Consider the following 61,106-nt stretch of genomic DNA (forward strand, 5'->3'; position numbering starts at 1 on the left):
GACGGCTGGGCTGGAGCAGTGGTTCTGCAGGCTGGTCCCGAGAGCAGCGAGCAACACCCAGGGCCTGACAGAATCACACTCGGGGCCCACCCTGCGCCTGCCGAAGCAGAGGCAGACGTCGCTCACGTACTATAGAATTCTCCTTTTTAACGTGTACAGCCCAGCTGTTTCTAGTCTGTGCACTGAGCTGCACACCCATGACCACTGTTAGCAGTAATTCCAGAATATTTTATCACCAGCCATCTGGATTTTAACCGCTGTTTTGGACTCACGTCAAATTTGAGGACCAGTGGGCTACATCTGTTTTCCCTTATGACTCTTGTTTCAAGATAACCTATAAAATGCCCCTTTGGCACAATGATCATCATAATTTCCTGGAACTACACCAGCCTTTGTACACGTCTCAGTCCTGCTTCACCACGCCTGGGAAGGTAGGTGGCGGTCCTTCACAGTTCAGAAAACCCCAAGATGGAGCTTGTTGGCGGAACAGCCACACGGGGCTCCCTGCAGTGTGTCTTGAAGGTATGTGTGTGCCCATTAAAGGACCAAGCTTCACTGATTTCTGAAACTGTCTAAAATCTCTTTAACAAAGTGGTTTATTGAAAATATAATCAACATATAAAATTGGTAACTAAGAGAACCTACTGTTTAGCATAGGGAACCCTACAATGATGGGTGGTGACCTAAATGGGAAAGAAAATCTATAGAGTGGAAATGTGTACATGTGTTAACTGATTCTCTTTACAGCAATAACATTGTAATATAACATTGTAAAGCAAGTATACTCCAATAAAAATTAATTTTAAAAATATATAATCACTAGTTTACTAAAAACCATGATGTTTCAAATGGAGCGGTCTCATTGTTTTATTAAAGTCAGGTTCCTTAACCCACAAACAGGAAAAAAGTGTCTTGTTAAGCCTTTTGGCTTACGTGGAGGCCAAGTCAGGAGAGAACTGAATAAAGCTGTAAGCAAAGGAAAAGACATCTTTTGTCTGATCATGCCCAAAACAAAACAAATATTTTCCTTCCTCATACAAGTCTTCCAACTGTGCTGTCCTTTTAACAATCGAGCGCAGAGTACAGGGCGTTTACACACTCAACAGGTGTATATACAATGGGCCGTGGTACTGCATGGATTATTACACGTTTACCCCTCCTCCCGGTAGAAAGTTCCCCAAGGTTTTCCCTTCCAGTCAACTTTTTTTTTCTAAGCTAGGGCATGACAGTGGTTCCTCAAGTGCATCTCTGTCAGAGTGAGAGAATGGACACAGGCAGCCTTTGAGAGCAGGCCGTTGGTAGGGGCGCAGCTACGGCAGGTAGCTTCCGGGGTAGAGACTTTCAAGAAAGTCAGCAAGAAAGGGGGTTGACTGGGTGAAAAGGAAGTCCTCTCTGACCTACTGAGCTGCCTCCTCTCTAAGCACCGTCTGTACATTTTCCTAGGTACAGGCTGCCCTTGCTGACGCCAGTTCTGAGGCTCCTGGCTTGTGTTTCTAATGCAGTGACTTTCTACGAGATGTCATTTGAAGTGATGACCCTATTTCCTGATTGTATGTGTTCCTCCCAACTCCCCCCCAACACCCCACCTTTTGTTGTAACTTTCTGTGGTGTCTTAGGCCTTTTGCCCATCACCTCATGACATCAGAGATCACCTAACCAAGGAAAGAAAGAGCCCGCTGCCTGAGCAGCTTCCTTCCACAGAACCCGCGGGGGGTGGCGCGGGCGGAGTTGGCCTGCGGGCGCTGTGACCATTCTCAGTGTCGACCTGACAGCTACAGTGCTAGGCGGCAACAGGGCCACAGTCCAAAGACCACCTTCCAGAAGACCCGTGGCTTGTTGGGAGCCTGCCGGCACTTGAACCTGGGACTCCTGACTTTTATTCTAGTCTTTCTCCCACTTCTCTGAGGGCCTTTTAAGAGGTTCTTTAGCAGAAGCTTGGGAAATTTTATAGTATAGCTCAAAGGGTATATACTGCTTTATAGGGGCCGAAAGCCGAACCTAAAGCGTATCTGTGATTTCATTCTGCAAATACAGCATCTGAGCACATTCCGGCTGCTGGCCTCCAGACCTCCCTGCTAACTCCCAGGCCCGCCAAAGCCGGGGCGTGCCTTCTGTCATTCAATAGAGTAACTTGTATGAAAGCTCCAAAGGTTAAGATATCTCTGGGGGAAAAATTAAGATTCAATCAGCAAGTTAACACGTTGAAGTAGTATCCATATTTAATCCGAAACACCCGTTAGAGAAAAAAATAGTGGTACAGATTCAATAGAGAAGAAATAAATAATACCCAACATGCAAATCAACTTTCAAAAGAAATGCAAAGTCATAAAGCACGGCTAACAGCCAACCACAATTACTGCTTAGAAATTATTCCTATTGTATGTGGAAGATGGTTAATCCTGAAGCCGTTGACAGTGCTTACGGAAACACCACCAACAGATCCTAATACAGTCAAAGTACGTCGTCGTGGTGTTTCTGCTAAAATATACTTTGTAGAAATCATTTTAATTGAGCCTCAAAGTCGTGAAAAACCTCCACAGGTTTTCTTTTCAGGTTTACATATCGTCACACGTAGAGTCCGTTTGGAGACCATGAAAGATTACTATTTACACCTAAATCGCCCAACCTTCAAGAAGTGGGGAAACGAGGGACTGGATACCCTCAGCGGAGCTGGAGCATCGCTGTGGGCTTTGATCTGCTGAGCTAGGGTCTGGAGCTGCAGCCGCAAAGATGCCCGCCCGCCTCGGGTAGGGTAGAGAACTGTAAACAAACACCTCCACAAGGCCGGCTGCCTCTGCTCCCGAGGCTCCACCCGCTGTGGACTCTGAACCCAACCCCAGGCCACTCGGTGTTCAACTGATTTGGCTTCCGTGTGCTGCCCTGGGGCTCAGACGAAGGAAGGGCTGCAGGGCTCCTTTTCATCCATGGCATGTCAGTGCCCAGTCAGTCCGTGAGCAGGGACAAGGGAAAGAAGCCACGGTGCCCCCAGCACCCAGCTCCTGGGAGGATGGGGCGGGACTCTGGCCAGAGAGGAGCCCTGTCCAAAGGACAGCTGATGCCCCCAGACGCTGCTTCATCCCGGCTCTGGGGCCCGACCTGGGCCTGCATCGCATCCCTGCTGGAGTCTGTCCCACTAGGGCGGATACCTTTCAAAGAGAAACAGCTCTGCTTTCTGATACTCAGGAAAGAAAAGGCCTGAACAGGAATAATCCATGAACTGTCAAAAGACACTTGGCTTTTGAAACTAAATTCTAGCTACACTGGAAAACTGAACAGAATTATCAGAGTGGAACCTATTACCACGGTGTAAGTTGACAGTTTTATCTGTAAATCTTAAAAATTTGGCCAGCAATTTAAAATGCCTGTATTATGATAATGTCAAATATGTTTTTCAAATGTCGGTCATTAGACAATAGTAACTGCATAGGGACTTTCTCTGGAATGTCTTTTAACAGAAAAAAGATGATGTTTTCACATCATTCTTCGAAAATGTTTACTGACTAGTTTATGTGATTAAAATAGCAAAAAGAAATCCTGGTTTGATTCTAGCTAGATTCTTTGAAAAAAAAATCACATCAGGAACATGCCTTCCTGTTATTAGCATCTTTGGTAGACACCTGGTTGATTTCTGATGCTTTGCTCACAGTCCTTGAAAAGCCCAAATGTTAGCAAGGCTCTGACTCACCAGAAAACCCACGCTATCTCCAAGCTGACTGGCTATAGAATACTTTGTCTTTGACAACTTCTCTGTTACCGAATGTTTCAAATGATATTTGTTTTAAATAATATTCTTTTGAAGTAACAAGGCTCAGTTGTTTCCACAGACAACTGAACATTCCTTCTATCAGACACTGAATGGAGGCTAAATGCTGCCTGAACCCTCAGGCGCTGGGAGATGCGAACAGACAGCAGGCCTGGCCTGGCTGCAGGACAGAGACGTTTCACTGTAAAGCAGGGAACGGCCTCACTAATGTCCTTAAAAAGCTTAAAGGTTACAGGTTTCTTCAAAGGAACCCCGGACTTGAATCCAGTTCCCACTTAAGACATGTCCACAGCTCTGGCCACCTCCATGTTACAGAAGTCAGGCATGTTCCTGCAAAATGAAAGATGGCCATACAGGAAGTGAGGTATGGCAACACTGAGACGCCCCGGGACGCTGGAGGCCTGGTTCCAGCTGTCACGTGCCTCTCTGTGACTCTGTTACTGAAGTCATTTGGGACTGAAAAACGCAAAACTCAGAATAAGGGCTTCCTGCCTAGTGACCAAACGCCTCTATGCTTGTTTAAATCGAGTGTCAGAAGTGCCCCGGGGAGCGTTTAAGACTGAGCAAGCTCGGCTCCTGTGTCCATCCTGGGGCGGCAGGGGGTCGCGGCTCAGTGTCCATGGGGGCCGGACGCCTGGGCTGTGCTCCTGTCGCCCCGCTCACTGTTCAGTCTCGGGCAGTTCACCTAACCTCTCTGTGGCGGCCTCCTCGTCTCTAAGACAGGGGTGATGACGGTACCTAAATGTCTAGCGCAGCGCCTGTATACGCCAGGGACTCCTCAACGCTGGATACGAAACAGCCAAACCATGCTGTGCGTCTGTTCACGCGCTTTACGAGTGAGCTGTGATCGCTAACCCCAGGCCCTCATTTCTAAGATCTGCAAAGCACGCATACAACCTTCCTGCAGTTGGCCCTCAGTTACCCTACGAGGCTCTTAACAGGGGAGCCTATTCCCTCCTCCGGGTCCTCACCGCTGACGACGGGGAAGGCCCTGCACTTCCCCGTGTGCTGAACGACCTCGCCGCCGGGAGACGAGTCAGGACTGTGTTTCTCCCGAGGTCGGGGCCCAGAGCCTTCAGACCCCAGAAAACCAGGAAGGAAAGGAGCCCAGGGAGCACTCAACCCCCGTCTCAGGACCCTGGGCCGGGCTCCCAGGTCCATGAAGCTCTGCTCCAGCGCTCTGGGGCTGGAAGACACAGCTTTGGGACGTCAGACAGTCAAATCATGTGAGGAGCTGAGATGCAGCCGAACGTGGGTGAGCCGGGCGCTGTCAGAGAAGGCGAGAACGTTCGCCCCGATCCCACCACTCGCCTTCTTGGCCCGGGTGGCAGGGTTGGGGTGGGCAGGGAAGGGGAGGAAAGCATTCCTATGACCCGACACCTGAGCTGAGCTATGCGGAATGACTGGCCATCTCACCCTGACCTGGTCGTGCGCTGGAACCCTGGAGACTTCAGTGAGGTAGGTGGTATCAGCCCCATTCACAGGTGGGCAAACTGAGGCAGAATGAAATGCAGTAGCTCGCTTTTAATAACAGCATACAAAATCTGGAGAAGCCCCAAAGGAGTCCCCATTTCCCGGAGCTCGAAGCAAACCCTTGGAGCACGAAGGACAGAAACGGACGGGAACACGAGCCCCTCCTCCTTCCCCTTCTCCTCCCCCAGGGGGGGTCGCTACCCGCACACCAGAGACCCTTCAGATACCCCTGAGGGTGCGCACAGAGCAGCAGAGACCCAGCTGACAGCTTATCCCGTGGGAAGCGGCAGGAGCGACGTTTCTGCTCCCGGGGAGGCTCGCGGTTCTGAGAGGAGCACGGTGTGTCCCCACACACAGAAACCTTCCATCCAAGCTGGAAGGAGGCCTGATCAGCCCCAGGCCATGGGGAAGCCAATGCCTCTTTGCCTCACTGATTGGCCTAAGAGGTGGGACCCGCACACCCAGTCAAAGAAAATGAGCTCCAGGAAAGCAGGGAAGACTAGACGCTCCAGCCCCTGCCCTGGCCGCGGAGGACGGAGGCTCGGCCTGGAACTTCCTGGGAGGACGTCGACCCCACGGCGCACCGTCCGCCCTTCCAGCAGGACCCCACCCTTCTCCTGTTTGGGTACGACCCCTCCCTCCTGCCCTCAGGACCCCAGTACTGCAGGTCACGTCCGCCGAGGTGCAGACAGGTCGTCTCCAGGTTGGAGGTGCGTGTATGTGGCTGATGCTCTTTGGCTGGAAGCAAAGGCCATTCTGGCGGGACGAGGGCCGGTCTGGAGCTGGGCGCGGGGTGAGGTATTCCCAGCCCAGGGTAGAGCCAGCAGATGGCGTGCTCCCTGTGGAAACCCATCTAAAGACGACTGTGGGGAAGCCGGGGGACAGACGATCGGGACTAACTCATCGGATCAGCATCACCACATCTTAAACCGGTTTTCCATGAGCACTGGACACGTGGCGCGGCTCCAGCCAGGTGGTCTCCCTGCTGTCTGCTGGGAGGTGAGCGTCGGGTCCGCGGGCTGGCCGCTGGCCACTCCCTTGCTCTCTTCAGGCCTACTGGCAGATCTGCTCCTCGGGGTGCAGAGGATTCCCCCAAAGACAGGCTGAGGGTGGTGGGTGGGCGGGCGCAGGGGCCGGAGCAGGGCCAGCAGGGACGAGGAAGAGGCACTTCAGTTTGGGCTGGTGTTCGTGGAGTCGGCCCTGGCCCCAGGAGTCGAGCGGCCCCGCCTGGCTCCGGCTCTGGCGCTGGGTGGTCCTGGAAGACCCCAGTGGCGGTGGGCAGGTAGGCACTTGGCAGCACTCCCAGGACTGGGCAGGGCTGGGGGGCTCCGCGCAGGCTCCGCACACGGCTAGGTCATCAGGATGGGCTTCTGCCGAACTTCCAGGATGTCTAGGGTGGCAGGAGGGGGTGTGGAGGAGACAGGGAAGGGTGACCCTCCTTGTGCTCTCAGAGGGAGCACGGGGACCTTCCCAGTGCTCCATCTGTGAGGGAAGCCCTCAAGGCGCTCTTCCAGCCCTTGGGGACCTGCGGGGCTGGGCTCACCCTCCTTCCGGACAGGAACGGGGCAATGAGCCCGCCTGGAACGGCTGCACCACGGGGCAAGGGCTCGAGGCGCAGGGCTCACGCAGGCAGCCTGACTCTGGAGCCACGGCCCCCGTGGGGCCGCCTACCCCTCGAGTAGCACGCACGTGCTGAGGGTCTGAAGCCCCTCCAGGGGGACGGTGTGGTGCCCGAGTACTGCCCACAGGAGTACTTTTTAGGGGTCGTGGTTCCCCCAGAGGTCCCACCCCAAAGTCAGAGTTACCTGTTAAAATCCGATGCAGCGGCAAAGTGACGTAGGTTAGGTGTGCATAGAGAAGGAAGTTCCCGTCTGCTCTGTTCAGCTTCAGCCAGGACCCGACCAGGGAGCGCCCCGTGCCCGACAGGGAGCGAGATCGCAGGTTGGTGGCGTTGTGCAGGTCAGCTGCAGCGGAGACGGCGTGTTAGGCCCGGGCCGCGGAGCGGAGCACACCACCTCCCACCCAGGTGACCCCTCCCCGGCCCAGCTCGACCTCCGACCTGACCGGACCTCCTCCTGACTGCCCTCCAGCCCCCTCTGCCTTCTAGCCTGACACCCCCGCCCCGGTCCTGGAGCGCCTCCCCTGTAGGCCCGGGCCTGTTGCTGTGCCGGGCCCCACGGCTGCCCCGCTCTGGTCCTCTCCCCGGAGGGGTATGGGGGTACAGCTGGGACGAGCCGGCACCATCACCCGGCCAGTGGGCCACCCGGGGAGGCAGGTGGGCACTGTGGACACTTTCCCGCTGGTCTGGAAGGAACCCAGGAGGGCGGCACTGCCCAAGCCCACTCGAGAGCAGGTCAAGGCCTGGGCTGGGGTCTGCAGCCCCGGCCAGGGTCTCATCCAGCAGGCCCTCTGCCTCGGTCCTGCCGATCAGGACCCTCTAAGCTCCTCCAACGGCCTCCTGCCACCCCTCTGATAAACACGGCCCTGCCCTCCCGCGGTACTGCTCCCACGGCAGGGCCCACGCAGGGCGGAGAGGGGAGCAGGGAGGCCTGAGGACCGAGTAGGTGTGATTGAGGACCACGGAGACACCCGGGCAGAGACGACCAGGAGGCCGCCGGACAGACGGCCCAGGCTCAGGGAGGAGGGCAGGTGAGCCCCGAGGGACACCCCGCTGAAGGCGGCAGGGCCACAGGGCACCTCGCAGAGGGAGGGAACAGCACACGTGCGCCCAGAGCCCTCCCCTCGGAGCCCCTGAAATCAGGTGCCAACTGCCGGCCACACTGAGCCGGGGCTGGGGGCTCCCTTCGGTGGCCGTCTGCTGTCTGTCCACAGCTCCACCCCCGCCCAGGATGGGCTGGCACATGGCCCCCTGGCTCTCTGAATGTGCAGAAGGGAGTGAGGAGGCCCCGCAGGCCGGGGGGCGGGGGAGCAGCAGGTCACCTCCCCCGTCGTCCTCCCGGAAAAACTCCTCGCTGTCGTTGGCCGAGTGAGACTTCTTCATCTCCGTGATCCGGTTCCGGGGCCCCTTCCTCTTGAGGGATGGGGAGAAGAAGGCGGGCCGGTTGTTCCGCTCAGGGGTTGGGGGTGTGCTGAAGGAGGTTACCTGGGAACAAGGAGCGTGTCACCAGGGCAGCCCGCCGACCTGGGGGGGCCCTGGCGCCCACCCGTCTCCCGCCTGCAGAGCGTAGCCAGCCTGGGGCTCGGTGGGCGCTGGCCACCAGCTCTGCCCCGGGAAGAACCCAGCCGCCCGCCTGGGGCCTCAACCGCCTGCCAGGGGTCATCGGAGCACAGAGCAAGCCTGGCTGCTCACGCGGGACGAGCACCCTCCAGGCACCAAATCCGCGGAACCTTCCCAACCACCCCTGACGTGAGAACCGGCTGAGGCGGGACAGCCACCCTGGCGGGGCCAAGGTCACCCAGCAGACGGCGGCCACGCTGGGCTGCACCCCAGGTCTGCTGCCCCTAAGGCCCTGCTCTTCCCTCTAATTTCTTCTCCTGGCTTTTATCTCCTGTCCCCTCTCTCCCCCAGCATCCTTCCACAGAAATGCAGTGGTCAAACAGTTCACCCCTCCATCTCCTGCTCTCCTCTCTTCTAACCACACTGCCCATCACCAACCATTCTCCACACCCACTCAGGGGAGCACATGACCGGGTCCCTGCCCTCAAGGAGCTCACAGTCTGCCGGGGGTGGTGAGAGACCCAAAAGTTGACAACCACAGACTGAATGTTGGTTGTTAAAGACAGAAAAAAAAAAGGAAGCACAGGATACAGGCGAGCACGCAGGCAAAAGGAATCAAAAGCCTGGGAAATCACGAAAGGCTTCCCGGAGGAGACGCCGCTTGAGCTGGGTCTTGAAGGACGAGTAGGAGTTCGCTAGGTGAAGAAGGGGGGGAAGGGCGTTCCAGGCAGAGGGAACGTGGCCCATCTCCTCCCTCCTCCCCATGCAAACAAGAATCTGAGGAACAAGGTGAGCTGGGACTGAAACTTCGGGAGCCCCGTCAGCCTCCTCATCATGGCTCCGACGTCCACCAGAGTCCCGGCGGCCGCTGGGCTCCAGACGGTCCTCCCACAAGCCAGGGAAGGTTTTTAGAAGATAGAAAAGCAAACACCAGAAACCACAACACACAGAGTCTGCATTTGTCATGCGCTGGTTACAAACGACCCCTCTGGGAAAGGAAGGCAGGGAGCACAGAGGCGGGGCGCCCGAGCAGCGCTGGGACAACCCTGGCAGGCCCCGCCCCTTGACCCTAGGCCCCCCGGCTGCTGGGGGCCAGGGGCTTTCCCAGGCACTGTCTCCTTCCCCGCCACGGCCACCCTGGGAGAGAAAGACCAGCACCCCCATTTGACAGATGGGAAGATGAAGGCCCGGACTGGTCCAGTAACCTCTCTGTGGTCACTGGGCAAACACGCGGCCAGAACTGGCACCCAGGCTTGTCCGGCCTGAGCCCAGGCCACATCTTCACGAGGGCTGTCACGCACACATTTGTTAGCCTCAGTGGGCACCTGAGAACCAAGGGGGATAAGGCTCCTTATCGCAGAGACAAACCACCTCTGTTCCCATGACAACAGACGCCTCTGCTCAGAATTCTCACCCATCATCACAGAAAGAGAGCGTTTGTCGTTTCTGCTCTGCTTACAAAACACATTCACTGCAGGAAACTCAAAGCGAACAAAAAAAGACACAACAAGAGAAAGAAAAGTGCCCCCTGACTGCCGGGAGGACGCGTGACGGTGAGCTTAGAGTGAAAGGCAGAGTGCGCACGGCTCCCTGACCTCGGGCGCGCCAGCGGGGACTTGGACTGACACGCTCGGGGGCCATTTCTCCAGGCAGATGCCCCAGCCGGCCCCACCCCCAGAGGGGCCCCTGATGCCCTGGCTCCTGAGTCCCCAACACCGCGGGAGGCGGGTGTGTGTTCACCCCATTTCCGGGTGAGCAAACTGAGGCTCAGAGAGGACAGACTGTCCCAGCTCATGCAGCAGCAGTGCCCGGACTGCAGCCCACCCTGCAGCCCCTCCTGGAGACGCCCGGGGGGGGACGCACTCCTCCTTCAAGACCCCGGTTTCCTCTGGAGCCCCCAACACGGGCAACGTGGCCGATGGGCTGGGTATTTTCTCCTGCCTGAGCCCTGGGCTTGCCCCCCGCCCACCACCCCAGAGGCTCTGGGAATAAGGCTGCCACTGAGGTCAGCTTCCCGGCCCCCGGGGAAGGACAGCAGCCTAGAAAGGGCTCAGAGGCTCAGTGCTGTTGCATGAGCCACATGGCAGGGGGCAGAGCAAGGAACCCCCGCAGGCCTGGGGCTGCCCAGCTCTGCAGACAGGAAGGCTCGGACCCGTCCATGGCTGCGGCAGTCGCCAGCAGTTCCGGGGCCCAGCGTCTGGTTGGCAAGCGGCCCCGGCAGAGACCAGCTGGGGGGCCCCAGGGTCTCGAGGCTCTGGCCAACCCTCCTGGAGCTCATCCGTCATCGTCCCCATCTCGCCCCCTGGAAAGGCCGCTTGGGTGCCCGCCCCCACCCAGCAGGTCCACCAGGGCGGGTGCTGGGACCCCGCTGGCTGAGCCCTGCCACCGTGGCAGCTCGGGGCCCAGGTACTAACCTTCTGTGTGACCCCGGGCCAGTCACCTGCCCTCTCTGAACCTCGGCCTCCTCCCCAGAGGGGTGGGGACCATGACACCTACCTCTCGGGGGGTGGGGGGCGGGAAGGACCAGGGAGGCGGTGGGAGGCAGGCCTCAGGGAAGGGCAGAGGCCCTCCCCGAGCTGCGCAGCCTTACCCGCTCATGCATGGGCGAAGCCGGGCTAGAGTCCTCCTCGGTCCCGCAGGGGGACGTGTCGCCGGTGGACACGCGGCTGACGGCCATCTCAGCGTGGCCCTTGCCCTGGGGCCCCTTCATGCGTACAAACTCCATGTTGCTGTACTTGTAGAAGCCGAACGACATCTTCTGGGCCATGCGGGCCGCCACGCTCACCTGCGGGCGGGCAGGCGGGGGCACGGAGTCAGGCAGGCGGGGTGCCCGCTCCCTGGGGGCTCCAGCAGCTGGGGGACCCTCCCTCAAGAAGCCCCCGAGGGCCGCCAGCCCCGCTCCGGGGAGACCCAGCCCCAGCTGACCCGGGCTCGCCCACAAGGCGGGGCAGTGCTGGCACCCTCGCATCCCTGTCTGACGCCCTTTCGCCCCAACGACCACACCCCGTCTGGGGACAGAGACCACCTCCTCGTCCCCTGCCCCGGGGTCCAGAGAGAGGACACCCGGGGCGGAGCCCAGCGGCAGGAGGGCACCCATCCACCTGGACTCCTCTCCCTTCGGTCCCATCTGTCGGGGACCAATAATCCCAGGAGGGTTTTCCTGGGAAGAGCCCCACGTGACCCAGGCCCCAGCCGCCTAGGAGGGGCATTGGGGGCGCTGCAGGAGCTCTGGGGTGGGCCAGGCACAGCAGAGCTGGGCGAGGGCAGGGGGGCTGCGGGGTGATCGCCCCCTGGACCCAGCCCACCCTGCACTCACGCGGTTGTCATACACCTTCTTGAGCGCCTCGTAGCGGATGGAGCCCTGAAAGATGACTCCCTGGAACGTGTTGGTCTTGTCACTGGCCACCAGCTCCACGCAGACCATCTCCCCTTCCCCAACGGTCATGTCACTGAACACCTGGGGGGGGCGCGAGGCAGACGCAGGGATGGCACCGGTTGGCTGCCCCCGGCCCCCAGCACAGCCCGGCTCCCAGCCCCCTGCCTGGCTCCTTGACCCAGGGAGGACTGCTTGGAAACTCCCCCTTTACAGGGGAGAATGCTGAGCCACAGACGTGAAGGCCTTTGCCCAAGGCCCCCAGGCCTGCCACCACTCCACGGCGACCCGCACAGCAAGGGGGACATCCCACCCGTGGGCAGGGGCAGCGTCTACAAGGGGCTAAGGTCATAAGTGACTCTGGAACAGGAAGAGGATGTGCCACCCTCTCACTGTCCACCAGAGCGACACCAGGAAGTAGAACAGTTCACGGGGACTGTCTGGCCGCTTTCAAGTGTCTTCTCCACCGCCAGCTATGGGTGCACAGCCCACCCGCCCCAGCCCTGCCCCAGCCGTCAGGGCGTGTATGTGGGCACCAGCTCAGAAGCCTCACAGACTGCCTGCCTGGGGGGGTGACCGTCTGCAGGGGACCGGACAGCCTGCCCCCACGAGAGTCACTGCCCATGGGGCAGGGCGGGAGGCTGTGTGCAGGCTGAGCTCTGAGGTCCAGACTCTGGCTTCAATCTCAGCTCTGCTGTGGACAAGCTGTGTGAGTCTGAGAGGGCGTTCAGCCCCCTGAACTGAAATGCTCAAGACACCAACCAAATCGAGAAGCGACTTGCAGCCCACGCCCCATCCTTCGTGAGTGCTCCAGGGCCCCCCACCCCCTGCCCTCACTGTGGGTGGTGGGGGGAACAGCTCCACTGCCCAGACCTCGACAGGAGGGTGGCTTGACAGGAGCTGGCAGGGTCGCCAGGGGGCGCAGCTGGCTTCCCAGCACCCCGCGTTTCCCAGTTGAGTGAGCTGCCCCAAGCCCCAGTTTTGTAACTTCCGGAGCCCCACCCATCACAGACATCCTAGGATCCCAAGGTGGGGAGGCCTCATTTAGGGTTCGAGGGTGGTAATAACCGTCCCTCCTGCCCGGGCAGCGCTCTGCAGGACTTGATGATGCCTCCTCCCACGCGTGAGCTCTCTGATCTTTCAACCCTGACGCCCATTTTACAGATGAGAACACTAAGGCTCGGAGCCCAGTGAACTCGTTTGCCCTGAGTCAAGGAAGCAGCAGGGAGAGCGGGAGCCCAGCCCTGCCCCCACCTCCTTCCTGAAGGCATGTGAGGCCTGGGGGGTGGCTGGGGGGGAGCCAGACCAAGACAGAGCCCCCACCTCCTCGAAGCTGTCGATCATGAAGAAGATGTTGGGGTAGCTGATCTTGGACTCCTCCCCTTTGCTGTCCATGGGGTGCTTACTGGGGGACGCGAACACTTGCTGGAAAGAAAAAGATTGGAAGGGGCTGAGTGAAACCCCCACTGAGCCCTGCACCCGGGCCCGGAGCCCCGCGCTGGGGTGGGGTGTGCTGTAAGGCATGGGTCGCCAGGGCCCCAGGAGCCGCTGGGGAAGGAGCCGTTGGGAGGGAGGACCTGCTTCAGGGCTCCTGAGCTGGACCCAGGCCCCCAGGCCGCAGGGAAATTCTGGGGTCAGCCTCCCCTCAGGGCAGGGCAGCGGGAGGGGCACCCCTGGGCGCCGCGGGCTCACCTGGGACCTCTTCCTGTGGATGTGGATGTCCCCGCCGTCGGCTCGCGTGCACACAGCACAGGTTACCATGTAGTCCAGCTGGAAGAGGTGCGGGACAGGGGAGTTCAGGGGTCCGCGTGCCCGGGGCCTTCGAGCACCCCGCCCCCACGCCGGGAGCCCTGCCCATCGCGCCAGGCACCTTCTGCAGGATGAGGTTCAGGCAGACGCTCTCCTCCCAGTCGATGTCCGGGTCTCCGAGGCCCGGCAGCTTCTTGGAGTCCCTCCGGTACACCTCCACCTCCACCTCGGGCTCGGCCTCCGCCAGCTGTGAGGCCCAGGGCAGAGGTGAGTCCCAGCACCCCCGCCCCGCCCCCGCCCCGGGGGCATCCTCTCCTCCCTGGCCCCTCCCACGCGGGGCGTGGGCTCCAATCTCCCTCCTGGGTTCTCTGGCTTCGCGACCCCGGGGTCTCATCAAGAAGCCAGCCTCCCACCGAGGTCGTCCCTTGGGCCCCCCAGCAGGGCGGGGGATCCCAGCATCCTGGCCCAGCCCACAGGCAGCCAGTCCAGCCAGCCACCCTCTACACCAGCGGAGCGCGCAGGAGGCCCTCGGGTTGCTACGGCAACTGGGTACCAGCTCCGCGGCCGGTTGAGGAGGGGGCGGGAGGCAGCCGGGCTTGCCGCAGAGAGCCCGCAGTGCGCAGGCCCTGCAGCAGCGCCCACAGCGCGCCGGCCAGGGGCTTTCCTTTCTGCTCTTCGCAGCAGAGGCGGGCAGGGAGGCTGCGCGGGAGCAGCTGTGTGGTCTCCCTCCTCCCCCGCCCCGTCCACCTCGCACCTCCAGACCCGTGGGTTCTCCCCCGCCGCGCCGCCCGCCTGCTGCCTTTCAGATACAGCAGACCCACCCCGGCAGGGCCTGTCGTGCGTGTGCTGGCTCGCCCCTCCCCACAAATGTCCTCCGTCCACCGTCATCCCCTCGCTCTGACCTACAACATTCCGGCAGATGCTGCCTCCTCCTCTCTGTGGGTCCCCAGCCACCCCATTCCTCACCCCATCACAGCACCAACCGTTCCACGTGCCACTGGCCACGCCGTCGGTCCCAGCAGACCGGGCCGGGGGCAGGGGTGTGGGGGAGTGCTCCCTGAGGCCCGGCCAAGACTCAGTCATCTTGTCCTCCCAGTGCTGGGAGAGAAGGGCCTGCAGAGCGCTCTGGGCAGGGGTGCGATGGAACGTTCCAGCATGCGCATAGCTAGCTGCCACACGCTCCCAAACTCGGGGTCCCCTCATTGCCCTTGTCAACACGGCCCCAGCCCAGCCTTCAGGGGACCTCACACACAGCCTCAGGCCTCCGGCTCCAAAACTGCTCAGGCCTGAGTCCAGGGTTCTCTCCCAGAGAGAAGGAGCCAGCACTTGCAGCTTCCTTTCACCTCCCTGCCTGGCCACTCTGGGAGCCCACAAAGCGGACCCCTCCTGAGCCCTGCCTGCCCACTGGAGCAGTCAAGGCCAGATCGGCTAAGAAAACCCTCCCTGACCAGAGCTGGGGCCTCTCCAGGCACCAACATTCAAGGCATGACCGCGTCTCAGGTACACTCAGCCCTTACTGTCGCCTCTGGTCTCAACATGCTTCCTCTAAACAACCACCAAGATTTTGCAAAAAAAAAAAAAAAAAATCTGAAACTTAAACCTCAGCAGACAGTCAGGCCCACTGCTCGGCCACCGGCCCCTCCGCTGGGACCATATCTGCCCTTCCTTCAAGACCCACCTCACTCAGGTGGCCTCCGCTGACCACTCCCCTCCCTTCTGGTCACTATAGTGACCCAGACTGTGTTGGCTCTGCGTGATGCACTTCAGGGTCCCAGTGTCCACTGGCCCCAGTGACAACCCAGTCACACGGCCAGCTGCTGCAGACTCCAGATGGTCACCAGAGCACCCTGGCCCACCCCCAGGTCTTCCCGCCTGTCACGCAGCCGGATCGGACCAGCCATTTGGCTGCAGGCACGCAGGCCACCATGTCTCCTTTGCAGCAGGCACCAGGCTATCTGTTTGCAGAAAGCCCGTCCTGCACAATCAGGCTCAAAGAGCAGGCACAAGGCAGGGAAGGCATGAGCCCCGGCCACCAAGCCCCAGCCCGGGGTCACAAGCGCTGGGCAGGCAGGCTGCAAAAACCCGTCTCCACTTCCCGAGGCACTTTTGTGTTTAAATGAAAACAACGCCTTTGTATGTTTGGCATACAGGTTGCTTCGATATTTTACAAAACACTAAATAAAGCTTCTGAAAGACATGCAAAGCTTGTTCTATTAACTTGTCGACTGAAACTTAAGTGGATTAAACACCGGAGGTGACTCAAGTCACCTGCGAGCCTTTGGTCTCTTCTTGTAAAAAAGGGATAACAACCCTTGTCCTGTCCAGTTGCTGGGAAGACATGGGAGATGGGAGAGGCAGAGAGCTGAGTCCCTGTCGGGGGTGAGGTGAGGGCTCGGGGGCTGGCAGGCATCACCACCATCACCAAGCCAGGTCACCTGCCCACGGTCAGGCTGGACCCAGCCTCTGGAGTCAACGTCTTTGCTCTTCTGTTTACTTACTAAGGATGAGATGCCCGCCAGACCACCCAGCCTCTGGACGTGTCTCCTCCAAGGCACTGTAGTGATACTCATCGCTGCCTTCTGGGCTCGTGGGGAAGCTCAGTAATAATACCCACATGAGACCCGCGCATCCCACCACGGGACACATGTGTGACTGTCCCCGCCCAGCTCCTGGCACCTGGCGGGCACTGGATGAACACCGCGTTCCCCTCCTAACACGCGCGAGGAGGACTGCAGACCCCCGGCCCACAAGCCTGCAGACCCAGTTGGGGGGGGGGGGCGGTCCAGGGCGCTCACCTTCCGCCCGTCCAGGGCGCCCTCGCTGCCCGCGAAAGCCAGCTTCCGGCGCACGTAGAAGAGCATGTCGTCCTGGCGCGGGGCCCACTTCTCCATGAAGTAGGTGGAGAACATCCACGTCCAGAAGACGATGCGGTCGTCCTTGAAGCACCCTGCGCAGGGAGGCCAGAGGGGATGGGGGGGTACTGTGAGGGGCCTGGCCGAGCCCCGGCCCCCCGCCCTGCCCCCCGCAGACCTCCACGATGTGCGGAGCCCCAGCCCCCACGGGCGCCCGCAGAGGCCCAAGGGCACCTCCGCGGGAGGCCCCGAGCCCCGCAGCACCGCGGACTCCAGCCCCAGGATGAATCAGCAGCATCGCACGGGAAGGGAAGCCTGGATCTGAGGGAAGGCTCGGCAGGCTGTCTGGCAGGCTGTCTGGCGGGGAGCCCCAAGGGCTCAGGAGGGGAGATCCATCCATCTCCTGCCGGCACCTCCCTCCCCACCCCCACCCCGGGAATCTGACTTAAAGGGACAGCTGCCCCTCTGCCTGCCGGGCTCAGCTGCAGGCAGGAGGGAGGCAGCCTTCCAGCACGCCGGCTGACTCTGCTTCTTATTACCGACAGTATTTCTTCCTGATACCTAGATCGTTATGGTCCTCTTTCCCACACAAGGAGAAAAAAAGCTCAACAGGCTCCAGTAGGAAGGCTGAGAGGTTCCGCTCCAGCTCTGCACTAGCTGTGTGACCGCGGGCCAGCCCAGGGACCGCTCTGACCCCCAGCTTCCTGGGGGTGAAGGCAGACACCGCAGACGTGGCTGGCCCACGGGACCTAGACAAGGTGGGCGTCTGCACAGACCTGATGGAACCACAAGATGTGCTGCAGAGTTATCGCTTAGAAACCCGAGATACTACATTGTTGCTGGTTTCTTTCCCTCTTCTCCCCAAGCGACTTCATCACCCTAAGTCCTTGCATTTGTCTTCTGGAACCCGTGGAGGCGGGACCTCGGGGCCTCACAAGTGGTCAGACCCCCTGGCCTGCAGCCCACACCCACTCCTCCAGGGCCTTGCGGGGATGGGGGGTGAGGGGGGGCTCAGCCCTCAGGCCCTGGAGTTCTGAACACCCCGGCCCTGTTTACATCAGCTCTCCGACACAGGCTCCCGCCCTCTGCGCCCAGGGGGTCCGCAGCCCACCCAGGCCCACACCCTAACTGGCTCCCACGGAAGGAAAACAGAAGGGGGTCTCATCAGTCAGGGGCCCAGGCCGGTGAGCCTTATCAAGACAAAGGTCACCCATCAGCTTCAGGGGCAAAGGCCAGGACCCCCAGACTGACCCCTGTGACAACAGGCAGCGCCCAACTCACACCCCTAAAGCCCTCTGCACAAAATCAAGGGTGGCGGGGGTGGTGGGTGCATTCTTCCTAACAAAGCAAGAACTCTCCCGGGACAGTTTATCTCAGCTCCTTCTGAGCCCCCAGCCCAGCAGAAGGCCTTCTAGACTCAACGCTCCAAGACTGCCCACACCCACTGCTTCCTGGTCCCTCAGAGGGGCTACGGCAGCCGCTGTGGTCTCCACACGCAGTGGGTCAGGGCTCTGAACCCCACCACCTGCCACAGTGAGTCAAGTTCACCATCCACATCACTCAGGCTCAAGAGCATACGCCCTCTGGCGATCTCTTTATTCTGCAAGCAGAAGGAGCCTGGTGGTACCCACGGCACCAGGTAGGTGGCCACGGTTCTTCCTGCATTTGCCATATTGAGCCCCTGCCAGAGCCGTGTGGGCCGTCTCACTGAACTTTGCCCACAGCCTGTTACAGCTGCTGCCTGATTTCACAAGAGAAGAGACTGACTTTCAGGAGTCAGAAAAAGAGGCCCAAGATCCCAGAGCTAGAAACTGCTGAGTCCTCAGACCTGTCAGACCAGACACACGCACACACTCAGGCTCTGGAAAATGCAATGTGATGGACCCAGATAATGAACGCAAAGCGCTCGGCAGGCAGCTGGCAGCCCAGGTTCTGACAAGGGAAGGTCCTTGAGTTTGGGGGTGGGGGTGGGGTCCTGCGTGCAGGACTGATGTGCTGGAGACAGCACAAAATATATGCCAACGTGCCCTCCAGGGTTCCACGTGCCGCCAGGCCTGTCCCAGCAGGTCCGCACAAGGGGTCCCATTTCCCTGCTGTAAATGCTGAGCGATCGCTTTCTTCACAGCCCATCCGGCCCAGTTAGCGAGGGAGCCGCAGCACACTGCCTGCCCGTGTTCCCCCCGACACAGGGGCTCGTGGGGTTCAGCCGGAAGGTCACCCTGTGCCGGTGCCCCCATCCTCGACGGGCCGCTCCCGAACCACCAGCCCACCGCCTGGATGCTTCTCCCAGAAACTGCCGGCAGCCCCTCAGCCGTCAGAGAGCATGGCGGGCACCACACCCAGGTCCTTCCCCTCCCGGGGTGGCGGGGGCCAGCTCCCCTGGACTGCATCCACGGCCCCATCCACTCTCACCCCCGAGTCCGCCCCCCACACCACAGCTACAGGGTCTGTATTTAAAGTCGGCTCCTGTCCCCCTTCAAACCTTCCCATGGAATTCAGAATGAAAGCCAAAGTTCTAAGAAAACTCCCTGTGACAGCCCCTCCCCTCGCCACTCACCAGCCCTGCTGGCCTCCTGGGGTTGCCCGCCCCTCTACCCTGGAGCCTTTACACAGGGGGTTCCTTCCTTCCACTCCCGCTGCAGCTCAGATGGCTCTCCTGTCTTCAGGGAACCACTTCAGACCCCACATTAAACGTGCTGGAGGTGCTCCTTCCTCCTCACCTTGTTTTGCCGCCATCACTATGGGGTTTCACGACTGTCCCCCGCTGCACAAATGCCTCCCAGGAGTAGGGACCTGCCTGGATGACCATCTGAGTGTAGTGCCCAGAACAGAGCCAGGCACACAACAGGTACTCAATAAATGCTGCGTGAATAAACGGATTGGCCCAACTTAACAGGAGACGAACTCAGGGAGATGGGTGCCTTGCCCAGGTGCCCACAGCACAGATGTGGCCCAGCCACTGTCCACCAGAGGCCTAGGTGCCCCACGCAGGACACAGGGTGCGAACATGCCCTTTTCTTTCAGTCAAAAGGGCTCTGATCCAAGAAAAACCTTCAAAGAAGCCCCAAGACCACACACAACACAAGGGCCGAAGCGCCTCTGACTCAGATCGCCCAGGGCTCAAAGCGGTGACTCCACAGGCAGGTGGCCCAGCCACCCACTGAGAAGGCACCTGGGCACCCAGACAGGGCCCTCCCCACCCGTCTTCCTGAGCATCTGCAGCCCCTGCCTGCCCCGCAGGTATGGGTGGGGAGACCCAGCGCTAACCTCTGAAAGGAACAAGGGGCTGGGAGTTCGCTGCAGACATCACACAGATGTTATCACTAGCGTATCACTATTTAGTACCAATGACAAACTCAGGAGGAAGAAAACTACTCTGTCGGGGAGCCCCCTCGTACCCTGCCTCTCACCAGTGAGACGCCAGAACCATTGCCAAGAGTGGCTGTGGGCGCCACACCCAGAGACGCAGCAGGACAGACAGGTGGGACAGTCAGGCAGAGGCCAGACCAGGGACACTCAGGATAAAGCAAGAAGAGAGACTGCGAAAGTCAAGACCCGCCCGCCACCCTGAACACTCAAAATTCCCTTTATGCCCAAGAGAGGCACAGCTGAAATCAAAGGGAACATGAAAACCAGGGCAGCGCAAGTCACAATAAATAACTGTATGTAAAGAATTCACAGCATAACAAGTTACGAAAGAAAATGCGCAAGACCGCAACAGATAAATGAGTGAAATACCCAAACAGGTAACTGCCGAGAAGGAAACAGACCAACTCGGTAAAATGTGGGAAAATATCAATCTCACTAGCGATTAAAAAAATCACACTGAAAGAACAAGCTGTCATTTTTAAGAAGGCAAATTTGCCTTTTATAAAAATAACCAGGGGACTTCCCTGGTGGTCCAGTGGTTAAAAATCCACCTGTGAATGCAGGTGACATGGGGTCAGTCCCCGGTCCGGGAACTAAGACCCCCACCTGCTGTGAGGCAAGCAAGCCCGCGTGCCACAGCTGCTGAGGCTCGGGGCCACAGCCCGTGTGTGCAACAGGAGAAACCTGGGCCCTGCAACTGCGGACTAACCCCCGCCCACCGCAGCAGGAAAAGCTCTCACACAGCAACGAAGACCCAGCGCGGCCAAAAAACTAGAAAGAAAAGAAGAAACAATCACTTAGGAAAACTGGCAGATTTTATAAAGCTAAACGTGTTTACCGGCGATTCAGTCACTTCCAGGTTCTTGCCCAAGAGATACAAAGCACGTGTCTGCAGACACCGGTACACAAACGTTCACAGATGCTGTGTTCCTAAATAAACCCAAACTGGGAACCAGGAGGAGACACTTACGGAACGTGGCGTAGCCACTGAGTGGCCTGTTACTGGCGATGAGAACAGACTACCGATCGACACAGCACCGAGGATAAATCTCGGAACCATCACGCTGAGTGAAGAAGTCAGACGTAGGAAAACAGCTACATACGGAAAGGCCACATTCACAGGATGCTTCAGAAAAGGCGAAACCAGAGGCACAGACAGCAGACTGGTGGTCGCCCCGAACGTTCTGTGCATCGATGCTGGTGCCTTCACAGCCATCAAAACTCATCCAGTTACTTACTTGACATCGACACAGTTTATTTGACATAAACCATACTCCGGCAAAGTAGATAAAAAGCTATGACGACCAAAGCTGGCGAGAACACTTTGAACTGGGAGCTCTTGTGAGAGAAGAAAAATTACTGTGTCCTTTGTGGAAGCCAAACAAGCATCTTCCTGCTTATGTGACTCTATCTTATGGCAAAGAAAAAAACGGGAATAAGGAAGTGCCTTATGCACAAAGACATTCCATATGTATTAATGACAGCAAATAATATAGCAGTAGTCATAACATTAGAAGAAAAAGAAAATAATATTCAGTAATCACTCACGTTTAATCTCAGTAGATTGTGCTGTGTGTACTAAATCGAATCGCCATCACACTTTTAAAGGATGCTGTGAAGATGAGCAGACAAGACACTCATGACACGAAAGGCATGTGACACAGCACCTGCCCAAAGAGCAGAGGCTCACACCCTGACCACAGCTGCTACACCACATGGAGCCCTGGATACACACACGGGCGGAGACACATACGCCTGATGGAAACAGGCACCCCCGACAGAGACATGTACCCCCGATGGAGACACATACGCCTGATGGAGGCACGCACCCCCGATGGAGACACGCACCCCCAACGGGGACACATACCCCCGACAGACACAGGCACCCCCGATGGAGACACGCACCCCCGACGGAGACACGCACCCCTGATGGAACATGTCTCCCTGACGGAGACACGCACCCTCGACGGAGACAGAACACGAAACGTGTACACTTGATGGAAACACGTACACCTGAATGGCAGGAGCTGCTGAACCTCACCGGACACAGGCTTGATTTTTTTTTTCACCTTTAATACTTTTAATAGTAAGATGATACCACTTTTGCCCATGAATGTATGACTTCTGATGAGTGTCATAAAGCTAATTAGAGAGAGAGAGGGAGACGGGGGTGGAGAGGGAGCAGAAGAGGGAGGGAGAGGAGACAGTCCAAGTCCACACTAGGAAGGGTCAAGGTCAGGGTGAGGGCTCAGACTGGCGGAGGCGCAGCGCAGCGTTAGGCTTTGCAACCAGACGACCTGAGCTCAGGTCCTGGCTCTCTGCTCCTCCCCATCTGGGTGATGGGTTCACTGAGCCCCTGGGGACCCCAGAGAGTCCCTCTGTCAGAGGGGTCTAACCTGCCACTCTCCCGGAACCAGTGGTGAGGTTGGGGGTGGGGAGAGGGGCCATTGTGGAAAGTCCTCTGCACACTGTAAAGCTCTGTCCACGTGTGTATTTGTGGGGGCCTCCACACTGCTGCCCTGCACATCTGGCTTGCTCAGATGAGGTGATGACTCCCCAGCCAGCAGTGTCCCTGAACCACGCGATGTGCTAATTGGATGAACAGACAGACACAGGGTGGCTGGCCTCGCCGTGTGGCCGGCCTCGCCGTGTGGCCAGTGCTGTGGAATCAGTGCCAGCTCTTTCTCTCAGAGGTGAGCCCCTTTCTCGCTGCATCCTGTCCCAAAGCCTGTTCACCAAGACGTGCCCTGGGTCAGAAGCCCCGGAAGCCGCCAGGCCAGCAGAGCTCCCTCAACTCCAGGGCTCTGTCCAGCCCAAGGTCAGCAGGCTTCCAGCCCCAGACGTGGAGCAGCACCATGGACAGCTCCGCACCCACCGCCGCCTCCCCTGTGGGGCCGGGGTCCTCCGGCCTGTTCTAATCCATGGTGACTGTAGTGGTAGCTCTCGTCTATCAAGTGGCCACAGACGCTGACTTGGCAAATATGGAGTGCTCCTACAGAAATACAAGGTTGGGCTCCTGCAAGCCTCTGGTTGCGTTTTCATCAGATGATCTATACATTATCTTGCGTTATGTGTGTGTATACAGTTGGGTCATTAACACTCAACTCCAGGCCACCAGCACTCTAACTCGTGCCTGGATGAAGCTTATCTAACATGTATATTCTCCATAAGGCCCATCTCAGCCTTCTTTTGCTCAGGACTAGACACTTCAGCATTACACTTGGGGGCCACTCCAAATGGCAAAATCACCACCAAAAAAGCACGACATGCAAATATGTGGCACTAAATAGACCCCGAGGATGAGACGATTGGATGGCGTCACCAACTCAATGGACATGAGTGTGAGCAAACTCCGGGAGATAGTGAAGGACAGGAAGGCCTGCTGTGCTGCAGTCCATGGGGGCACAAAGAATCAGCCATGACTGAGCGACTGAACAACAACCAAGGAGACCACAGAAAGGATGAGCTGAGACAAGGAGGCAGGCGTGTCCTTGTTGAACCTCAGCTGTGACCATGCACCCCGGGTGACTCAAAGTTTCCCACCACTTTGCACACATCTGCAATTAACCACAAAAGCACCCAAGGTACTGACTGTGTTGGTGATGGATAAATTTCAGTGAGTAGCTAAATCCATAAATACAGAATCCGTGAATAAGGAGCAAGGGCCGTATCACAAAGTGGGATCTGCCAGCTCCAAATGGGACTATGGGATCCAGCCTCCCCTGCTGCCTGCAGTGAGTGACCTGCTTTCATAAGTCACCGTCTTTGAACTTCAGGTCTGGAGAGTCCTTCATAGACTAGTGGCTCTGGAGAAGCATGGAGGAGGGCACGCCGCTGTGCAAGGACTGAACCTGAGCCACCCGTGCCCAGCTCCATGCTCTCCCGCCACCCCACCACAGATTGTCCACTTCATTCTGCAAGACACTGAATGGGGTACGTAACCATGCCAACAGCTCAACAGTACTGACAATGATGATGGCTCATGCTTGCCCTGTACTCTACAGCTTATGGGGCTTCCCAGCTGGTGCTAGTGGTAAAGAACCCACCTGCCAATGCAGGAGACCTAACAGATGCGGGTTCGATCCTTGGGTCAGGAAGATCCCCTAGAGGAGGGAATGGCAAACCACTCCAGTACTCTTGCCTGGAGAATCCCATGGACAGAGGAGCGTGGTGGGCTGTAGCCCATGGGGTTGCAAGGAGCTGGGCACGACTGAAGCGACTTAGCATGCACTACAGTTTATAAAGTCCATTCCCCTGTGACCTCTCCAGATCGCCATGGCAACTTGATAAGGTGGGATCAGTTCAGTTCAGTCGCTCAGTTGTGTCTGACTCTTTGCGACCCCATGGACCACAGCACGCCAGGCCTCCCTGTCCATCACCAACTCCTGGAGTTCACTCAAACTCGTGTCCATTGAGTCGGTGATACCATCTCATCCTCTGTCATCCCCTTCTCCTCCTGCCTTCAATCTTTCCCAGCAACAGGGTCTTTTCAAATGAGTCAGCTCTTCGCATCAGGTGGCCAAAGTATTGGAGTTTCAACTTCAGCATCCGTCCTTCCAATGAACACCCAGGATTGATCTTCTTTAGCATGGACTGGTTGGATCTCCTTGCAGACCAAGGGACTCTTGAGAGTCTTCAACACCACAGTTCACAAGCATCAATTCTTCAGCACTCAGCTTTCTTTATAGTCATGACCACTGGAAAAACCATAGCCTTGACTAGATGGATCTTTGTTGACAGTGTAATGTCTCTGCTTTTTAATATACTGTCTAGATCAGTCATAACTTTCCTTCCAAGGAATAAGCATCTTTTAATTTCATGGCTGCAGTCACCATCTGCAGTGATTTTGGAGCTCCCCAAAATAAAGTCTGTCACTGTTTCCACTGTTTCCCCATCTATTTCCCATGAAGTGATGGGGCCAGATGCCATGATGAATGTTGAGCTTTAAGCCAACTTTTTCACTCTGCTCTTTCACTTTCATCGAGAGGCTCTTTAATTCTTCACTTTCTGCCATCAGGGCCGTGTCATCTGCATAGCTGAGATTATTGATATTTCTCCCGGCAATCTTGATTCCAGCTTGTGCTTCATCCAGCCCAGCATTTCTCATGATGTACTCTGCATAGAAGTTAAATAAGCAGGGTGACAATATACAGCCTAGATGTACTCCTTTTCCTATTTGGAACTAGTCTGTTGTTCCATGTCCAGTTCTAACTGTTGCTTCTAACTGATAAGGTGGGATAACCTGAGCTTAAAAAATCCTCAGGCTTCAGTTTAAAGATAAGGCCACAGAAGCTTGGGAATCCAGTAGCTCAAGAGCTTCTGAGGCTCAAACCCAGCCCCTCCTACTCTTTCCAAGACCCCGGGCCTGGGGTCTTCCAGCCACTGTATAATGAGGACACTGAAGGGTCGCTGGTGAGCAACCAAGAAATCAACTCAGGCTTCCAAACCTTCCCACTGCACATCTGAGAGCCCAGTAGAGCTATCCTACAGCCTCCCTCGAGATTAGAGCTAACCCCAGGTGCTCAGAATGCTAACAGGCGCCTCCTCAACACTCAGTGGATGAACATGCTGTTGCTCCTGTTGATAACTTGGAATTATCTCTCACTAACCAGAGCTCCGGAATAGTCATGAACTGGATTTCAGGAGGCATTCCTTGAAAACCACCCCAGTCCTTCTCCAGACCAGTAAACCACACAGGTGAAACAAGCTATGGTAACTCAGTACTTAAAACAGTTTACAGCCGTTAAAAATGATGGTCATGGTGGTCCAGTGGTTAGGACTCTTCGCTTCCACTGCAGGGAAGCGCAGGTTCAATCCCTGGTCGGGGAACTAAGATCCTGCAAGCGGCACGGCAAGGCCAAAAAAGAAAGAAACCATGGGCATGTATTACAATACAGAAAACTGCCCCAGAGCTACTCCCTAAGCAAGCGCGCTGCAGCCAAGAGACGTTTTTGAGAGGATGTTACCAGATCTTCTACTTCTGTCTTGGGTTTTCCTTTGGAAAAGTTGTATGGATTCACTACATATTCTAATGTATTGTCTATAGATTATAAAATAAAGTCAAGCATGTATCTGCTGATACTTTTTAAGTTGACCTGTCTTTATACTTAGAAATGTCTCTTAATAGTAGGCTTCCTTGGTGGCTCAGATGGTAAAGACTCTCCTGCAACGCAGGATCCCTGGGTCGGGAAGATCCCCTGGAGAAGGAAATGGCAACCCACTCCAGTAATCTTCCCTGGAGAATTCCACGGACAGAGGAACCTGGCAGGCTACAGTCCATGGGGTTGCAAAGAGTCAGGCATGACTGGGCAACTATCAGTCACTCACTACCAGATCTTCAAGAAACAGATAGCTCAAATGCTATGCACAAGTTTTTAAGAGCCTGAGAAACTTGCAAATTCTTTTTAACAAGAAGGTACAGCCTTGACCCCCCAAAACAACACAGAGAAAATTATGGGCTAACTGCACTCATCACAAACATAAAAATCTTAAATGATATATTTAATGGAATCCAGCCATCTGTTAAAAGTATGCCAAGTAGAATTTAACTCAGAAATATAAGAATGGTCCCATATTAGGAAATCTAGTTATATATTCATGATAAAGTTATAGTTCAAGTGAGAAGTAACACATGATCGTATTCACAGATACTGGGAGAACATTCAGTAAGATTAAATACTCATTCTTGATTTTTTAAAAATTCCCTATAAAATAGAAATAAACAAATACTTCCTTAAACACGATATGTATCTCAACTAGAAAAAACTAGAAATGGGGACTTCGCTGGTGGTCCAGTGGCTAAGACTCCGAACTCCCAATGCAGGAGGCCCAGGTTCAATCCTTGGTCAGGGGAGTGCTAACAGACCCCACATGCTACAACTAAAGATCCCACGTGCTGCAACTAAGACCCCACACAGCCAAAGAAATAAATATTTAAAAAAGAGACGAAGTGAGTATCATCACAACCCACTATTACAGGCAGACCTTGGAGATGTTGGGAGTTTGGTTCCAGACCAGGGCAATAAAAGCAAATATCACAATAAAGTGAATCACATGTACTGGTTTCCCAGTGAATTAAAAGTTCAGTTCAGTCACTCAGTCGTGTCCGACTCTTTGACCCCATGAATTGCAGCACGCCAGGCCTCCCTGTCCATCATCAACTCCCGGAGTCTACCCAAACTCTTGTCCATTGAGTCAGTGATGCCATCCAGTCATCTCATCCTCTGTCGTCCCCTTCTCCTCCTGCCCTCAATCCCTCCCAACATCAGGGTCTTTTCCAATGAGTCAACTCTTCACATGAGGTGGCCAAAGTACTGAAGTTTCAGCTTCAGCATCATTCCTTCCAAAGAAATCCCAGGGCTGATCTCCTTCAGAATGGACTGGTTGGATCTCCTTGCAGTCCAAGGGACTCTCAAGAGTCTTCTCCAACACCACAGTTCAAAAGCATCAATTCTTCGGTGCTCAGCTTTCTTCACAACCCAACTCTCACATCCATACATGACCACTGGAAAAACCATAGCCTTGACTAGACCTGCATATAGGTTTCTCAAGAGGCAGGTCAGGTGGTCTGGTATTCCCATCTCTTTCAGAATTTTCCACAGTTTACTGTGATCCACACAATCAAAGGCTTTGGCATAGTCAATAAAGCAGAAATAGATGTTTTTCTGGAACTCTCTTGCTTTTTCGATGATCCAGCAGATTTGGCAATTTGGTCTCTGGTTCCTCTGCCTTTTCTAAAACCAGCTTGAACATCTGGAAGTTCACGGTCCACGTATTGCTGAAGCCTGGCTTGCTGAATTAAAAGTTACGAGTATACAATTCTGTAGTCTAGCAAGTGTACAACTGAGCGACTTCACTTTCCCTTTTCACTTTCATGCACTGGAGAAGGAAATGGCAACCCACTCCAGTGTTCTTGCCTGGAGAATCCCAGGGACGGGGGAGCCTGGTGGGAGGCCGTCTATGGGGTCGCACTGAGTCGGACACGACTGAAGCGACTTAGCAGCAGCAGCGGCAAGTGCACAATAGCATTATGTCTGAGAAAGCGAAAACATACCTCCATTTAAAAATCCTTTATTTCTGAAAAATTCCAACCGTCATCTGAGTCTGCAGGAAGTCATAATCTTTTTGCAGTGTTGACATCGAAGCTCACTGATCACAGAGCACCACAACAAACATAATCATAGTAGAATATTCAGATCACGGAGGCAGCAATTCTACCTAATTTAACATGACCCAAGAGAAAATGCCAAGAATGTTTCAAAATAAAAACAGCCAGGAAAATGCAGAAAGAGTGACGAGGGGCATGAACCCTCTCAGATATGGAAACACACTCGGAAAGCTAAACCCTTATATCACCATCAACCCAAATCGTACAGTGCCTGTCCTGCCACGTGGAGGAGGAGGACTTGAGAGAGCAAACAGCCAGAGACAAGAGGTCACAGACAGAGAGAGGAGATCCACTCAAGTTCTTAGTGTTGGGCTTCCCCAGTCTTCCGGAGGCTTAGATTTCAATCTTCTAGATTGTTAGCCAATACATTTCTCTTTTTACTTTTTTAAATTGAAGTATAGTGTTGTTGGGGTTTTTTTAATATTTGGCTGTGTGCATGCATGCTAAGTCACTTGAGTCATGTCCAACTCCTTGCAACCCTATGGACTGTAGCCCGCTTGGCTTCTTGTCAGTGGGATTCTCTAGGCAACAATACTGGAGTGGGCTGCCATGTCCTCCTCCAGGGGATCTTCGGGACCCAGGGATCAAACCTGCATCTCTGTACCCCCTGCGCCGGCAGGCAGGTTCTTTACCACTAGCGCCAGCCCTTATTGGCCGCATGGGATCTCAGTTGCAGCCTGTGAACCTTTAGTTGCGACCCCTGGGATCTAGTTCTCTGACCAGGGACGAAGCCCAGGGCCCCCTGCATCGGAAGGGCAGAGTCTCAGTCACTGGACCCCCAGGAAAGTCCCCACTGAAGACAGCTGATTTACAATGTAGAGTTTCAGGTCCACAGCAAAGTGATTCAGTTATATAATACATATAATTCAGATACCTATATATATTCTTTTTCAGATTTATTTTCCCTTTCTAAGCTGCCATGGATAAGTTTCTTCACTTCTAACCAAAAGACTCCCCCCCCCCCAAAAAAAATACTCAAGAATTACCCAAGTTAAAGAAAAACCACAAACCCTCTCTTAACCCCACGACACCTCTAGCTATTGTCTCACCAGATGTTGATTCCAACGGAAACTTTTCAGTCCTCTCTTACTTGGACAGACAAGTGAACTGACAAATTTGTTCAATTCTACCATTGTTTGGTGGGTTTGTCTTTTGTTTTCCTGCAGAACTCTCTGACTTCATCTCTGCATCATTTCATTGATTCTATCTTTAAATGTATCTGGAATCCAACTGCTTCCCACAAACCACTCTTCCAGCCCGGGGCCAAGCACCACCATTTCCTGCCGGTGTGAACTGTCCCAGCTTCCTAAACGGCCCCCAGACTTGAAACAGTTCTTGTCACTTTCCTGCTCCAAATCCTCCATGAGGCTTCCTTCCTCGCCTCCCCGGTTCTTACCTGCAGCAGGCAGGATCTTTGAGGCATGTCAGTTCAGTTCAGTTCAGTCGCTCAGTCATGTCTGACTCTTTGTGACCCCATGGACTGCAGCACGCCAGGCCTCCCTGTCCATCACCAACTCCCGGAGTCCACCCAAACTCATGTCCATTGAGTCGGTGATACCATCCAGCCATCTCATCCTCTGTTGTCCCCTTCTCCTCCCGCCTTCAATCCTTCCCAGCATCAGGGTCTTTTCAAATGACCTTTTAACTGAAGCAGGCAAACTCAGTTGTGGCATGTGGGATCTAGTTCCCTGACGAGGGAGGGCACTGGGAGCACGGACTCTTAGCCACTGGACCACCAGGGAAGCCGCCCCCTTAGCTCTTTACTCAAACGCCCACCTTCTCGGGGGGCCTTCCCAAAGCACCTGTACCACTGCTACCACTGGAGAGCATCGTATCTATTTTATCTGTTTTCTTTGCCTTCAGTCTTTCCCAAGTACAGCAGCCAGAAACCCTTTTCTATTAAGGTCCAGACAGAAAATACTCTGCAGACCATATGGTCCTGTCTCAACTGCAAGATCACCCACAGCACTACATAAAGAAATGGGCATGGCGATGTGCCAAGAAGTTCATTTACAACAACGGGCAGCAGGCTGGAGCTGGCCTGGGGCCAGCTTGTCCTAACAGAGCACCTTCCCTCCTTGTTTTGTTCACTGCTGTACACAGCTCCTAGAACAGTATTTGACTTGTAGGAAACAATAAATATTGGCTAATTAAGTGAGGGAGATGAACTGAGTGATTAAGGAAAGCAAGGTGGTGCTGGTACACAATTAGACTGATCAATAGAACAGAAGAGAAAGCACAAAACCAGAATGAAAACACACGGTAACTTAGTTCACATAAAGATTTGTCCTTTATGTCAGTAGGATAAAGCTGGTTCTTCAACAGATGGTCTTGGACAGACTGGCCAGCAGAGAAAAGAGAATGAGGCGGGGCCCCTGCTCAGACCAAAATCAATTTTGGAAAGAGAAACATTTCTGATGCTAAAAGTAAAATCATAAGAAAATGAAATAAACCATGCATGAGTTTTTTTGATTCTTTCGGAAAGAGGAGGCTGTCAAAGAAAAGAATGATAGTAAAAAGAAAAGAATGATAGTAAAAAAAAAAAAAAAGGATGATAGATAAATCAAAGTACATAAAAAATTTCTATAGAAAACAAAAAGCCCTACACACCATAAATAAAGGCAAAAACAAACACCACGCTGGAAAAATTACCCAGAGCTCTTAAATGAGGGTTAATTTTCTTAACAAGTAAGTTTCATACGAGAGCAGAATAAAATGCAGCAGAATGGAAAGGCAAAGGGAGATATAAATGGCTTTTTAAAAATACATTTATTTATGTGGCTGAGCCGGGTCTCAGCTGCAGTGCGCGGGATCTTCAGTCCTCATAGGGCGTGGGGTCGCTGGTCCTCGATGTGGCACGTGGGATCTTTAGTTGCGGCACAGGGGACCTAGCTCCCTGACCAGGGGTCGACAGGGCACTGACAGAGGGAATACCTCAGGCACCATCGAGTGAGGGGCCCCTCGGTCACTGACAGCTTCACAGTCAGAAGACTGACGGGGCCAAAAGCCAGAGGTGGCTCCGCCTCGAGGTGGCGTCTGTGTAACAGGCTGAGCCTCGGTGGTCACTGAAATGCGGCCACTTGACGGGATTTCTCATATACACTGGCGCAGCCTCCTGGGTTTCAACCCAAATGACTGAAAACCTTGACAACTGTAGGGAATGTGTAACGGGAGTGGCAGGAAGGAGGCGGGGCACACTTTCCCGGGACCCCTTTTCTGTGACATCAACACCTGTTGCTTCTACTCTGCTTTCTGTTTGTGCCTGATTGTCCTATTTCTTTAAGAAAAGAAACTTACTCATTAACTAAATTAGGGGCCACCCTCTCTCTCAAGGGACAAGAAAGCTACCCTCATCACCAAATGTTATTAACAGAAAAAAAGAAAAAAAAAAGGTACAGATTAAACCCATAACTGAAATAAAAGACTCAACAGACCCTGAAATATAAAACACTGAGATTCTGGGCCTAACTCAAAACAAATTGAGGCCTTAAGTGACCCCCTTCCGGATTTGGAAACTGTCGGGGTTAAAAAATGGTTTGGATCTTCAAAATCGTGATTGTAATCTCTTTGAATGACTTTTCTGATGTTTACTGCTGTATTTCTTTTCATACACATCTTTTTGGAGACTCGTTCTCCAACGCTTAACTTCTGAGAGAGAGAAAAGGGTGATGTTAACCAGAATGACAATGACTGGCAGTTCTCCCAGCAGAGATGGGCAATAAGCCGGCTGTTTGCTCCTTCCCCAGGCAGGCCTCTGCCCATCTCAGCTGGAAGGAGCTAATGACTGAAGGACCATCACCCTCACCCCCTTTTATGCATAAAAGGATAAACACCTGGAGGGGGGAATCACAGGGACAGATAGGTGATTAAATAGTCGGTCCCACCACGGGACTGTGAGTAGAAAAATACGGGAGACCTCTGGAAGTTAATCATTGCTCGAGAAAGCACGCTCGCTTAACCACGCAACCAAGCAGGCTTGCCTAGCAACCAAACCACACGGCAGAAGCACGAGACGTGACCCAGAGCAATAAAACAGAGGTGGCCTGAGACCTCTATCCTGTCCAGCGAGCCTGGTGAGCTAGCGATCACAAGGACGTGCTCTCTGCACCCGCGAAAAACCATCTGTGGAAGGAAACTCCCCTGCCCAGCCTGGAGGAGGAGCTGGTAATGGAAGCATGACGTCTAGGCAAGAAAGACAAAGAAGGTCTTCTCCCCCTCCCCACTTTTCCTTTGACTATAAAACTGTGGGGCTTCCCTAGTGGTTCAGATGGTAAAGAATCCACCTGCAATGCGGGAGACCTGGGTTCCATCCCTGGGTCAGGAAGATCCCCTGGAGAAGGCTACGACAACCCACTCCAGTACTCCTGCCTGGAGAACTCCATGGACGGAGGAGCCTGGCGGGCTGCAGTCCACGGGGTCACAGAGAGTGACACACGACTGAGAGACTAACACTTTCACAGGAAACTGCAGCCCACTGAGTTCTCGGGGCGTGGCTTTCTCACCCGCCCGCTAGCAAGCCTCACAAGTGTCCTAGTCTAGCAAACCAGTTCTCATCAGCCACTCCGCTCTCGCTGAATTCTCCTCTGCACTGAGACACAAAAGACCACGGTCCGGGAGTTCTTGGAGCTCCCGTGAAGGGACACCTATCAGTCTCAGGACAGCTGCGTCGGGAGGGTGGGGAGGGCAGGCACCACAGCGCTGCACCCGGCCAAGATGTCAGGGAGTGCACCCCGAAGGGGGGAGGTTCAGGGGGCTGGGGACCAGCACTCAAGGCCTCCTGGAGAGGGGGTGGGAGAGGGGAAGGGGCCACGGCTGGGGGGCTGGGACCGCACGTGGCCTCTGGCAGGGTGGGGCTTTGTGCGGACCCTCAGAGGACTGGGGCCCTGAAGGGGCTGAGATGGAGCCTCTCTGCTGTGGAGACGAGGAAGGGGCGGAGGCGTGACCCGCGCCTGTGGATGCTGGGTGTCCAGCCTGCCCAAGGGCCCCGCGGGAGGCCTCCTGAGAGCTGCCTGGCCTGGGGGTGCCCAGCTCAGCCCGGCCCCTCCCGAAGGCTGGGGGGTCAACTGGCCTCTTTGGGGAGAGGCCGGGCAGCACTCGGCCACTTCCGCCCCCGGGCAGCCAGGGCAGCATGAATAGGCTTCTGTGGCCCCTCAATAGGCCTTTCATCAACTCGTGGCTCTCCGTGCTCCCGCCCCCGGGGCACAGAGGACAAAGAAGATGCCCGGGGAGGCCCAGGGCTGCCCCAATGAGGCATTTGGATGGAGAGCTGGTCAGACGGGCCCCACGTGAGCCACCCCACGGGCCAGGCCGGTCCTCTGCTGCAGCCCCAGGGAAGCTCGGGGTTTCAGTGATGCTCAGGGGCCTGACCAGGAGAGCCATCACCTGCCTGGCTCCTTTCTTCTTCAGGGAAAGTCCAGCCTTCCTCCCCAGAGGAGCCAGGCCCTCCAGAGAACCCGTTCCAGAGGGCAGTGTGGTCCCCCACACTCCAGCCACCCCCCACACCTTCTTCCCTGACTGAACACCCTACGCATCCTTAGCCACCCCTCCCCTCACCGTGGAGTCTCTTCCGGGGCTCAGCCCAATCTGGCTTATGCAGGTCAGCTCGCCATCACCTCCGGGGGGCCCGTCCCCACCATCCGCATCCCCCACCAAGCACCTCCCCGACCCAATGAGCCACTTGACCGCACGTGATCTTCTAAAGATCAAAAAATGTGTTCACTGTTACAAGTATTTATTAAAAAGTGCAATTCAAGGGTTAGCTGGGTAAGCACATCATTGCAAATCACATACAAAAGAAAGGGATAACAAATGCCCCCGCACCAACGAAAAAAACAAGATGCCAACAAAACAAGGGGGAAAACTTAGCGTGCTGAGGAATGGACCCCAGAAGACGAGGAGTGGAAGTCAGAGCCAGATTTCTACCCACATGTTGTGCAAAAGGAGACGGTGAGGAAAGACGGGCAGCCACCACCAAGTGCTGGCTCTGGGTTCAGCTGCGGCTTCAGTATTAGGTTTTCACCAGGGAGGTGATGGGAGGTTTGCCCCAGGGAGGTGATGGGAGTATCCTATATACATGTACACTGGAGGCTTGTGAAGTCATCAGAAGCTTGAAGCGTGTGCATCTTGACGGGTTCAGCTGCTAACACTCAATTAAAGCACCTGTTAGTGTCTTCACTCCGCTGAGGAGGAGGTGGAGGCTGCAGGTGTGACTCACCTGTCTGAGGTCACCCTGCTGGCAGGGGGCAGGCCCAACCGCAGCCCAGCGCTCAGCCCTGGGTGGGGCCTCGTCACACTAACCACCTGTGTGTGTCCCCCCACCGTGAGCAGGCAGCTCGCTGGCAGAGTGGCGGAGCACCCAGCACAGGGCAGGGCCCAAACAGGGAGTCAGCCACGCTGAACCAACGACCGTGTGACTGTGACACACTCCGGCTTCCGGTTCACTCGGAGAACACGTCGGCTTTAAACCCAGCCCAAAGCCACCGTCCCTTCTCACAATGTGTGCAGTGTTGCGAAATCCTTCAAGGGCTCCTACACCCTTGGGTTCCCCCGCAGGGAGGCCTTGATCCCCATTGGCCAGCTCCAGGTCGGGTTCAGCCCCCACCCTGACCTGCCCCATGCTGGGCATCACCTGAGGCCTGGGTGCAGTGAGGAAGAAACCCGGACCCGACCTCAAGGTCACTTTCACGGGTGGGACTCGAGTTCCCATGGCCCCCACAGTTCCCAAAAGCGATCCTTTGGATTCTCCGAAGCAGCACTGCGTGCAAACCCCACAGTCCTGCAGCCACCGTCACGGGACTGTGGCCAGCCTGCTCCCTACTAACCACTCCCAGATGGCTTCGAGCCTGCCTGCCCGCTCATCAGGCCAAAACAGTAGCTCCCCGTTCAAACCCCACATCGCCAGCACCAACGTGGCCTTAAGCCAACTCCCGACTCACTGCTTTGTCCAGCACATCAACCAGCCTCCAGGACGAGGAGGGGCCGTTCTCCTGAGTGACCTTCCAGGAACACCCACGCAAGGTGCCCAGCCCAGACAGGGGCCATGGCCCGGCCGCCCCAGTTCCCGCCCACCTGCCCCGGCTGGAGGTCACCTGGTCCCTGCCCTGGTCACTATCCCGCTTCCTCCCGCGGAGTCACACAGCACGAGGCACACGGTGGGAGCCCAGAAGCCCAGGCCAGCCCTGCAAGAGGCTCACAGCTGTGCCCGAGCAGGGTGCCACCCAGCAACCCTAGGCCGTGTGGGTGCCCACCCCCGCCCACAAACCAGGCTCGGGGCTGGGGACCCAGGTCAGCTGGGCCAGCCCACCCAGGGAGCCCAGGCAGAAGGACTGCCCTGCTCATGGTCGCACCCCAGCAGCCGCTCCTGCGGGCTTCAGGGTGCAGGCTGAGGTTTACTAAGCGCTTCCAACGTGTGACCCGCTGTGGGAAGCTAGGACTCGAGGCCTGCCCCCTCCCCCGACCAGGCCCTGGGCAGTCAACAGACACGGGCGCTTCAGGTGTCGCCCACCGAGCTCCCCCCAAACACACCGCCCCCTCCCCCAGGGGCGGCTCCTCTCATTTCTCCTCCTTCCCAGGGTCTGGGGGGTGGGGGCGGCCTTGTGCAATTCCAGCCCTCAGCCCCGCGGCTTCCTGCCCCGGAATGCCCCTCCCAGGCAGTCCTCCTCTTTCATTTCCCTCCTTCACTCTCGCTTCTTCTAAGAGGTCCTTCCCTGTGAAGAGCAGCAGCCGGGGTTCCTCTTAATACACTAGGCCAGGGTGAGGCCACAGGGAAGAAAGGGCACACATGCCTCTGGGGAAATGGATGTCCGCGTGAGGCAGGCACAGACACAGCCTCGAGTCCTGGAGGCCTGGGTACAGAACCCGCACAGACTACTTGGGACCCTGACCAGGGGCCCTCGTGTCTGAGGCCCGTCACCTCGGTCCATCAGCAGAGGTGACCTCCCCTTCACCGCGGCTGCCAGGGGGTGAGCAGGGCTGGGCTCGCAGTGACGGGACAGTGGCTGCTCGGGGAGGGAAGCGGCTTCGCCACGGCTGCTAGGGGGTGAGCAGGGCTGGGCTCGCAGTGACGGGACAGTGGCTGCTCGGGGAGGGAAGCGGCCTCCCCAGACTTGGAGAGGGGATCCTGACACAGACTGGGATGGCCCCTGCTCCCTGCACAACCTCTCCCCTAGGCTGACCCCCTGACTCCTCAGGGTCTGCTGCAGGGAGCGGGGGTGGGATAAGGACTCCCAGGAGCTGACCAGCTCCACTTGGGGGGCAGCTCCCTCCTCCACAGATCAGGGGGGAGCCTGAAACCCAGGGCCCCCCTCCTGGAAGGGGCACAGCCTTGGGGACCACCCGAGGCAGCACCAGTTCCCACAAGCTGGGGATCAGAAGGACGGACCTGCAGACCGAGCTGGGGGGCTCGCCAGGTGTGAAGCCTACTGTCCCAAGCATGACGTGGCAGCTCTGGGTGGTGGATGGCCCGGTTCTTATGTCCACCTTGGGGTGGGCTGCATGGTTCCTCCTGCGTCTGCTTCTCCCAATTTCATTTCCCTTGTCCTGAACCACAGCAGCACGGTCCTCCCCGAAGCTTGGTGGCTCAGTGTTAGAGGCGTGTGCACTGGTGACCAAGTGTCCCAGAACCACGGGCTGTGAACAGTGGGCCAGTCAACCTCCCCTCCCCGTTTTACCCAAAAGGAAACCGAGGGCTGGGCGGGGGAAGGGCCCTGCCTGCAGCAACTCCCACGGGATCCCCAGGACTTGACCCAGGGCCGAAACCTGTCCTGGGGAGCCTCGGTGACCCTCCCTGGGCTCCAGGTCTGCAGGCCGACTTCTGCCTGAGGTGGACGCAGGGCAGAAGCAGTCCCACTCCTCCAGGGGATCGGAGAACAGCAGTAACGTCCCCAAAGTGACACGGCATTCAACCTCTGAACCTTCTCTGCTCTGTCTCTGCCAGGCAGGACCCCCCACACCCTGATGACTGCCCTACACAAGGGCTGCTTCCTAAGAATGACCACTGTCTTCACTCAACAGACACCAAGCCCTCCCCCCGCACCCCCCTCCCCCACCCCAACCCCTCCCCCTCACTGCCCCCAGCCCCGGCCCTGGGCCTGCTCTGCCATGAGCTGGCACAGGCGACCCGGAGCCAGCCCAGTGGCTCTGCAGGGGAGGTGAGGGAGAGGAGGCCACACACAGGAGACTGCCTCACAGGCCTGCCGGCGGACATCCCTACAGGTGCCAAGAACAGGGTGGGGAGAGGGGCAGCAGAGCCCCTCCAGAGGTCAGGAAAGGGCAGGAAGTGAGAGGTGAGGCTCCCCATGGAGGAGCGCCACCCCCCCAGAAGACTCACACGGCCGGGGGAGCAGCTGTGAGCGGGGCCAGGTCACAAAGGGTCTTACAAGCTGACTTGGCTGCCTCGAGGAGTCTTGCAGGGCATGAGCGGCAGAGTATGACAAGGTCGAGTACGACACAGTCGGGGGTGGCAGCTGCGGGGATGCAGTGCAGCCCAAGGGGGACCCGAGGTGGGGGTGAGGGATGGCCCGGGGCAGGTAGAACTCGGCCACGGGAGAGAGGGGTGCCAGGAAGGGCTGACCTCTGCCCAGGCCTGGCCAGGCTGAGGGGCAGGTACCTGCGACGCGTCCCTGGAGGGAAGATGGTGTCCAATGGCCGAGGGCAGTCGGGACTGGGGGCTGAGGACCCAGCGAGGGTCTGGGCTGGTCTGGGAAGGGGCTGGGCGGGACGCGGGGGCAGCACGAACCGTCACCCTCTGCCCACCTGACTCTACCATCTGCCCCGGAAGCGCTCCGCCCCGGCAATTCAGAAAGTCCTCCGTGAGTTTGGTAAACATCTGCCTGCCACCTGCCATATCCACGCATGGTCTCAGTCCGGCCCTGGGGGCACAGATAGCAACCTCTAAGAAACAGCCTCCTGGGCTGGGGGCCCAAAGAAATCCTCCGCTTGCAGAAAGCTCCGCACAGATGAAGAGGCTTGTGGCAAGCTGTTTATAGAAGCAAAAAACTGGATCCAAACTAAGTTTCCCACAAGACAAGACCAATTAAGTAAATTATGGCACATCCACTCAACTACCCTGCAGACATTTAAATAATGCTTCGAGTCTGAACAACATGGAGAATGTTTTAGGAATTTTAAGTGAGAAAGCATGATGAAGAAACTTCATGTGTAGAATGTCAAGTATCTGTTAAGGGGCTTCAGAAAGCTTGGAAATGGAGACTTTGCAAAGTTAAAAGTGTCAGCCCTGTCCATCACCAGCTCCCAGAGTTTGCTCAAACTCGTGTCCATTGAGTCGGTGATGCCATGTATGTCTGTGTAACTGGAACTATGAGTGATTTTTTTTCCATTCTCTTAATATTTTCCAGTTTCTATATTGTGCATGTAACATTTTTTAATTGGAAAAACAAATTTTTGTTCGGGGTTTTTGAGGCTGTTTTTGTTGTTTTTTTTAAACAAGTGTCCCACCCGGGGCTTCTCTTCAGGGGCCTGGTGGCTTGGCTGGTATTCGAGGCGGATGTAAATAAGGAGCCACTGCCTCAAGGAGGGGGTGCACCTTGTGCAAGGCCTCGGGGCAGGGGCACAGCAGGCACTCCAGCCCAGGGCAGGGGAGGGCGGTGGGTGCCAACACAGCTGACCGCCCTCTGGCTCTGCCAAGAATCTCTGCAGCCCAGAGCCTCAGTCTCCCTAGTGAAGGCCCGCGTCCTCAGCATTCTCTGAAAGAACACAGGGCCCCGACCTTGAGAGAGGACCCACCGGCAGCCCCAGAAATGGTGGAGGCCGGAACCCACAGGCCTTAAAAATAGGCGCAGGAACCGAGAGAGGCCCCCCTGCCATTCCAACGGCCACACTTCCTCCCTGTGCACTGGCCCACGGCCAACTCAGCCAGCCCTGGCGCTGGGGGGGGCCCCAGGGACCCCCGGGAAACCAGCCACAGCCACGGCGAAGCCATCATCTGCGGAGCTCGGGTCCCGCCCCAACTCCACAGACAGAGGTCTGTGCCCGTTATAATGATGACAGCACCGAGGGCCAGCCCGTGCTGGGGCGGGGTGGGGCCCGGTCCTGCCGCGGCTCCTGTGGCCCTATGCCGCCTCGTGAGGCTGCGCCTGCCCTTTCCTTGATGATTCCCTCGACCCTCCAGACCCTGACGTCCCCACTTCACAGATGAGGACACAGGCCCCAAGGGATGGCAGGCACAGGCCCCACAGTCTTCCCCTCCAGCCAGACCTCCCACAGACATCTCCCGCCCGACATGACGCCCCAGCTACACAGCGCCGAGCCAGACAGAGGCCCAGCGGAGCGTGCAAGGACCTTCCCAACGCAGTGGCGGTGGTGCGTGCAGGTGTTCCGCGCAGAGGCGAGGCCCGCGGGAGAGGGCTAACTGCCCCCTTAGCCCTCTGTAGGCCTCATTCCATCAACTCTCTGCAGGATGGCTCCTGGCGCCTGACTGGCCTTGGCTGGAACCCCGAGAACCCCAGCTCTGCTAGCTCCCAGCTGTGTGACCCTGGGGGAGTCACTTTCCTCTCTGAAGCCTGGTTTCCTCCTCTGGGGTAACAGCAGAAGCTGCCTCCACAGGAGACAGAAGTGAAGGCCCAGTGGGGCTGGCACACGGCAGACGGGCTGAGCCCCCCACCCCCAGGACTAACAGCTTATCTAAGTGCCAGCTGGTCCTCAAGTCAAACACCCACAGAGTAGCCTGAGGGCGGGCCCCGGGAGCACCGAAGTCCCAGCCGGGCACCCGGAGCCCCAAACGCCGCTCCGGCCTCAACTCCTGCAGCCACCCTTCAAGCCTCCCTGCACCAGCCTGGCAAGTTCTGCCCGCCTCAGCCCCCCTCTCAAAGGCATGACCCCGCCCCGTCCCAGTCAGCGGACGGGGTCCCCTCTTTGTGCCCCTCACCACCTCTCCCACCTCGACCTGGCCCGCAACCAGGCCACCTGGCGGCAGGTAGCTACGCAGGCCCACATCGGGTCACCTGAGGACAGATGTGGGCCTTCACCTCTGCTAAGAGCTGGGGTTCAGGCAGATTCTTCCGCCACTTACTAGCCACGGGACTGGGGTACGTTACTTCACCGCCGAACCTGTGTTTCTCCACCAGGACAAAGAGAAGAGTTTAATAATCCTTACCTTAAGAGAATTAGTTTGAGGATAAAAGGACATGGTGAAAGGGAAATACCCCGTTTGGTCCCGCAGCACTCCAGAGAAAGTTCCCTAAGCTACCTAAACAGGGGTGAGAGCCCAGGAACTTCAAAATGCTTCAAAATGCTCAGCCCTGGGAACTTCCTGGTGCTCCAGGGGTTAGGACTCTGTACTTTGCCTGCGGAGGGTGCGGGTTCAATTCCTGGTTGGGAATTAAGATTCCACAGGCTGGCTTCAGCCATAAAAAAAAAAAAAAAAAAAGCCAATAAAATAAAATGTAAAAAATATATAACGCTCAGCCTAGGCAGGGCACCAAAAAAAGCATTGTGAGGAGGCCCCTCCCCTCACAGAGCCCTTCCGCAACTCACACCCAGGTTGTGTCCATATGACCTGACTACACGCCAGTGGCATGACGCCCGTGTTAAAGGGGGCCTGTCCACACAGCGTGCGTGGGCTGACGTCCAAGAACCATCAGAAGGCCCAAGCCCCGAGAGGAAGCCTCAGGCTATCTCCACCTTTGGTTCAGATGTCGGCATCACACAAAACCTGGGCACTGGACCACCTCACTCTTCCCAGCTCAGAGATTCTTGGTCCCTGAACAAGCTAACCCAGCCACCAGCTTGGCCCACAAGTTCTCTGGAAGCACAGGCAGGTTCCTGTGGATAAAACACCAAAACCCCGCTCAGAATGACCTGGCTGATTCCACAGAGTTCACCTGAGTACCTGGCTCTCTCTCCCCACTCACCGGTCCCCCGCCCCATGTGGTAGGGATCCAAGCTGATCCCCCATCTGGCATGGAGCGAGTGTTCAGACAAATGCTTCCGCTGCAGAGGATACAGTGGACAAGATTCAGAAATCAGGTTTGGGTCTCCAAGGTGCCTTTCATCATAGCAGCCAAGCAATGATGTGGGGAGTGGCCAGGGTGGGGGTTAGGTGTGGGGCAATGGTAGTCAATTTCTCCCATCTCATAGACAGACACTGACTCATCCAGGTTCAAGGGTCTCCCCTAGAGGCTCCTGCATACCTTCAAAACAACCTCAGAGAGCATGGCACAGTTCTGAATAGCCTAAGGTTGAGTCAACAACAATCTGGGAGATTTAAGTTAATTCATAACTGTAACAGGTTGTCCCAGCTGCAAAGTGGAGATGAGAGGATGACGGGAGCAACTGGATGTACAAAGTGCTTTGGGGAGGGCATTCTGGCTCACACCCAGGTGCTCAGGCCAGTCGCTCCTAACTCTGCTTGGGCATGAAGTCACTGTTTAGCTTGCCCCTCTCTGAACATCACATCTCTCGTCTGAAAACTGAAAGAGATGGGCAACATGAGCCCTTCTATGAGTTGAAGATCCTAACTTCCTTGCCATCCACGCCCTTTACTCCCCAGTCCAGAAAGTAATCCTCTCCTTCTTTTGCTGAATGAGCACCGGGCACCTGCTCTGCACATGCTGCGTGCTGGGCATTGGGTGGGGGATGGGGGGGACCCAGATGTGGGCAAGGCCCTGGAGGGGTCACCTGCTAACTGAGGAGACAGCATCACAGAGCCACAGCAGTCCAATGACCCACTGGACATGAGTGTCCAGACAGCAGAACAGGGGGCGGAGGAAGGGTCCCTGGGTGGCGGCATCAGCGCTGACGCCCGAAGGCAGACCTGCAGCTGTCTGCAGGGCCGGTGAATGTGCGGGACAGGTGGCCTCCCGGGAGCAGAAAACAGCAGGGATAAAAGCGCAGCGCACCGGAGCACGACAGGGACAGTTCTGAGGGGCTGGGGGTGGTAGGATGGGAGACCTTGTGTGTAAAGGGCAAGTAGAGGTGAGGAGGAGGGACGCAGCACCAGTGTGACCCTCGGCCTGCGTCCCCAGCCTAGCAGGCGCAGTTCTCCTCCCCAGATGCAGCAGAACAGCAGGCGCAACGCAGCCTGGCTGGGATTATCCGGGGCGGCCAGGCCCCGGGGTCGCCCCGACCACGGTCAACCCCAGCGGTATGACGTCCTCGCAGGCTGTCCCTGGGCCCCTCTGGACCTCAGGCTCCTCGTCGGTCAAACAGAGATCACACTCCTCTCAGGCAAAGTCAGCATCAGATGGAGGGCGCCCGCACAAAGCACCTGGCACACAGCGAGTGCTCGGGGAGCGCCAGGTGCCAGGGCAATGAGTACTGTGCCTACGGGGTGGCGCTGCAGGCCCTTCGGGGCAGGGACTGTCTAACAGGGCAGAGGATGCTCAGAGGACATAGGAATGGGCTGACAGGGGAGTGGGGAGGGGTGCCAGGGAGGCTGAGCAAACAGGGCAGAGGGGCCTGGAGCAGATGGTCGCTCCGACCCCTCGCATTTCAGACACTCTGTGCCAGGTGACAGGCAGCCTGCCGGGCGGGCATGCAGCCGGGCACAGAGTAGGTGCTCAACCAACGTTTGCTGAATGGAGGAATGAGGATCCTTCAGTTTTTGCTCAGAACTCATTAGTGACACCTTTTCAGAAGAGACCAGAGAAACCTATGTCCCTGTCCAGCTGTGTGTTGTAGACACCCTCACCTTCACGCCCACCACCCTCATCCCCACTTGTGAGGAAAGCTACATTCCAGGGCAGCCTGCCCCCCACAAAAAAGAGGATGCAAATTGATCCCCGCCCTCATCCCGGCCTCCAGGGTGTGGCCTGCTGAGGGGGTCTGGAAGCCTTGTGACCTCAGGTGGGTTGGGGGTGGGGGATATATCGGCTCTTTGGGACCCAATTTCCCCAATGGTGAATGAAGGCGGGGCCGTAGGATCTCCAAGGTGGACATTCCCTTCTCCAAAAGCTGCCGTCGCCCCCTCAGAAGTCCCCAGCCCAGACTCGGGGGGTGGGTGGTGGGTGGGAGGTGACAACGTGGTAATGAAGTCATTCCCGCAGGAGGAAGGGAGGGGTCTTTGCAGAGAGAAAACCGCAAAACCCACCCTACGGGGTGGGGTGCGGTGGGGGTGGGGGGCTCCTAGCGCTTCAGTCCAAACACGATCCACCAGGAGCCATTACCTCACATCCAGCCGCGCCGGGAGACCCCATCCCCGCCTGCAGCCCCCCACCCCCGGTTCCCTGTAGACAATACTGGACACCGCTGCCCCCACTCACCGGACGATCTAGGACCCGGGGCCTCCGTAGAGCGGAAATCACAGCCTGAGGGGCGGCCGCCCCGCTCCCTCTGCCCAGTGGGTGGGTTCGGGGCCCAGGGTCCAACAGGTCCCCAGTCAGAGCGAAGGCTCAGAGCCGCGCGGGGAGACAAAGGCTTCTGGCGCCGGGGACCTGACCTGTCTACACTGCCGGCCGCGGCACGGAAGCCCCAGGAAGGGCTTCTGGGGCCGGGGACCTGCCCTGTCCACACTGCCGGCCGCCGCACGGAGGCCCCGGGGAGGGCTTCGGGCGCCGGAGACCTGCCCTGTCCACACTGCCGGCCGCCGCACGGAGGCCCCGGGGAGGGCTTCGGGCGCCGGGGACCTGCCCTGTCCACACTACCGGCCGCGGCACGGAGGCCCCAAGGAGGGCTTCCCAGAGACGGAAGAGACCCGGCGGAGCCAAGGAGGGGAGAGGGAGGGAGAAGACGGGCAGACCCCCGGATGGGCGGACAGGGGGACAGACACGCAGGGACGCGAGCGTGCCGGACCCCTCCAGGGACCAGGATCAGAGACGGAGACGCGGGGGCGCGGGAACGACCAGGACGCGAGGACCTGGAGCGACACGCGGGGGTCCCCCTCGAGATGCATCGGGGACAGACGTGCGGAGACTCAGAGACACGCGTAGAAACGGAGACGCGCGCTGACACTCCGGCGCCACCACGGCTCCGGCCTCGCCCCCGCCCGGCCCCACTCACCGAGGCCGCAGACCTCACGGCGCAGGCTGACGCGGCCGCGCTCCTCGGCTATGGCGCGCAGCATGTGCTGCAGCGAGCGCTCCTCGGCCTCCGCGCCGCCCGCAGGCTCGGGGGAGGCGGCGGCGGCGGCCGGGAGGGCGGGCGGCCCGGCCCGGAGCCCGGCGGGCGCGGGCACAGCGGCGCAGGCCCGGCCCGGCGGCCGCGCGGAGGCCATGCCGGGCCCCGACTCATCGCCCGCGCCGCGGTGCCCGCGGGGGCCCCGGGCGCGCCCCGCCGACCCCGCCCCGGCGCCGCCCGCCGCCAGCACCAGAGAAGCCACAATCCGCCTTTGTGCGCGTCGCCGCCGCCGTCGCCGCCCGCCGAGCCCGGCGAAACCAGCGCACCTCCGCGTCGCCGACACACCGCCTGCGCGCTTCCAGGCCGCCGCCGGCCCCGCCCGGCCCCTCCCCCAAGCCGCCCGGGTCCCGCCCCAGCCCCGCCTCTGCCCGCCCTCAGACCACATCCCACCCATCCAGATCCTGCCACCATCCTCCAGGCCCCGCCCCATGATCACCGAGGCCCCGCCCCTGGCACCCAGGTCCCACCCCGGACACGCCCAGATCACGCCCCCGTCTCAGGCCACGCCCCAGGTCACCCGCCTGTGACCTGCCGCGGGGGACCAACCCGGCCGGCTCCACACCCTACGCGCTGCCCCGTGAGGGACTGAATTTGTCACTTGCCCTCCCCGTTGTCACCCTTCTCTCCTCAATCAAGTTGTCAGTACCGGTTTCCACTGCGAACTTCCTCTTCAGAACCCAGAAAGGGGTCACCCCTCCCCCAGAAACAGGTCTCACGGTGGGGGGGTGGGGGACAGTGGAAAAGCCCTTCCTTCCTGCCACCGCAGCCTCCTTCGCCTGCCACAGTGCAGGGTACTGAGAAAGCCTGCTTCCTCAGCCGTGTGATGGGGTCTCTGAGTGTTAACTAGGTACGAGGGGGTTGGAGAAGACTTGAGAGTGCCTTGGACTGCAAGGAGATCCAACCAGTCCATCCTAAAGGAGATCAGTCCTGAGTGTTCATTGGAAGGACTGATGCTGAAGCTGAAACTCCAATATTTTGGCCACCTGATGCGAAGAGCTGACTCATTTGAAAAGACCTTGATGCTGGGAAAGATTGAAGGCAGGAGGAGAAGGGGACAACAGAGGATGAGATGGTTGGATGGTGTCACCTACTCAATGGACATGAGTTTGGGTAAACTCCAGGAGTTGGTGATGGACAGGGAGGCCTGGCGTGCTGCGGTCCATGGGGTTGCAAAGAGTCGGACATGACTGAGCGACCAAACTGAACTGAACTGAGGGGGTTGGGGGCAGGGAGTAGAGATCAGCTGGACTTGTGATTCTGATAAAGACCAAGGTCCAGTGGGACCATTGGTCCCCGTGCTGGGCTCCACTGAGAGGGAGATCTGGGAGGGAAGTAGCTAGAGGCCCTTCCCTGATCTCATCCCTGGTAACCCATTTCTGCGGACTAGGGAGATGGACATGGAAAGGGAGAAACTGGCATTCCCCACTCACTAAATCTCCAAGGACATCCCCCTATGGTCATGCCAATCTCTGTCCACAGACCATCCTTGTAACTGTCCCCCAGCCTTGTAACTCAAGCTTCTTCATCTTATTTGGGTCCCATGTCACCTCCTCAAAGAGATTCCCCAACCACCTAACTTCAAAGACCACCTTCCCTCCCCTCAACCCCTTTATCCTGTTTGTTTCTTATTGATTTATTTATTTGGCTCCCCTGGATCCTAGTTGCAGTGGGATCTTCAGTCTTTGCTGCAGCATGCAGTATCTTTAGTTGGGGCATTTGAACTCTTAGTTGCGGCATGTGGGATCTAGTTCCCTAACCAGAGATCGAACCCAGGTCCCCTGCATTGGGAGCTGAGAGTCTCAGCCACTGGACGACCAGGGAAGTCCCTATCCTGCTTTGTTTTTCTTCATACACGTCACTTCCCTCTGCTGACACTACATTATAGAGCTCTGTGTTCTCTTTATTGTCTGACGTCCCCACTGAGGGAGGGGCCTGTCTTCTGCACCACTGTATTCCCTGTGCCTGGCACGTGGCCCGCCACCAAGTAGATGCCTGTGAATTGAGCACATGAAGAATGACTGAGAGGCCTGGTAGGAAGCAGGGCGTGGAGGAGGCAGTGGGGGACCTCGGGGTACAGCACTCGAGGAAGAAGTGGGTGGTCTGGGTCCTGCTTCAGGCCTCACGGCTACTTTTGTGCCACCCTGAGCACCTCGTGGCAGGGCGGGGGTCTGACCCCTGTGTGCCCACACCAGGCATGGGGAGGGTGGGGTTTGGGAGGCTCTGTAGAGGCATGTGGAGGAAGAGAATTGATGAAGCCAATGACCTGCCGTGTGTGTGTGTGTGTGTGTGTGTGTGTGTGTGTGTGTAATCTCTTCTCCCCGGGACTGCTTCCCCATCTTTGAAAGGAAGACGCTGGCCTGAGGGCTACGGTTCTGGTTCTGAGTCCAGACTGCTGGGATTTGGGGCTGGTAAAATGGGAAATGGGGGGACTTCCCTGGTCAGGGAGCTAAGATCTCACACGCCACGGGGCAACTATGCCCACGTGTTGCAAATACTGATCCTGTGTTCTAGGGCCCGTGTTCTGCAACAGGAAAAGCCCCCCCAGCACCATGACCAAGACCCAGCGCAGCCAAAATAATAAATAAATAAAATGTTTGTGAGAAAGATTTTAAAAAATGAAATGGGACACAGGAATGACTGAGCAAGGACTCACAGGCTGCGAAGTCCAGTGGTCATCTCTTTCTTTGTTTCCCCTAACTCCACCTGACTCCACCCGACCCCACTGACGCTCCTTCTTTTGTGCCTCCACTTGCTGGAAATCCTTTCTTTTCCTCTGCGTGATCACCTTCAGGGCCTACATTCTATGGGAAGCCTTCTGATTAGGCCTGGCCAATGCATTTGTATTTTTATCTTTTTCTCAAACTTCCTTCCCACCCCCTCACCCCCCACCACACACACACACACACACACACACACACACTAGCTGCCTCTATTGCTTCTGTGCCATAGGACCCTTGTCCAATCAGCTCATCCCATTTTCCCTGGCATCCAGCCCAGGAGAGGTGCCAGAAAATACTCATCGAATGAAGAAATGAACAGCCCTTGGGTTCTTTCCTTTTTATTCAATCATACTCCAAGTATTGCCCACATAGGAAATTGTTTAATGTCAACAAATGTTGACTAATACCTTGGACTTGAAGCGGGCATGAGCCGGGTTTCTGGGGTCCCAGGGCATGTTCTGCTTCTTGATGTGGGTGATGCTTACATTGGTGCGGTCGATTTATAAAACTCATACTGTAACTTGATGAGTTATACACTTTTCTGTATATATGCAGAATGTTAAATAGAATTAAAGATAAAAAGATTTAAAGTCTTTGAAAGAATTTTGGTGTAGCCGTATTTTCCATGACAATGAAAATGTTCTTTTCTGCAAAGAACTGGGTGTATTTTTAGAGACACCACTGAGGGGGGAAAAGAACATCTGAGCAGAACATTGGTCCCCAAAGATGCCCAACCCTAATCCCTGGAATTTGTAAATATATATTACCTTACATGGTAAAAAAAACTCTTCCCAAATGCGATTAGGTTAAGGATCTTGAGATGGAGAAAGTATCCCGAATTACCCATGTTTACCCAATGCAATCACACACATTCTTTTTCTATTATTGTTACTATTATGTATTTATTCGGCTGTGCGGGGTCTTACTTGTGGCACATGGGAGCTTTTAGCCATGGCAGTTGAACTCTTACTTGCAGCGTGAGAGATCTAGTTCCCTGACCAGGGATTGAGCCCAGGTCTCCTGCATTAAGAGTCTTAGCCAGACTCCCCACATATGTTCTTAAAATTGGAGGTTTCCTGGCTGTAGTCAGAGAGGGGACAACAGAAAAGTGAGCAGATAAATGCAGTGCTGCTGGTGTTGAAGGTTAAGGAAGGGACCACAAGTCAAGGGATGCAGGCAGCTTCTAGAAGATGGAAAAGGCCAGGAAACAGATGCTCTCCCAGAGATTCCAGAAAAGAGCACAGCCTTCCCTGCACCTTGCTTTTAACCCATCTCCTCCCCACTGCCCCCAGTCTTACTTCTAACCTGTAGTTTGTTGTTAGCCACTTAACCAATGCAGTGGGCAAAGCTGAGATGAAGGGCATCATATAAACTTTGTACTTGAGCACTTCTTTCCCCAAGGTTTACTTTGCAAACAACATTAGAGCAGCAATCAAGCAAAGCGCAGAGGAAAATCAAGCACAAGCGGTCTGCTTTCATAGGTCAGTTGCTCCGTTCCCTGACATCCGTGCCCACAGACCCGAATGCCATCCTTGTGTATACAGGGACAATGGCATTGGCGGTTCATGTTTTCCTCTCTCAATATTTGGGGCTGATCTGATTCAAAGAGCCTGTCAGTGTTAGGAACAAATGCTCCCAGAGAACTCTTCTCGAAGGGACTGGTCATCAGAGAAGCCAGCAGTCCTGATGCTGGCCCCTGGCCACCAACCTTCTATTCTCTGAGCATCATTTATTTTCCATATAGTGGCCATGGGACCGGACGATCTCTAAGCACTTTCCTGGGTTTCCAATGTTCTGTGAGTCTACCAGTTCAGTCCAGTTCAGTCACTCAGTCGTGTCCAGCTCTTTGTGACCCCATGAACCGCAGCACGCCAGGCCTCCCTGTCCATCACCAACTCCCGGAGTCCACTCAAACCCATGTCCATCGAGTCGGTGATGCCATCCAGCCATCTCATCCTCTGTCGTCCCCTTCTCCTCCTGTCCTCAATCTTTCCCAGCATCAGGGTCTTTTCCAATGAGTCAGCTCTTCGCATGAGGTGGCCAAAGTACTGGAGTTTCAGCTTCAACATCAGTCCTTCCAATGAATATTCAGGACTGATCTCCCTTAGGATGGACTGGTTGGATCTCCTTGCAGTCCAAGGGACTCTTAAGAGTCTTCTCCAACACCACAGTTCAAAAGCATCAATTCTTCGGCACTCAGCTTTCTTTATAGTCCAACTCTCACATCCATACATGACTACTGGAAAAAGCATAGCCTTGACTAGATGGACCTTTGTTGACAAAGTGATGTCTGCTTTTTAACATGCTGTCTAGGTTGGTCATAACTTTCCTTCCAAGGAGTAAGTGTCTTTTAATTTCATGGCTTCAATCACCATCTGCAGTGATTTTGGAGGCCAGAAAAATAAAGTCAGCCACTGTTTCCCCATCTATTTGCCATGAAGTGATGGGACCTGATGCCATGATCTTAGTTTTCTGAATGTTGAGCTTTAAGCCAACTTTTTCACTCTCCTCTTTCACTTTCATCAAGAGGCTCTTTAGTTCTTTTTCACTTTCTGCCATAAGGGGTTATGCATATCTGAGGTTATTGATATTTCTCCCGGCAATCTTGATTCCAGCTTGTGCTTCTTCAGCCCAGCGTTTCTCATGATGTACTCTGCATAGAAGTTAAATAATCAGGGGGACAATATACAGCCTTGACATACTCCTTTTCCTATTTGGAACCAGTCTGTTGTTCCATGTCCAGTTCTAACTGTTGCTTCATAGTTGGAACCAATTGCTCGTCTTTTCTGCTTAGTCCCCAAGAAGAAAAGACAATATTTCTGGAGGTAGATCGGGAATAAATAACCTCTCCTCGGGTGGATGAGCAGAAGGCCCAGGGGGCAGGTTCAAAGGCTCTCTTAGTCACCCTTGAGAGCCTGTTAAATTTTGTTCAGTCATGTGCGTGTGTTGTCAGCAGCTTCCTAGCCTGACTTCTCCCTTCTTGTGACTCAGGTTCTTGAAACTCCGGTTCCTCAGCCTTTTTTTTTTTTTTTTTCATCAGGAAATTTAAACCCAACCGTCCCCAGATCAAGACTGCAACAGCTCCTCCAATGCTGGGCACTTCTCACCTGCTAACAAGACAGAGGAGCGACCTGGAAAGGTCCAGCCACCTCCTCTCCCATCCTCTGGCCCCCTTTCTACCACCCGCCTCACACATGAAATAGTTTCTCATCCTCATCTGTTGGCAGAAACTCCAACTTTAGCACTCCACTTTTTAAAAATAGATCACTGTTAAAATTCCCCCAGAAGGAATAACCTTAAAATTATTATTAGGCACCGACACGTTGGGGAAAAGAAAGGAATTCAGCGATTTTGAAAGAGGATGTGCTGGAGACGGTTGGGGGTTGGGGAGATACCTAACTAACATTTCTTGAGAAGCCGCCTGATGTCAGAAGCTTCATGAATGTGGACAAGGATTATCCTCAGCCCTGAAAGGCAACTGGTGTTCTCTTCCATGTTAAGTGAGACACGTGAAGAAGCCCAGAGAGGCTGAGTCACGCTTAAAATCACACAGCAGGTTGGACCTGGAGTCTGGACTGGAACCCTGGAGCCAGGAAGGGAGAGACAGCAACCCACACACCATCTGGCTTTAGTGAGTCCTTTTTTTCTGGTTTGGGGCGGGAAGGCCTCTTGGAGAATGCACGTTTGATGTCAAGTTTGCAAAGGAGAAACCTTTCTTCATGGAACTGCCAGGCAGTGGGTTGTTCCTGGGAAGAACAATTGTACCTGGGATAGGGATGTGGGAGGTGTCGTGGGCTGTGCTGGATGTGGAAGGGGTTGAAATAGGGAAAGAAATTTGTTCATCGGGAGGGAGACCTGGGAGCACACACTTTGTACCTGCGCAAGTCCCTTCTGCTCCAAAGCCCCGGGCTCCTGTCCGTCAATGGAGGCTGGACTATATGTCCCCTGGGGCCTGTCCAGCCCAGACCGGATAGGAGGACAGGTTTGGTGAGCCCGGCAGAGAGCTAGAGAGCCTGCCCTCCTTTCCCCTGCTCTTCTAGGCTCTCAGATCTCCTGCCTAGAGGTCACTTCCCTTGTCTGTGAATGCAGCTTTTGTCCCTTGGGGTGATAGAACTTGTATTAACAACCAACATTGTGTACTACTGCAAATAGAAAAAAAAAAAAAAAGTAAAATTTAAAAGATGCTTTACTGGGACTTCCCTGGTGGTCCACTGGTTAAGAATCTGCCTTCCAATGCAGGGGACACAGGTTTGATGCCCAATCAGGGAACTAAGATCCCCCATGCCTGAGGGCAACCAGCCCCAGGCACGGCAACGAAGACCCAACACAGCCAAATAAATGAATAATGCTTCAGTAAATACCTACAGGCAAAGAGCCGACTCATTGGAAAAGATCCTGATGCTGGGAAAGATTGAGGGAAGGAGGAGAAGGGAGTGACAGAGGATGAGATGGTGGATGGCATCTCTGACTCAATGGACACGAGTTTGAGCAAGCTCTGGGAGTTGGTGATGGACAGGGAGGCCTGGCGTGCTACAGTCCATGGGGTCACAAAGAGTCGGACACGACTGAACAACTGAACAACAACAACAAATCCTATAGGATGTGACAATATGTCATCATTATTTTTGATTTGATAATTATGAAAGTTTCTCTAGTTTCACTACATCGAGAACTCTCAAGTAACAAGAATCCTGAGAATTCAGAGTCATTGATGAGAAATCAGATGAAAAATTGCTGGTATTTTATCTTAAATAGCTGACGTGCCTGCGGGTCTGCTATGTGCGGGGCACTGTTTCATGACTTTACAAATGCTGACGTTCGGCCCCGTGACTCAGGAACACCATTATCGCTCTTTCACGGAGAGGCCAGGAGGTCCAGAGAGGTTAAGCATCTGCTCCAAGGTCATCAAAGGCAGGGTCAAGGAACCAAGTCAATTCAAGTGAAAAATTATTTCAAAATCCTTTCAGAGTCTGTTGTTGAAAAAACATTACATTTTGTAAGGCTGCCTTAATGTTTGGGACCGTGTGGACAGATCCTCCAAGAGCAAGAATTACACGGAGGCCAACAGATGCCTGCAAACGGCCCGTCCTCCCCGGTGACCCACAGCGTGGGCCGCGGTCCACGGGGGTGGAGACTGGGGTGGAGGAAGCAGAAACGACACTGCGTGTCAGCACCCAAATCAGATTGATTGTATTCTTTGCAGCCAAAGTTGGAGAAGCTCTATCAGCAAAAACAAGACCGGGAGCTGACTGTGGCTCAGATCATGAACTCCTTATTGCCAAATTCAGGCTTAAATGGAAGAAAATAGGGAAAACCACTAGACCATTCAGGTATGACCTAAATCAGATCTCTTATGATTATGCAGTGGAAGTGACAAATACATTCAAGGCTTTAGATCTGATAGAGTGCCTGTAGAACTATGGACAGAGATTCATGACATTGTACAGGAGGCAGTGATCAAGACCGTCCCCCAAAAAAAGAAATGCAAAAAGGCAAAATGGTTGTCTGAGGAGGCCTTACAAATAGCCGAGAAAAGAAGAGAAGCGAAGGGCAAAGGAGAAAAGATATACCCATTTGAATGCAGAGTTCCAAAGAATAGCAAGGAGAGATAAGAAAGCCTTCCTCAGTGACCAATGCAAAGAAATAGAGGAAAACAATAGAATGGGAAAGACTAGAGATCTCTTCAAGAAAATTAGATATATCAAGTGAATATTGCATAAAAAGATGGGCACAATAAAGGACAGAAATGGTATGGACCTAACAGAAGCAGAAGAGATTAAGAAGAGGTGGCAAGAATACACAGAAGAACTGTACAAAAAAGATCTTCACAACCCAGATAACCACAATGGTATGATCACTCACCTAGAGCCAGACATCCTGGAATGTGAAGTCAAGGGGCCTTAAGAAGCATCACTATGAACAAAGCTAGTGGAGGTGATGGAATTCCAGTTGAGCTCTTTCAAATCCTAAAAGATGATGCTGTGAAAGTGCTGCACTCAATATGCCAGCAAATTTGGAAAACTCAGCAGTGGCCACAGGACTGGAAAAGGTCAGTTTTCATTCCAATCCCAAAGAAAGGCAATGCCAAAGAATGTTCAAACTCCCACCCAATTGCACTCATCTCACATGCTAGTAAAATAATGCTCAAAATTCTTCAAGCCAGCCTTCAACAATATGTGAACCATGAACTTCCAGATGTTCAAGCTGGATTTAGAAAAGGCAGAAGAACCAGAGATCAAATTGCCAATATCCATTGGATCATCGAAAAAGCAAGAGAGTTCCAGAAAAACATCTGCTTTAGTAACTTTGCCAAAGCCTTTGACTGTGTGGATCACAACAAACTGTGGCAAATTCTTCAAGAGATGGGAATACCAGACCACCTAATCTGCCTCCTGAGAAATCTGTATGCAGGTCAAGAAGCAACAGTTAAAACGGGACATGGAACAACAGACTGGTTCCAAATGGGAAGAGGAGTACATCAAGGTTGTATATTGTCACCCTGCTTATTTAACTTATATGCAGAGTACATCATGAGAAACGCTGGGCTGGAAGATGCACAAGCTGGAATCAAGATCACCTGGAGAAATATCAATAACCTCAGATATGCAGATGACACCACCCTTAAGGCAGAAAGTGAAGAAGAACTAAAGAGCCTCTTGATGAAAGTGAAAGAGGAGAGTAAAAAAAGTTGGCTTAAAGCTCAATATTCAGAAAGCTAAGATCATGGCATCCGGTCCCATCACTTCATGGCAAATAGATGGGGAAACGGTGAGAGACTTTATTTTCTTGGGCTCCAAAATCACTGCAGATGGTGACTGCAGCCATGAAATTAAAAGACACTTGCTCCTTGAAAGAAAATCTTTGACCATCCAAGACAGCATATTAAAAAGCAGAGACATTATTTTGTGGACAAATGTCCATCTTGTCAAAGCTATGGTTTTTCTGGTAGTCATGTATGGATGTAAGAGTTGTACTATAAAGAAAGCTGAGTGCCGAAGAATTGATGCTTTTGAACTTCGGTGTTGGAGAAGACTCTTGAGAGTCCCTTGGACTGCAAGGAGATCTAACCAGTCCATCCTAAAGGAGATCAGTCCTGGGTGTTCACTGGAAGGACTGATGCTGAAGCTGAAGCTCCAATCCTTTGGCTCTTCCAGGCCGGCTGGCTGTCAGTGAACTGTCTTCCTGGTCCAGTCTGTCCTCCCGCCCTCCAGGTGGCCCTGCTGAATGTGTGGCCACGGCTCCCTTTTCTCCTTTCTTGGTGAGGCTACCCTGCTTTGAGCGAACCGATTTACGCCTTATTACAGACGGAGCTCCAGCCCTTCACCCTGGGGTTGGTAGATAGAATTTAGGAGATTGGTGGACTTGAGCGGGGAAAAAAAAATCACCTCTTTACTGTCACAAGCATCTATCTTAAATGATCGTTTCTCTCAGTATGGTTGCAGGCTTCAGATCACAGAAACGTCACAAACCATGGTAGTATCTGCAACTTTGTCCCCAGTGCTCTCCGAGGACCCAGGAACGGGTGGGTCGCACGTGGTTCCTGCCCTCCCAGAGCTGCCCCGAGAGCCCAGGGAGTCCCAGGTAAGGGCGTGATCTCAGCTGTGAGCATGCAAGAAGGGCCACTGAGAACCGGTGGGGACCGGAGTCAGGGAGGCCGGTGAGGGGAAGGAGGCTGCTGCGGGAGGTCAGGGGAGGGGCCGGGAGCCCTGGGCTGGGGCTGTCCGGTGGAATGAGGAAGGAGAGAGGACAGAGTCCAAAGGTCACCAAGAGGTCTCGGTGCAGGGCTTGGTGGCCCGGGTAACGTGCAGCTGGAGCCCTTGCCTTAACCCCGAGGCCTCTCCCTTCCCCAGCTCTCGGGACCCCACCCTTGCCTCCCCCATCAGCCCTTCAGAGCCGCCCATGAGCCCTCCTCCTTCCCTCCGTGGGACCTACTGGTCTGCCTTTCCCTCCTCCATGCAGTCCAGCCTTCAGTCCCCGGGGAAGCCCCCAGGAATCCCCGAAGCAGGTCCAAGTCTTGTCTCATCTGATCTCTGGGACCCCTGTGTCTGCCCTGCCCCAGTCCTGTCCTTCGGAGCACCCCCCCAGTTCACAGCGACCCATTCAGGGGGTGCCTCCTTGACTGCTCTCTCACTCTCCCAACAGCCTGGGACCCCAAGAGCAAGGACGTCTGCCCACCGTCAGGTGCTGGGATCGCCCCACCACCTAGCCCCGAGCCGGCACTTTGTAGGTGCTCAATAAGCACACGCTGAGTCAGTGGACACAGGAGTGGACCAGGCTGTGGACGAGCCACTGTGCCACCATCAGGAGTTTGCGAGCCCCTGCTGGCCAGAGGGGAGTTGATGGCCAAAGGGTCTGACCCCAGGGGAGCGCCACAGGGGTGCTGATACTCCAGCAGGCATCAGGGGTCACTAGCCACCCACCGCCCCTCCTCAGGACACCCAGCTCCTACCTTCCCCGATTCTCACCACCCGAGAGCCAGGAGGGAGGGGACCAGAGCTCCCTTCCTCCTGCGGGCGCTGCTGTCAAAGGGAGGGATGGCTCTGATGGCGGGACCACGGCTGGCGGGGTCCACGTGCTAGCCAGGGTCTCCACGCTGCTCCCTTCAGACCACCTCCACGAAGCACCCCAAGCGACGTTCCCAAAACTGAGTTCTGATTGCTCCACTCCTGCTTCCATCTCACAAGGAACAAAACCCCAAGTCTTCATCACTGTCTGCACAGCCTGTGTGACCTGATGCCTGCAGACCTCACCGAAAGTGAAAGTGAAAGTCGCTCAGCCGTGTCCGACTCTTTGCGAACCCCTGGACTATACAGTCCATGGAATTCTCCAAGCCAGAATACTGGAGTGGGTAGCCTTTCCCTACTCCAGGGCATCTTCCCAACCCAGGGATCGAACCCAGGTCTCCTGCACTGTAGGCGGATTCTTTACCAACTGAGCTACCAGGGAAGTCTGCAGACTTCACTGAGCTTTCCTAAAACCAAACCAACAGCGTGATGCCAAGGAGAGGGGCCAGGGCTGCCTGTGAGCAGGGGCCTCCCTCTCAGAGAAGGAGACACGGACCAGGCGGTCATCTCAGGGTAGAGGGTGTGGGGCCAGGATGCAGGTGCAACTGCGGCCCTGAGTCAGGAGGTGCCTGGCTAAGTCAGCCAAGGAGGTCTGCGTGGGAGACAGAGAGAGATGGGCAGGGCCCGTAGCAGGCCGACTGAAGACTGGCTTCTCTTTGATCCACACAATGTATTAAAGATATTTGAGTTAGTTGGAACAGAACTGAAAGTCCAGAAATGGACTCACACATCTACAATCAATTGATTTTTTTAAAAAAATCATTCACTTATTTATTTTTGGCTCTGCTGGCTTTTCTCTATCTGCAGAGAGTGCAGCTCTCTCTTGCTGCTGAGCACAGGCTCTCGGGCGCACAGGCTTCAGGAGCTGCGGCTCCCGGGCTCGAGGGCACGGGCTCAGTAGCTGGGGCTCATGGGCTTAGTTGCTCTGCGGTAGGTGGGATCCTCCCGGATCAGGAAGGATCGAACCCGTGTCTCCTGCATTGGCAGGTGGCTTCTTTACCACTGAGCCACCAGGGAGTTTCTGGTCAACTGATTTTTGACAGAGGTTGAAAAGCAAAGCAATTCAGCGGGGACAGAAAAGTGCTTCAACAAACACTGTTGGATCAGTTTGGATGTCCAGATGCCAAGATTTCTTTTTTACCTTGATCTCTTTAGGTCTGTGAGATGGATCATAGATCTAAGTGGAATAGTGAAAACTATGAAACTTCTAGGAGAAAACATAGGAGAAAATCCTAGTGACCTTGAGTGACTCAAGTAGACTCTTCCGTTATAGAATAGTAAGCTCTAACGCATTGGCATTGGCAGGCGGGTTCTTTACCAGGAGCGCCAGCTGGGAAGCCCTGGAATGCGCAACTGATAGATAGGACTTATTCCAAATTTACAAATTTTCCTCTTTGCAAAACATCCAACAAAGGACTTGTATCTACAACGATGTTTCTCAGCCTTTATCACCCCTCTCTCCTCCACGGAGCCTTTTCAGGCATTTTCCCCCCTAACTGCTCCCATGAAATTTTAATAGAACAGATACTGCTTCTGTGCAGTACATATATATGTTCATGCTTTCCACATTAAAAGAGTATGGTTTTTTTCACGTCCTCAAAACCAATTTTCACCCCCTCGGGGGCAATACTGCCTCCATTGAAACTGTGTGATCTCGAATATAAAAAGAACCCTATGGCTAGAGAGTAAGAAGACAGACAACCCAATTTTCACTTAACGGGCAAAGGATTCCAATAAACCTTTCACCAAAGAATATACAGGGCTGACAAAGGAGCCCGTGAAGAGAAGCGCAACAGCATGAGCGCTTAGGGAATGAGATCTCGTGAGGAAGCAGCACTGCGCCTGTGTCTGGACGGCCAAAACTAAAGACTGAGCGTTGGGGGACTTCCCTGGTGGCCCAGGGGTTAAGACTTCCTGGGTCCTGGGTTTGATCCCTGGTCAGGAAACTAGATCCCATCTGCTGCAACCGAGTTCACATTCCACACTAAAGATCCTGTGTGCCACAGCCAAGACCCAGCACAGCCAAACGCCTAAAAATCAAGAAAATAAACACCAAAGACTCCCTTTAAAAACAAAACAACTGATCACCCAAGTGCTGTCAGGATATGGAAAAATAGGAACCCTCATACACGGCTGGTGGGACTGTAAACGTACATCCACTTTGGAAAACAGGGGGCAGTTCCTTAAGACGTTAAACATACTCCTTCCACACAACCCAACCATTCCACTCCTAGGATTTACCCAAGAGAAACAGAGCCATACATACATACAGAGACTTGTACATGAATGTTCAAGGAAGCTTTAGGTAACAGCTGAGAGAACAAAGGACCTTGATGCTGCGTGAGATTGAGGGTAGGAGAAGGGGGCGGCAGAGGATGAGATGGTTGGATGGCATCATCGACTCAATGGATGTGAGTTTGAGCAAGTTCCGGGAGTTGGTGATGGACAGGGAAGCCTGGTGTGCTGTAGTCCATAGGGCCTAAAAGAGTCAGACACGACTGAGTGACTGAACAGCAAGAGAACAAAAGGGAAGACAATCCAGTGTCCGCCACAGGTGAACAGGTCAACAAACTGTCCACTGTTCTGATGGAATTTAGTGCTTCCATCAGAACTGATGCTTTTGAACTGCGGTGTTGGAGAAGACTCTTAAGAGTCCCTTGGACTGCAAGGAGATCCAAGCAGTCCATCCTAAAGGAAATCAGTCCTGAATATTCATTGGAAGGACTGATGCTGAAGCTGAAACTCCAATACTTTGGCCACCTGATGCAAAGAGCTGACTCATTGGAAAAGACCCTGATGCTGGGAAAGATTGAAGGCAGGAGGAGAAGGGGACGACAGAGGATGAGATGGTTAGATGGCATCACCGACTCAATGGACATGAGTTTTAGCAAGCTCTGGGAGCTGGTGATGGACAGGTAGGCCTGGTGTGCTACAGTCCATGGGGTCACAAAGAGTCGGACACACTGAGGGACTGAACTGAACTGATGATGGGATACTGCTCGGCGGTTAAAAGAAACAAACTCAATACATGGAACTATGTGGGTGGAGCTCAAAACAATAACACTGAGTGGACTTCCCTGGTAGTCCAGTGTTTAAGAGTCCGCCTTCCTATGTAGGGGATGTGGGTTTGATCCCTGGTTAAGGAATTAAGATCCCATAAGCCTCAGAGCAACTAAGCCCGTGCCCCACAGCCACTGAGTCACTCCACTACGGAAGCCCGTGTACCTAAAGCCTGTGCAGTGCAACCAGGGAAGCCACCTCAGCAAGCAGCCCGCGCACCGCGACTAGAGAAAGCCCGCAGGCTGCAACAAGTAGAGATTTAAAAACCTCTGACTTTACTTGAAAACAGGACTGACTGGCTGCGTGTGGCTTTCCCATCCGCTGGACTGGAGGTCCTGGGGCCCCTCTGGACCCAGTACGGGCTCCCCAGCTGGCCTTGGACCCACTTGCTGGTTTTTGGTTTTTCTCCACCCTGCATCCATGGAGACAGCAGAATCGCCAGAGAGCTGGGAGTGGGTTTTGAGCAAGGGGACACAGATTTGTTCCTCCAGGCCCTTGCCAGGTGGCCCCAGGAGGCCCTGCTCATTCTGACTGCAGCTGAAGTTTGCTGGGAGGGTTAAGAAGAGCCTCGAATACCAGACTTTGGACTTCATCCTAGAACAGCGTCAGCTCAGGACAGACATCACACCCTGAAAGGCTGAATCATCGCCCCGTTTTACAGACGATCCTGTGGGGGCTGTCCAGTGGGGTAAGGGGCGGAGGCTGGTGGGGATTGTGCGGGACTCCTTTGGTCCTGATTTCTGTGTCTGTAACACCTAGTCGAGCCAGGCGGCTGGGAGCCGCTGCGAACCCAGCTCTGCCTGCACACCTTCGCCCCTCTTCCTGAGGGACGCCAAGGCTGGCCTTGCTCAGGCAGCTCTGTGCTTCGACTGGTCCAGCTCTGGGTAAATTTTTGCAGAACTGGCCTGCGTGGCTTTGGCCACATCTCTTCCCCTCTCCCCGGCCTCAGTCTCCCCATCTCTAAGGGGGAAGGAAGGCTCAGTGTTTTCGGTAATATTCCAGTACTCCTCAAGGGTTCTCTTCCTCTCCACAGCTTCCTCCTTGGAACTGCTAATTCCCAAGATCAGAAACATGACCCCACGAAGCTGTGTCCTGGGACTCAGAATCTTCCCAAAGCTCTGTGCTCCTGGGGTTCAACCAAATCCGCTCTGCGAGAACTGTAGGATCCTGGGAGCCTCAGGGAGTTGGAGAAATCTCTCACCTTCACCCCTTACTATATCTGTGCACCGAACCACTAAGAAAAGGGATTCAGGGAAGCTCAGAGCACTTCTCCTTGACTTCAGGAAGACAGAAGGATCTCTTGTATCTACTGGCTTTTCTTTTTTAAAAAAATTTTACTGTTTAATTTTTGGCAGCCAGTCATGTGAGATCTTAGTTCCCAGACCAGGGATCAAACCTGTGCCCTCTGCAGTGAAAGCGCGAAGTCTTAACCACTTAACCAGGAAAGTCCCAGAGCTCACTGTCTTTTAAGTGCTGAGGAATGAGATCGGATGTCTGGACACACATGTCCACACTGGGTCTTTCCTGCTACCACACAGAGGGAGTACCGTAAGTAGGAGGACCCAAGGGGGAGTTGATCAGGTTAGCTCAAGAGAGAGCCAAGACAGCATATATTTCAAGTTATTAATAAGTCATGTATACGCCAGAATGACTTCCCCAAACCTCAATATGTATAAATATTTCTTCATCATAAATTAAATGATTTTACAACTGCGTTAGTATCTCTTCAGTTCAGTTAAGTGGCTCAGCCTCATCTGACTCCTTGCGACCCCATGGACTGCAGCATGCCAGGCCTCCCTGTCCATCACCAACTCCCAGAGTTTATCCAAATTCTGTCCATCGAGTCAGTGATGCCATCCAATCATCTCATCCTCTGTCGTCCCCTTCTCCTCCTGCCCTCAATCTTTCCCAGCATCAGGGTCTTTTCCGAGTCAGTTCTTCGCATCAAGTGGCCAAAGTATTGGAGTTTCAGCTTTAGTATCAGTCCTTCCAATGAATATTTAGGACTGATTTCCTTTAGGATGGACTGGTTGGATCTCCTTGCAGTCCAAGGGACTCTCAGGAGTCTTCTCCAACACCACAGTTCAAAACATCAATTCTTCCGCGCTCAGCTTTTTTTTTTTTAGAGCGTTAGTATAGAGACAAATAGAAGAAGGCAATGGCACTCCACTCCAGTACTCTTGCCTGGAAAATCCCACGGACGGAGGAGCCTGGTGGGCTGCAGTCCGTGGGGCCGCTAAGAGTCGGACACGACTGAGGGACTTCACTTTCACTTTTCACTTTCATGCATTGGAGAAGGAAATGGCAACCCACTCCAGTGATCTTGCCTGGAGAATCCCAGAGACGGCGGGGGTGGGGGTGGGGGGGGGGGAGCCTGGTGGGCTGCCATCTATGGGGTCGCATACAGTCGGACACGACTGAAGCGACTTAGCAGCAGCAGCAGCAGCATAGAGACACATATACCAAAGTGATATGCTAAAATATTTTCTTCCTGTAAGCTTCCTGTTTCTTCTGATTACAGTAGAACTGGGCTCAGCCGGCCTGGCGCGGTCCTGCGGTTCCCAGCGCGTCCACCACGCCGCTCCTCTCCGGTCCGAACCGCTCGCGGGGCGCCGCCAGAGGGCGCCCGACTCCGGCGCGCGGCCCCGCTAAAAAGCGGGGAGGGGACCGGGGCTCGTGCTCCGCAGGCCTAGCGGTTCTCTGCGGATTCCGCTCCATCCCCTACGGTCCCCGCCGCACCAGAAACCCTCTTGTGCACTTCACGGCC

At 55.2% G+C, this 61,106-nt stretch overlaps 1 protein-coding gene and 1 long non-coding RNA gene across 3 annotated transcripts; one reads left to right on the forward strand and one right to left on the reverse strand.

Annotated features, from left to right (window-relative positions):
* Positions 1–5,267: 5,267 nt before the first annotated feature.
* Positions 5,268–44,306, reverse strand: KIAA0930 (KIAA0930 ortholog). Of its 2 annotated transcripts, XM_061418832.1 has the most exons (10): positions 43,879–44,125; positions 16,332–16,483; positions 13,658–13,783; positions 13,480–13,557; positions 13,111–13,212; positions 11,731–11,871; positions 11,005–11,199; positions 8,177–8,339; positions 7,042–7,200; positions 5,268–6,626 (listed from the first exon to the last, which is right to left on the reverse strand). In XM_061418832.1, the coding sequence occupies exons 1-10, from the start codon at positions 44,090–44,092 to the stop codon at positions 6,586–6,588; spliced, it is 1,371 nt and encodes a 456-aa protein (XP_061274816.1). In that variant the 5' UTR covers positions 44,093–44,125; the 3' UTR covers positions 5,268–6,585. The 2 variants fall into 2 exon arrangements, with proteins under 2 accessions (XP_061274816.1, XP_061274817.1); XM_061418833.1 differs by lacking the exons at positions 5,268–6,626; positions 7,042–7,200; positions 8,177–8,339 and adding an exon at positions 9,348–9,739 and having other exon boundaries at positions 43,879–44,306.
* Positions 44,307–49,368: 5,062 nt separating this feature from the next.
* Positions 49,369–60,132, forward strand: LOC133248520 (uncharacterized). The gene is made up of 3 exons (XR_009736741.1): positions 49,369–50,346; positions 54,147–54,296; positions 54,858–60,132. It is a non-coding gene; the product is annotated as an uncharacterized LOC133248520 (long non-coding RNA).
* The last annotated feature ends 974 nt before the right edge of the window (positions 60,133–61,106 follow it).

The sequence above is a fragment of the Bos javanicus genome, chromosome 5 (genome assembly GCF_032452875.1).
Source record: "Bos javanicus breed banteng chromosome 5, ARS-OSU_banteng_1.0, whole genome shotgun sequence".
In the NCBI taxonomy this organism is placed as follows: domain Eukaryota; kingdom Metazoa; phylum Chordata; class Mammalia; order Artiodactyla; family Bovidae; genus Bos; species Bos javanicus.

Bases quoted from the DNA above. Each gene is read 5' to 3' on its own strand.
- KIAA0930 (XM_061418832.1), bottom strand. From the start codon at position 44,092: ATGGCCTCCGCGCGGCCGCCGGGCCGGGCCTGCGCCGCTGTGCCCGCG. The intron at 8,340-11,004 runs GTAAGGCTGCGC...CCTTGTTCCCAG, and splicing joins CTTCGCCCATGCATGAGCGG to GTAACCTCCTTCAGCACACC. The intron at 7,201-8,176 runs GTGACCTGCTGC...TCTCCGCTGCAG, and splicing joins CCGGGAGGACGACGGGGGAG to CTGACCTGCACAACGCCACC.